This window comes from Amblyomma americanum, chromosome 3 (assembly GCF_052857255.1).
Source record: "Amblyomma americanum isolate KBUSLIRL-KWMA chromosome 3, ASM5285725v1, whole genome shotgun sequence".
Classification (NCBI taxonomy): Eukaryota; Metazoa; Arthropoda; class Arachnida; order Ixodida; family Ixodidae; genus Amblyomma; species Amblyomma americanum.
In genome coordinates this window covers 52,095,095-52,156,788 of record NC_135499.1, presented here as the reverse complement: position 1 = coordinate 52,156,788, position 61,694 = coordinate 52,095,095, and the positions used below count along the sequence as shown (strand labels likewise).

Here is a 61,694-nt window from a genome sequence, read left to right as displayed (position 1 = left end):
CCGACTGTTGGCCTGTCTTTTGCACAGTTGTTGTCATTTTAATATGTAAACAACCCCCCCCCCCCCCCAACTACCTACAGCCAGCTGACTGCTAATGCAAAAGACATGCTTATCTATTCAATATATAAGTTCTGTGTGTGTGTGTGCCTGAATTGTGTATGCATTAAAAATTCACATTTTAGCACACTGCTGTCAAACACAAATGCACATGAGAAATTATGAGTTTTCTAGTTGTTTGGAACAGGTAAAATCAGTTCTAATTAAAGCAGTTCTACATTTTACAGAACAGTGACAATGTAACGATAGAGATTTATTTTTGTTGTTTCTCAGTCCATTCTTATAGCCAAAATAGAAATAGCACTGTGTGGCTGCAAAGGGGCTTAGACATGCATCACTTGGCTGTAGTGCAAGGCTCTTTGTTCTCCACAGAGACAGCGGGCCATCAGGTAGTTCTTTAGCATATCTTCATGAGCTGATATTGCCGTTGCACAAGTCAGACTACAGCATTGAAAACAAGTATGGGAAGTTCTGCTGAAGGCCATGTCATTGTTTCCATGTACAAAATAAGCTGGCATATACTCTGTGCAACTCCAAAGCATTCTCAAACGTCGCTGTGAGTGGAAAACAATGTGGATGCCTTTGTACTGCATAAAAGTCTACACATGTCTTTCTATTACTATAAACATAATGAGATGTGGGAGCCAGTAAAGTGGATTACAGGTAGAGGAAATGCAAGAACCAATTTGGACGGTTTACATTGCAATGGCTCCTTGCTTAGGCTGGGAACGAATACTTGCACAGTCAGGAAAACAGGATATAATGACCCTATAATCTGCTTATCTCGAGCAAACACCAACATCTCAAGCAGAATTTGTAAACTTGGATTTCCAGCACGAGGTCTATGATGTTGCACAGTAAAATTAAATATAAATTGAGCCATTTAAGTATGGGACAGGCATATATGCGTATGTTCTCTGATACTAATTTAAAGCAAAGTTTAAGAGTTATTTTCCCTCATTAGTAAAATGTAGACTGATTGAATGTAAAGGCGACCAGTTCACAATCTAGCTAGCAAAAGTGAGCATTGCTTACTGTTAATTTGTTTATACCACTCAACATGTGTTGAATTTTCGAGTGTGCTATTAGTTGCTGACTATCAACATTTTCAGCAAAATATACCTATTTCACTGCCAGTCTGGTTTTCAAAGAAAGAAATTAATTGAGGCATGGATAGGCATCAGAAACTTGGAAAAGACCAATTTTAAGTTAGGCCAAAGAAAGCCAAAAAAGAACAGAAAAGCAGTGATGACTTTTGTCTTTACTGGTGTCTCTTTGCTGCAAATTGAAGTTGACGGCTTTTGTGTTCAAGATGAACCAACAGCCCTGTTAACACTATCCTGAATATATAAAAGTCACATGCATAAACATGCATTCGTAGCATTCTCACTGAGCCACGTTATGAAGGCGGTGTGTTGCTTAGCTGAAGAGACGATAAGAGAGAGAAACCAAGAAAAATCTGTCACAGATAGGCACAATAATGCATGCTTAGCTTTTGAGTGCACAGGTTCATTTGGCTAGACCTAGCTTGTGCACAGTGTGCAAGCTAGCGTAAATGCAACTGTATTCCGTCCGACAAAACTATTGGGTAAATGTGCCCCAATATTACTTCAAATAGATTGTGAGGAAAGTTCTTACGAGTAAGAGAACATTGCATTGGCTAGCCGAGCTGAGCAAGTGACTAAGCACTTCATTAGAACTATTTTTTTAACATTTACTATACCTAAACAGTACTAAATGACAATACTTGAGTGGTCAGCTTTGTGTAGAAGTAATCAACCATTAGCATCCAAGCACAGCCATACGGCTACAAAAGAAAGCTTTGTAGCTCTTCTTTGTGGCCTTATGGCTGAACTTTGGTGGATGTCAGTGAGTGATTACTTGCTTATTACACGTATTCTCTGCCTTGAGGGAATTACATTAATTAGTGGACGAGCATCATCATTTATTGCGTGCAGTAAGGGAGAAGAGGTTAGTAAGCGTTGTGAGGTGGAAGGCCATTCCAGCCTTTAGTGGCAAAAACAAAAATCAATATTGAAATGCAGTGGCATGAGCTAACTAGGCACAACAGTACTAGTGTGGCTAGTGCAGAAGGAAACATGAGTAAGAACAGATTAGTTGGTTATGTGACGGTTAAGAGTTAAAAAAAAACGGCCGTGGCTTAGCTTGGTTAAGCCTGGTGATTGCGAAGCAATTCTCTTCGAACGCTCTTGTCTCTGCTGGGGTGTTTCTTGTGCACGCTGTTTTTTTTTCGCTTTTCGTTTTCCTTCTCTCGAAACGCACGTTCCTTCTCGAGCCGCTGCTGCCGCTGTTCCGGGGTTTCTTGGACACGCCTCTGCCGTTTAGTCGCGTTCCAGCGTTCTGAACTAGTAGAAGGAGACTCACTGTCGGGCAAACTCATAATTTCTTCCTTTGCTTCTGCTGTTTCCACAGAGGAGGTTGCACGTTGTCGCCGAGCTGCATACTGGGCACGCCGCTTAGAAAGTCGTTCTTCTTCCGTCTCCGTAGCTCGCTGATGCTTTCTCTTTGCATTCTGCCGAGCTGCCTTGTTCGTAGGCACCATCGTAACATCTGGCTGTATGGCTGCCTTGGCGAGAGGAGCGGAGCTGTTTTATAGAGCTGGTGTGACGTCACTCTGACCGTAGCGCCCCTGGTGAGAGGAGCGGGAGTTAGGCCGCCGTTGGTGGCTACCGCCTCTCCTCGCGACGGCGTGAGATGGGGCCCCGTTTTTACACAGCTGGTGTGACGTCACACCGACCATAGCGCCCCTGGTGAGAGGAGCGGGAGTTAGGCCGCCATTGGTGGCTAGCGCCTCGCCTCGCGACGGCGTGAGATGGGGCCCCGTTTTTGCCCAGCTGGTGTGACGTCACTCTAGGTCACATGGTGTGACGTCACGCAGCGAGGTCACGCTAAAAGTCAATGGTGCCTACCACCGCCTCGCCACGGAACGGGCTGAAGTGCGACCTAAAGTAGTATTGCTTCGCAATAAAAAACCCTGCAGTTTCTGCACGACATGAAGAAATTTGAAGATTCACCTTTGCTGCTGTGAAACTGGAGCTTCAACAATAGTCTGAGAAAATAAAACAAGGACTCAGGTCTGAACTCATTCTAGGATTTTAGTTGAATTCGGTTTGTGCCATGCACCATTAGAACGCCCAAGGTGATGCCACACAGAGGATCTGAACGCAAGTAACTTGGAAGACGGCGATGCTAAGTACATGTTATGGTGTAAATATCCTAGGCTGTGGGAGGGCGTACAAGCATTATGAGGTGAGACCATGCGAGCCATGTGAATGGCTGAGTGTTTCAACCAGTATCCAGTGAATATACCTTTCTCGGTAAGGCCTTATAAGTAGGCAAAATGTAGTTTTGCTTACAATAAAAAAATATGAGTGCATTCTTAGTAACGTTAGCAAACAGGCCATTCTAGAGCATGCAAAATGTTGTTTTGGAGAAATAAAAAATGGGTATTGATTGCAAGATGGCAGACCCCTTAATAGAGCCATCAGTGAAGGCATGTAACAAAACACTGAAAGGAAAGCCATAATGTAGGTAGTAAAAAGCTGAGGCTCGAGGGCAATGCCTTGGCGGACATCCAAGACTGCAGGAAATGGCAGGATGTTTAAGAATTGGCAAGGGAAATCTGCCGACGGCTGGCTTGGATCAAGTTTAGAGCTTTTGGATACAAGTTAAAGCACGACAAAAAAAGCCATACATAAATAAGCGAATCACATGCTTTTTCAAAGCCAACAAGAAAAGCATCGAGGGGGATATTGCAGTCAAGGTGCATGTCGTGAAGAACAAGAGCAAGTTGGCTATTGCAGGAATGTTTTCTAAAAGCTTGCCCATTTGTATGAAACAACTTAATGCGCCAAAACAATCTAGCAGGGCAAGAGTACAAAAGGTGTTTGGTGATTTGCAGCACATGGCAATGGCATAAATAGGGCCATAGGTGCTGGGAAATGATGGGTAAGAAACATAGAGGGGCCGAACTATGATGAGGCAGGAAGCTATCTGCACAGTGTGCACTAGATATGCGTACACCGTGCTTCCTGTCCTGTTGATGTTTGCTACAAATTTCACAAAACTTGGTACGAGTGTACTGTCAGTAGAGCCGGCTGTAAGTTTGCATGTTGAAACTGCGTTAAGGGACGAGGACAACAGAGCAAGAATTGCTATGTGCAGTGGTGCTGTTTTACGTCGACTTTGTTCCTAACATACCTTTACCAGCTCTACAGGGCTCATTTTGAGTTTGCTGTTTTAAGTGGTGTCAGGTAAAGCCAATCGCTATTCTTCAACCAACAAACTGCTGTGTCATACAACACATCCTTCTAATCATCTTCATAATTTGCAAGATAAATGTACTTCTTTAGTCTCGTATTCAAAATAACACAGATTAACTGCTTGTGTCATCATCAGAACTAAAAAAATTAACCATATTTTCACATATACAGCCATTCCACATTAGTGCAGTCCTCGTTAATATGGACTCAAACTATTAGCGGTATTTCTGGGGGAAAAACTTTTTTCAATTTACTTACGCTTTGCTAACATAGAAACTTGCTGATCATAGTGGACAGAGTGAAAATGCGTACGGCCTATTGTCGCATGTGTTCTTGTCCCATTAATGTGCAGAGGGGAAAGACATAAAACTTTGGATTTGAGCAGATAAATCGAACGCTGCCTGAATCATATACCTTTCTTGCACACTGGAATTGCCATCACAATGCTTGCCCCACTGTCTGCACAGACTGTTATGCTAATCCGTGGACTGCCAGGCACACTGACTTTTAACCAGCTCATACACTTTTTGGTTGCCAAAGAGCTTCTCTTTCTAGTGTAAAAATCACTGTCAGGGCTCGGCGACTCACATCCTGGCTTGGATTGCTCATTGCACCAAATGAAATAACCTGCATAAAATTAAAAACAACAGAATCGCTTGCTTATATTATAACCTCACATATGCCTCCCCGCAGCCCGCAATGCTAGGTTAGCACCTTTTATACTGAGTACACCGCAGAAGAAAACTGCAACACTCCTGATTCAGGCATGCGCAGCGGGCAAGAACAGAACTAGGCGCCGGTGCAAAGCGGGGAATCTGCTAATGCAAGCAGCAACAGCCATTTCATTCAAGTAAAGGAACGGGTTCAAATTAAATGTGGTCCTTGCCTTGGCAGGTCAACGGTTCCACTGATACTACAGGACTCTCAGAAACAGGGCTACGTCGGTATTGCAGAACGAACCACCATGCAACAATGCTTAGCACATTTCAAAGAACTGAAATAAGCCTTGTTATTGTAGCTCTGAATCTGTGCAGGAATGGTATTGTCGTGACCACACAGATGTGAAAGGATAAGTGGGCCAGGAAACCTAGCCGATCACTGGGGAAAATGCAAATATTCGTCTATATGTCAGCAAATAAATTTTTCTTAGTGTAAAATGCAAGGAGGATTAAGGAAATCTGGGAAGCGTCCTACACTGTCGATACACAGCTGATTTTTCTCGCCATCGCCGTCACTCAGCAGACAAGTAATCATGTCCGTAGCGAGCAGTCACAGGCAAATGAAGGTAGCAGGGTGCATGTGCATTCTGAAATCTCCCCCTCAAGGCTTCGAAATTGTGTTGTTAAACAAACTGGTGCGGCTGTCCCAGGGAGTGCTGCTGAATAACTACTTAACACCAGCAAAGCAGAGTTCACGAGCTGCTCTGCAACCATAGCATTGTGCACACATCCACTTTCGTACCGCTGACCTTCTGATCGAAAGGGACCGGGAGCAAAATCAACAACAAACAGTGTCACGGTTCGTGAGGCGCTTCAAGATCACCGAATTTTTCTGATTACAGTGGAAACCAAGATCCCAATTCAACTTCACATTGCCAAGAATTTGACAAAGCAAAAAGAGAAAAAAGCAATGGGAAAGATTTTATATATATATATATATATATATATATATATATATATATATATATATATATATATATATATATATATATATATATGCGCGCACACACACACACACACACGCACACACACACACACACACACACACATACATATATATATATATATATATATATATATATATATATATATATATTCATCAAGACTAGTTATGGCCAACTTGTTCTGTGGACAGTTTTTACCCCATAAGCTGCTGCCACAGTTATTTTTTTTGCGCAACAGAGTGGAATGCACATTGAAAAGTAGACTCATGACTTAACACATATTAGAGATTCTACACTGTGAACTAGCCGTGATTTAAATGCGGCAATGATTCTTGTTCGTAATCGCGTAATACCATGTTGTCACAACCTAAACCGAAATGGCTCGAGGAAGTGTTCAGTCCCCCATTCATCGCGCAAATATTTATTGCAGACAAATGTCTGCACAGCGGGCAGGAAATAAAAAGAAATGATGCCCCCGAAGATACATCTGCACTGCACACCCATGTTTTCACAAAAGTCACACAGTCGGCCGGCCACACGTAACCCGAGCACCCATAATCACAAAATGTATTGAATGGAGCACCAAGACGCAAAAGGATGGCGGCGTTGCTTTTGTCGCCGCAGAAAACAGTCCGACGGCCGTGCAGCCAAGATCGTGCCACGTCGCACACACGGCAGTACTCGAGCACAGTGCCCGCACGAATCGCGGTCAAAATGGTAATGGATACGTAGCAAAAATAACATCGTGTGGTCGCGATTACTGCAACCATCGCAACGAATGCGACTAGCTGCGTAACGCCACGATCATTTCAGCATTCGGAAAGCACGGCGTCCGTCGTGAGCTTTCGCAGGTACACAATTCGCTGCCTTGACGTAAACGCACTCGCTCCAATCGCAATCACGTTCACTACGCGGAAGCTTGTCACTCTGCTATGCAGCTCATGCACGCTCAAGAAATTGACCGTGAGCAGCTGTTACTCGCCGCTGTCCGTGATGAACCTCGCAGGAATTACAAACGCTTGCAACAACCACAAACAGCTCGAAATAAACACTTCGTGACACCGCCAAGGGGTGCTCTGTCAACTCCGTCAGCGTAGATGATTCTACTAGTGGAACTATCGCTCGCCACTGCTGAACGCGGCGAAGTTTGCAGTCGCTCTGAACACTGGTAATATCAAGATGTGGCCAATATAACACGCTTCGCGACATCGCTGCCACTGCCCAGGCCGCGCTCCCCAGTTCAGTCGACGGATGGCCATCTTGCCCCGGCAGTGCAGGACCGAGGCGGAGGGCGGAGGGGCTCGAGACGTCACTGACGTCACGGGAAAAGCAGCCAATAGCTGCAATCCGGTCCCCGGCCGGATGCGCTCGTCCGCCAGAAAGTTGAAGTTGACCAACTTTCCATCCGTTCGCCGAACGAGGCGGATCCGCCAGGCCCGCTCGCGAAGCGCACCTGGCGGAAGGCGCTCCGAAACGATCGTACAACGGCCCTACTGTGCTTTGCGCGCTAGCCGCGCCATCTGACATGACGTCACACCGCGCCGCTCGCCGCCGCCGCCGTTTGGTAGGAAGTGACACCGCGTTCCTCGTCGTTGCGCTCGCCTCCACTCGCTTCGACAGCTGCGTCGCATGCGTGATGTCACAGGACTGAAAAGGAGAGCTGGCGTGCGCCGCAACCACAGTTGAGGCGACAGTATGGACGGCAACAATTCTGATAAGCTGGAGGAGGCCTGGAATCGACAGCGGAACGAGATGAAGAGAAAACGAATCACCCAGGAAGTAGACGAACAGCGCGCCGAACGACTGGCTAAACGTCGCCGTGAATATGCCGCCGCGAGACAGGCACGTTTATGACGTCCGGTGTCTCGACCGCTAGCAGCAGCGACAGCAGCCGGCGGAGAGACCCGAGTCCTGTTTCACTGAAGACGACCCGTGATGAACGATGGAATGCCACCAAGAGACTTCAGCGGCGGGCTCAAGAAACCGAAGAACAACCTGCCGTTACTCTAGAGAATAGGCGTAAGAGTGACGCGACCCCTTCAATCCTTGGATTGCCTCGGTGCTGAAATCAAACATGGACCTACAGATCATATTGGACGTTTATGAATGTGCTTCATACGTTGTGGAATATGTGAACAAGGCCAACCGGGGAGTTTCACACCTGCTTTCGCTACATATATCCTGGCATAGCCGAGCTAAGCCAGAGCCATTTTTTCATATTTTTCCCGCTGCTGTTGTCCTTGAGATTAGGCACACCGGGCCGTTTGTTTCTAAGAGCACGGAAAGGAAGCGCCAAGGTAGCTCAGTGATTGGGACGTTCTTATTCGAAAGCGATGCCATGAGTCACGTTACCCATCGGGGCACACAACCACTCCACGAGGCGCGAGATCCTAAAATGATCTGGTGCCCACATTTCAGTGCATGTTAAAGAACCCCGGGAGATCCACATTAATCCGAAGCCCTCTATACTGCAAAACTGCTTGCTCATCTTTAGAATGTGAAAATAGACTAGTTATCAGGTAGACGACGTTCGTTGCTGCTACGATTCCAGCGCCAGGAACATGGACAGCTGACGGCCACCTTAAGAGCTCTTGGGAGTTAACCTTATTAGCCACAAAACTGTCGTTTTTCTTTGTGGGAAGCTTTGCTCAAACGGCCGAAGCGACAGTGCCATCGAGCCCCGTATGGGCCATGGCTCCTCTTCGAGACGAGGATGAAGACGAGGTGCGGGGCCCCGGCGCTGGAATGGCCGCGCCTGCGGCAGGCTTGAGGTCCCATTCCAGCGAGCAGTCCAAGCTGAGCGCGGACGCCAGCATGTCCGGTCTGTCGCTGTCGGACCGCTGCCGCCGAAACATTGAGAGCGAGTCCGAGTACGAATCGTCCGAGTCCACTGGTAAGTGTTGGCCCAGGCCGGCTATCTGCCTGCTTTAGTAACACCCCAGCCATTCAAGCAACAACATGTAGTTTCCCGCGAATTGGGCGTGTCATCGATTCTGAACTCCAGGCAGTAAGCTGTCGATTCATGCCGCCCGAAATTCTGAAACGCTTTGCTTGCGGTGGATATGCCAAGCCAGCGGTTTTAGCGTACGCAACGAAGTGACCTGACCTCAGTGACACCGTTTTCCTGCAGTGTAAAAAGTATCGCTGCTCGTTATTCCCAGAAAGGCTTTCGAAGCACTCGCACGCATGGTTCTCTCCTTCGTAGACTAGCGCACGCTTTAGTGGATTTTCTACGTAAAGTACTAGGATTTTTTGTTGATGCCAATGTGGAAGCATCTAGTGCGCTGTCACACCTAGAGTGTACTGCTGTCGCGTGATCTCAACGCCATCTGTTGCTACTGTTAAAACGCGTACATGTGCAGCGCTGCGCGGTATTTTCCATATTCTATCCCTACTTTTGTTTTATCACGATGATGTCTTCAGTTGAGATGCAAACAATAAATGTGCTGCTTTTGATTCACTGCATCGCAAAACAACAGTGCAGAGTATAACTGTCAATGAGAACCGTAGTCCAAAGGAGAGGAAAAAGTGTAGTGGTGCATAACCTGTTGCTAATCATTTGGCAACGTGGTATATCAGTTTAAATCCTATTTAATAATAGTATCTGAGTGATGATTTAACCGTTTTTTTCGCACACACTGCTGACCGCAGTAAGTGGCTCCACTTTTTCAAAAAGTTCGAGCAAGGCGCGCCGCTATGACATTGTGTCTGAAGGCTGTTTGTCCTGCGATATCGTGGAAGGGTAGCCTGGTATTTAGACGCGTTAAGTTTATCATTGGGTAGTTTGCAATTACATTCTGATAGCATCATTAGGCAACTTTGTCGGTCCCGGCAAAGTGGCGGCAGAAAAGCGTGTGGCATTGATGCGCCCTTCTGAGCTAATTTAGGTGCCTTCTGTAACCATTCGTCAAGTGTTACTATAAGTTGTAGCGCTCAAGCGACAACTTGTAACTGAAGGCTCAAGGTGCAGAGAAGCAACAAAAACAAGGCTCACACAGCACCTGTGCAGTGTATACCTACTTTTTCTAGCTTTGCGACGAAAGGTCGCGTCTGTGTTTCGGCTACGGGTAGCGGCAGTATCAAAGGGAAGAAACTATTCCAGCAGTTGATAGTTGTGGATAGTTATAGAATACTGACGGAATCAAAAGCCTGCTCTTATTGACAACATTCCCGCAAGGCCGGTGAAGGGATCTCTCTCAGTGTCAAGAAATCTCTATTGGGTGACATCAGGGTTTCTTAGTGGCCCATCGTTAAATATCTGTATGCATTCGGGTGCGTAAAAATTCTGAATCTTCAGTCGCTCAGGTAGTACCAACGGTCCAACGAGGGCGAATAAGAATTATCGAGAGTAGCGCGGGCTTCTCGATGCCCGCGTGGCCGGGTTTCCGAAAAAGGGTTAAATAAGTATATTCCCCGAAGGACTAGTTGCTTGTGCCCCTCCGTTACAGCAGCTCCAGCGTGCAGTAGGCCAACGCTCTTCTGGCAGTCGTGTTAAACCTGCAGCTGGAAACTACACTGTTCTAATGCAAGCATAACAGTGCTATTTCTAGTGCAAGCACTAGAGAAAGTTTATCCAGGCCAGCTGCTTTTAAGTGCGCACCGTGGAAGGCAGAACCATTCTTCCAGCGCCACTGGGTGCTGTAGAGTACGCGAGGAGCTGAACGTGACTCCGCTTCATTTGGGATACTGCCGCTGTGCTGCAAACTCTGTGAGCGAAGCTTGGACATATTCCATGGATGACAGTCATTCCGTGTAAGAAGCTAACCGGCGCTATATGGTTATCACCAGATTTATTTCGAAAAAAAAAATGTGAGCTCGTCTGCACATGCCACTTTGGGCATCATGGCGGGACTACCACGACACACGCCCATCTCGGCTCAAGAGGAAGCTGCGGCAATTCTTCCTATGCACATCATTGAACAAACCACAACCCGACGCGTAACACGCAGAACTTGCACGAAACTGGAACGAACTTTGTAATGCTGGGCCCGCCAACTCTCCGCACCGATCTATTATGATCACCGGCACCACCCTGGCTTCGTCCGCACCTCGGCCGCGGCAGGAGTACGGCTCCACACAGGGCACGAATGGCGGCACGGCTTCACTTAGATCTGCACACGGCCGCCGATGAGGAATACGATTAGGAAAACAAATATGTAGATGCAACCCCGAAAGACGACGCAATGCCAATGGCATGGTGCAGCCGTGACAATTTCAACTACAACGGTGCGCATAAACGAAGGGGAACTGCTGGTTGTATACGGCGCTTTCCTGCAGGTGACAAACGCTCTGGCCAAAATCGACTACTACAAACTGACACGTCGCGCAAAACTCGAATACTCTCCGATTCACATGAGCTCCACAAACCACTCTCGGCGCACCCAATCGCAGAGCTGATTGCTTCTGTAATCAGAGCGCTCTCCAAATTAAACGTGCTCATCCACCTCGCGTGTGTCACTGGACGCACGGGCTATGACGACGGGAACCAGTCCGCTCAAACCGCGGCTCGGGAGAGTATCGCGTTCTGTCCTCCGCTGGCACGCATGGCCGTTACCGACGCCCCTACTGATATATCCAATAACTTGGCTCTCCTACCGTGCAGACTAGAGCGAGCCAAACAGCGTAGTCGGGCTCGACTCAGCGCCGTTACACCACCGGGTTATCTTGGTACATCAACTGCTCTCACACGGCCTAAGCAGATCTTCATTAATATGGTCAATGCCGATGCCGCCTAGTCGCCAGAAGCCATTCGTGAATGGCTTACCGGCCCTCGCTGGCATGGGGAAATGTAGGTGTCATGAAGTGCCCTTTTATCTTTTTATTTATTTATTTGTTATTTTATGTAATAAAGTAATAAAGAGAGACGGAACCCAACCAGGAACGCTGTGCAAGTCTTAACGCCAATTCAGGATTAATGAAAATGAGCTAAAAGCTCGTAAGAAAATAAAACCAATTTGAAGGGAAACCACAGCGGTAAAACAAAACTAAAAAGTAGACACAACAAAAGGCACACCACAGTCAAAGTCGCACTCACAGGCACACAGACAAAGAGTGCAGACCACGAAGAAAAAACATGAGAGAACGAAAGTCTCAGTTAAGTCACGGTCTCAGAAACAATCACCGACAAAGCACGGAGTGCAGACCACAACGAAAATCAGGGACGTAAAAACATAATCAAAAGAAAGCACGCCAAAAACAAAATCACAACACAGTCCAGGTGACAGTCACAGTCACGCAGTTAAAGAAAAGTGACAGGTCACGATGAAAGGCAGCCATGCCCACTGAAGGAGCACGGAGTCGTTTTCTGTGCCGAGCTTGTGGAAGAGAAATTCAACTTGGATAATTAGAAATTGTGTTCCTTGTGAAGTGAACCATTTTGAAGGCGAAAAGCACAAGCAAAAGTCTCTCAGGAGGGAGGAGAATGTAGATCATGTAAAGTGTACCACTAGTAAGATTATAATAATAATTGGTTTTGGGGGAAAGGAAATGGCGCAGTATCTGTCTCATATATCTTTGGACACCTGAACCACGCCGTAAGAGCAGGAAGGGAAATTCGTTGAAGCGAGAAGATGCGATTTCGTAGTAGGGAAAGGGGACAATTCGGCTACCAAGCTGGAGCGCATAGGTAATTGTGGGACGAAAAACCTGATGATAAATCTGGCTCATATAAGGAGAAAAATGAAACTTGAAAATTGGTTTTTGGGGAAAGTAAATGGCGCAGTATCAGTCTCACATATCTCGGCGGACACCTGAACCACGCCCTAAGGGAAGGGATAAAGGAGAGAGTGAAAGAAGAAACGAAGAAAGATGTGCCGTAGTGGAGGGCTCCGGGGTAATTTCGACCACCTTGGGGTCTTTTAACGTGCACTGACATCGCACAGCACACAGGGCGCCTTAGCGGTGCGCCTCCATCGAAACGCAGCCGCCGCGGTCGGGTTCGAACCCGGGAACTCCGGTTCAATAGCCGAGCGCCGTAACCATGCACTGAGCTACCGTGACGGGTTTAGAAAGAGAAACACGAAAATGGAAATGGACCCAATTAAGGACCTTGCTGGTAAATGAAAGAATTTTGGTTTGCAAATGATTAACATGAGGAACAAAGCTTAGAGTCAAAAACAACTCATGATAATTCATTACCCGGTCGACACTTGACACTGCAAGTGTCTAGTCGAATAGATTGTTTAGATTTGTTTAACGCCGGGGCACCATTAGAAAACAAAACAACACTTTTCTAAGTTTAACTGAACGCGATTCGCGGTACACCAGTTATGGATTAAAGTTAAAACATTTGAACCCCGCGATGACAACTCGCCGCTAGTTCTACCATGGCGAAGTATAATGGTGTCATCTGCATATGCCTTAATGTAGATAGGGGGGGGGGGGGGGTTACAGGACGGTTTAAGAGATCATACAGTAAAATGCTCCAAAGTAATGGTGAAACTGGCGAACCTTGCCGGCTGCCGAGGGGAGAAAGCACAGGAAGAGTACACGGAAGAGGATGGTAGAACAAATGGCGGTTATGCAGGATATTTGTCAACAGGGAATATAGAGTTCGCAAACAGCGATGTTTTCGTAAAAAAATGGAAAACCAGTGAGTATCAATCACTATCAAAGCACCTCAGAAGTCCAGAGAATTTAGAACCACAAGCATTTTTCTTTATGCCTATGTAACAAGTCCCGCAAATGATCGAAAGCCTGAACAGAACGTCGACCGTGCGTGAAACCATTCTTATTTCTGTGAAGCAGGTTATTTTGGAGCAAAAACTAATACAGTCTACCATATAGTAAACGCTCGAGCACTTTACTGAAAAAAGAAATGATACAGATCGGTTGGTAAGAACTCTAGAGGTGCTTTGGTCTATACGGTTTGGAAATAAAAGTAATCCTGCCAATTCCCCATGCCTGAGGAAAATAACCCAAATACAAGGCAGAAATAAAGACACAGACGAAAAACAAGGAATAAGCTTTAAACAAGGAGACAAAAAAACCAGGAGAGTTAGCATCAGGCCAAGAGAAGACTTCAAATCTATGGGATTGATTACAGCTTCGACCTCCACAGCAATAAACGGTAAATTTTGAATTCAATTGTTGTAAGGTATGGAAAGGGAGGTCGTGGGAAGGATCATCTGTAGCGACGTGAGTATGAAGAAGCAGCTTTATAGTGTCATGAAGCGTTTCACTATATGTGTCATCGGAGTATTGCAAAGGAGGGAAAAGGAAGGGCAGTTGAGCTTGCCAAAGCCGTGTTTAAATAGCTTACCATAGTGCAACTTCCTGTAGCTCTGGAGGAGCTCTTCTATAAATAACTGTCATGTGTGTTTGTAATGTTAGATTGATACTTTCCAAGAGTATTATAATAAACTTAAAAGTGGAAAGTTCTCAGCTGAGGGTCTGAAATGTGTTGGAAATGGCAACGCAGAGCGTGAACGTGGGACGGCTCCATATTCAAATCAGCCGTCCACCAAATGGGACCCTCGGGAAACTCTGTTTTTACCAAATACAAGCTTTATTTATATATTTTATTGACGCTTTAGTTAAAATTAACTAGGACATGATCAAGAGCAGACGCTGAATGAAACTGATGAATATAAGACATAAACGAAGGCACCGAAGTTAATTGGGAAATGAAACGACTGGAGCTGGCTCTGGTGAACCGCTTGAACGGCGACTACGGTTGAGAAAGAAAACAGTATGTAATAAATTTGTGCTCCGAAAGTGATGAATAAGCAACGACTTGCCAAGAGTAGCTCTTTGGAAGCAAATTAGGAGAAGCCAAGCTGAGGTAAATCAAACTTGAAGCGTACGCAGGTTCTTGGGTTGGTAAAGAGCCCGGATTATTAAGAACAACCAAGGTATTAGAGGCCACAAAAGCTTCAACATGCGTTCCTCTGGTGTCGTGATATTTGCGCCCCATAAATGTTTTTTGCATTGAAATCAACGCAAATGATGATTTCACGAGTCGGTGAAGTCTGTATGCAAGTGCTAAGCAAAGCCAGAGATGCTTCGATATCCGCACGAGGCGCTATATCTACTGCTATAAAAAGGAATTTACCTGTCAGCGCAGAAAACTTCCGGAGAAATAAAACTAAGAAAGACATCAAAGGTAAAACTATGTAGCTGCAAGACACATCGAGGGTTTTTAGAAGGACAGATATTGTGAAAAGTGCAGGAAATTCCTACAAATTCATTATTGGTAGTAATATAATAATCGCTGACAGTGGTTACTGTGATCTTGTCCTGAATGTATTTAACCTCCCTGTAAGTTGGACAACGCGTGTGATTCAAATTGTCACGGAGAAAGTTAATCTGATAGGGCAGAGTACGCGGGGTTACATGAGCGCTAAGAGCCATCATGAATGCGGGCACGCATCCTATGCGCGCGTTCAAGCAAAAGTGAAAAGACGCATGCCTTGCACGATGATCGGACGTGCGGCCGACGGCAGCGCAAGATCCTTTTGGGATCTTGGATGAATATTGTGCAAGCCACGAAGACATGTGACCCGGCACAGCGGATGCAACAAGCCTTCACAGGATCGTTTTGCATACGCTTACACGCCTTCAAAGCGTGGCCACACTGCGCACAGTAGGTGCATGCCGGTCTTCGCGAACCTCAACGGAAGTTCACCCGAGGGTCAGCCGACGTGCCTCGCATAGACGGGCGAAAACAGGGTGGTACGCCTTGGGGGACGTGGACGAACTGTTGGATCTTTGGGGAAAACAGAGGCTCACCTTGTAGGAAGATGGGTCCGCATGGAGAGTGGGGTTTCGGGGGTTAAGTGCAATGACGAGGCTCTGCGGCCGCATGCCGGGCGAACGTTCTCTCTACCGAGGTACACGGACAGTGATCGAGGTTTTAGTGGCCTCAATCCAGGTTATGGCGGCCTCTATGCGGTCCAGGTCCGCAGCGTCCCTGGAGGCAATCGCGAGGGCATAGACAGCCCGTACTGCGGCTGTATATGCCGTGCTGATCTGTATCACCTGGTTTGACATTCCTAAGACTTACACAAGAGACGCGACAACCTCGTCGCCAAGCATGGTTTTCCCACCGACGGTGAGGAATTCAGTGCATTGACCAGAGCAGTTGCCAACTGCATATGGGAAGATATTGGCCAATATGCTAAGTGATCGCTACAAAGCAGCGTTGATCGAGGCTGGACTACCCAAGACGTCCCCACATACATCAATGGTCCCTACTTTTCCTTTCCTAACTAACCCAATTCTTAACAAAAGGCCTCTGGCCTGCCTTTCTAAATAAACAGTTTCTTCGATCGTTCATTATTTGATTCGTGTCAGAGCAGAAGTGCTTTCACAGCTTGTTTAAAGTGTTACGCAGCAATTAGGACTATTTTCGTTGTTTATGCATGAAATGTAACCCAATTTCGCACCCGTGTGTAATTTCTTATGAGGATTTGAGAACAGCGTTTTATTTTAAGCCGGCTGGCTTAGTCATTGACTAATTAAATCTACACACTCGCACACTTCTTCCGGGAGCATTAAATAAATAAGGAGAACGTGGACGAGTTTTTTGTCAGAATTTTCACCAACCTCCGTTCTGTGCACTAAAGCAATTCATTTTTAGATATCCAGTACCTATGGAAATATTCTCAGGCATCCATGTTTACTTGAAAACGTTTTTCACTAAAAAAATCTTCCTAGCATTTTGGCTTTTGTAAATAAAAAAATTGGGACCTTTACTGCACTCCTAATGTTATCATGACTGATGCAAACGAAACAACTGGTTACGATGTACTGAAGGGATGAGTGATGCCAATCGCGTAAAAAGAAAATCAACTATAATGCTTCGTTTGCCTCGTTTATCACTTTGTATGCTTTTGCTGTTGGGTCGAGAAACGCGACATTGCAACCAACGAAACGTCGGATTTTTTAATCTCTCCTCTGGTGCTTAGTCTGTGGAAACACGCGGAATTTTCGATGCGCGGGGCCATCTGAAATACTCAATTTTCAACGACCGCACACAGAAAAGTCATTTTATCAGTTTTCACTGCATTCTTCTATATTTTTGTTCACGATATAGTCGAGGACTCAACGGTTACGAAAAAGTATGAATTGAAAAGCTGAAAATGTTGACCAAATTGCCATTTATTTCTCACATTCCCCCTCAGGCCGCTTCGGAATATTAGCATGACAATGCTTCTTCGGTGTGTGTAAGTGAACGGGAAGTACCTGAGACATATTATATTCTTCCGAAATGGGCAACAGCGTAAACTGCAATGCAATGCACAGCAATTTGAAATATCCGAAGTTGTGACTAGTGCCTAACACCTCGATGCAATAACTGGTAGTGGTACATCATCACAAATGTACGAAACTGCCTTTCTTGTATGTTGCACATTATTGGACAAATATTTTGAACACTGGAAAATTGTAAAGCACTTAAGGTATTTAAGGTAATCGTGTATTTTTCCGATGTGCAGAAAAACCTTTTAAAGTTTGTCACTGCTCCCATGGAGTCTTTAAGGTGGCGGTCCCACTCTGACGGTGAACGGAAAACATTTTTTGTGATATTTGTACGTCGACTGTACCTCGCTCGTTAGCTTCGTAAATATGGCTCAGATATTTCCCCAACAGCTAATTTTCTCTCCTTTCAAAAGATCATGTGTTTTAGCGATAGCTGCAAATTTCTGTCGACTGTAAAAGAAATCGCAAAGATGAAAAATGGCAATTGGGCTCAACTAGTCTCAAGAAATGCAAAGTAGGGAAAAAAGCATTGTACCTAGAGAAAAATCTCTTGAGATACTTTGAGATCAGATGCTAGTGAGCATGTTTAAGCATTTATAAATATGTGTATACGTTACTTTATTAGCCACGCATGTTTGAAAAACGTACAAAACAGAACAATGTAATCTGCAATAACTTTTGGTATATGCACTGTCCTGCGGCGACTTTTTCCGCAGCTTGAGATAGTGTAATCGTCCTTCCTTTCTGAGAATATCATTCATCTGCTTCATTTAGTTTAAAAGTTATTCCTGGTCAAAGCGTTTTTTCAAAATTGTTGAAAAAAAAATGCTGTACTGTTCAGGTAACCAGCACTTGGCAATTCCAAGGTTTTGCGTGAAGAAACTTGATACCTCCCCCTACATGGCTAAGCACCGCCTTTACTTTACGGCTTTTGGGGATTGTGCACTGTCTAATTGATTTTCGCTACCTTTTTCGTTGCGCTTATGAAGGGCACAAGCTCTTGAAACGTTCCGCGGCTTGTTTATTTCTGGAAAATACACTCTGTAAATATCAGGCTCCCATTCTTTTAAAAAACTTTGTAACAATTACCAACTACTAAGTCCACAAAATACAGACATTAATAACAATAACGCAGCGACATGCGAAAAATTGTAGTATGTAGCGCCATCTACATTAGCACATGAGTACTAAATGGTCACAGTTCACAAAAATGACGAGGGTGGCGCTGCCAAACAGCTAAAATTAGGGAGCCTACATACATGCCGCCTGCCGCCTGGCTTAGGGTGGTGACATCTCTCCCAGTGTTGCCGAAAACGGCCGCTAAACATGACGGGCAGCCATGTTGTTCCCCTTGAAGAGAGCATCCCCGGCTTTCAGTGGCGTGGTCGCTGGGGCGATCTACAACATTAGTTTATATTCTAGTTTATCGGCGTTTCTTTCGAAGTTAGTACCAACAGATGACGCCGTTCCGACGACATAGAGCAGTTCTCAGCGACGGTGCATTACACTCCGAACGGGTCTCTCCTCTGCGCGCGTCATCGCGCCAAAAGGCAGCGCTTATCAATTACGTAAAAAGGGTTCCTCCTCACGATGAGCACTAACCGAGCTTAGGTGTTGGGCGTTCAGAATTTAATGTTATGACGGTAATCAAAAGATTACGCAGGCCCACTTTTTAATGCTTATCAATTACTTGGTTCATGCGCGGCCTGTACAGAATGTGGCCGTAGTGGCTGTGTAGCTTATGTCGGGCATAATCGCCGCAAGTGTTCTATCGTTGGATAGCTTATGTCGAGTATAATTGCACCGGACTAATTGTAGGTCTCAATTAATTACCGGTAATTAGTTAATTGTAATGTAATTGAAATTTACGCTACATCACTAAGTCGCTGGATAGCTTATGTTGAGTACAATTGCACTGAACTAATCTTGTCTTACCGACCATTAATTAGATAACCGTGATTAAAAATCAATCGTTATGCTCCATCATCAAGCTATATATCGTTGGATAGCTTATGTCGAGTATAATTCCACCGGAGTAATCGCAGGTCTTAATTACCATTAATTACTTATTTGATTTAAAATTGAACCTAATGCTATAGCATCGTCATATATCGTTGAAAGGTCTCGATGAGTAGAATCGAAAATGTAACGGTAAACCGAGCTAACGCTGGTCTATGTAGGTTCAAAATAAAACCACGCAACAGAAGCAAAACAGTAGCACCTAATGCTTATGCATTCACAGCACGGGAAGAGACTTAAGTGCCCCAGTAGTTCTATTACCGACATCACAATGGCATTTGCGTGTGCAATGTACCATTAGTTTGTGCATTTTGCTCTTCTGTGAGCAACTACACATGCTCTACGCAATGAGCTATGCAACCCCATACTAGCACACTGTAGCTTCAGCAAAAGATATAAACATACTTAAAAAAATTTAGGGAATCTTGAGGCTGATGTTAACAAATTAAGATCGAGTGTTGTAAGCGTCTTAGTTTTGTACAGATTGCCATTGAGTTAACATTAAAGCAGTGCTTCATTTCACATTGCCTACCATTTTTCCACGTGTGCTGAGAAACTAACTTACACAGGGTGTTCAGTAGGAGGCTCAAATGTTCAGAGTGTAACATGAGACTTGCTGGAATGGAATCAGAGAAAGAGGACCAACACAAACAATGGGACAAGTGAGAAAACCTAAAATCAAGAAACCAAATGACATTTTCAGACGCCTTCGTGTAAACATTCAAGAAGTTTCTTTTATTGCCGACACACTTCTGGCAACTGTCAATTAAAGGGGAGGTGCTCATATTCTTTCTCAAGCAAACTGACAGGATATATAAGCATCCGCAGCCAGCTAAAGTGCATATGAAATTACATTCTTCCATTATCAGCATCTGTGAAACCAGTGAAATTTTTGTACACATATCAGTCACTCCTGTAAAACATATCTGGTGCGCACACTGATGGTGTAATTGCAAACAGGCTTATTATTTTTAAACATTGACCGAAGTAAAGCAGCTTCGTTGCTCAATGAACACTTCTACATAAAACAAAATATACTGATAGCCATGAACAAATTGCATGAGTGCAGTACAGAGGACACAATAAATGGGCTAAATTAGCAGGACTAGTAATGCAAACAACTCAAATGATAATGAGAAACACCACGGCAACTCTGTGGGAGCGTATGTTTTACAGCCCCTAAATAATGCAAGGCATGGTAGTGATGCTCCAGCCACAAATATAAGACTGTTACGCACTTCACAAAAGACTTGAAACAGTGGTTTACACATTTGCATCTAGTTCCAACACTTGCTCCTAAAAACTTCACCTTTGATGAACACACTAGTGGCACGCACTGTAAATCAGTTTGCTATTTCCAAATGCTGACTGAAGCAAAGCAGCTTCATTGGTTAGTGCACACAATCTGCAAGCAACAGCTTGCTACAGAGAGGTGACATAAAAATATGCTGAAAGACGTGAACAATTTACAGGCGAGCAAAGTACACACGACATACACAGTGAAAGTGTCAGAGTGCTATATTCGGGTACAACCCAAGGAAGTAGTGGCAGATGCCCCCCGACCGTTTCCCTCCAGCCAATAGCAGTGACCGATTTTCATGACAACGCGGTCAATCCGATTAAGCCACGGTTAACTGCCGTTCATCTGCCACTCCCAGCGATGCAACTTCCCAGCATTAAACATGGTGTCATGAAAATCGGTTGGCGCCATTGGCTGGATAGAATTCTTTAAGGACATCTCCCCTATTTTCTTGAGTTGTGTCAAACTATAGAAAAACAACGAAAGCAAGGCCAAATCATTAACTAGCTGACTGCAAGCATCTAAGCATATGATGTTACCATCCTTCTCAGAGTTCAGACCAGGTTTGTTGCGGCACATGTTTTGCTAGACATTCCATCCACCCTCTGTGCATGCTGCTGTCGTAGATGGATCCTCAGTCTTGTCCTCACATATTTTGTCAGGAGGACCTTCCCTGCCTGAGCATGATGTGTTTCACAGCAACCTAAGTTCAACTTGACAGCCTTGCACAGGGCATTCAGAATGCTAGCAAATGGGGTTTTGAGCACCATGATTTCCTTCATATCTGCAAAAGTCTTAAACTGCTCCTCACATTCTATAAGGACATTAATCACTGCTTGCGTTGGATAAATGAGGTTCTCAGAATTTTTCACGTACTCTTTAAGCTTAATAAGATTGCTATACTGATTTGTAGCATCTCCAACAAGGGCATTTTTGCAGTCACTACAGTTACCAATGGACTTCATGACAGACTTGACCAGGAATCCTCCTAGATAAGCAAGAATGTCACATTCTGCTTCTGTGAGAGCACACACAAACAGGTTTTCTAGCTCTTCAGGCTCTTGGTTTTGTCCTTCATGTCTCTGGATAGTTGGGTCAAGGAGGTCAGCTAGATGCAAGCTGTCATCAACCTCGTAGCTAGAATTTGTAGGTGTGTGCATGAACTGTCCAACACAAATCAGCTTCAGTGCACACTTAACGTCGTATGCACTAGAGACCGGCTTCTTGAGTCTCAACACAGAGAATATGTTTTCGAGACAATCTTGTACGAGCCGGCCAAGAAGCACATACTTGTAGCTTTGGTTGTCCAAGAGGTCTTGCGACAGGCTGAGAGCAACAGTGGTCGATGCCAGAAGGCCAGCTTGTGAAGGCTTCCAATGTGCCGTTGCTCCCATTTTCATTTGACGGAAAGTGCTGCACGTCAGTTCCAAAAGCGCAGTGGCCTCTTTATGCTTTGAAGGATCTATATCGCTCAGAGCAACAACCGGATGTCTGGCCGACATAAGGGTGTACCACCTGCTCACGAGGTTAAAAAACCACGCTGTAGCCTCTGCTTCGGGGGGCAAAATTTTTTGTTGGATTAAATATCGGATAGCAGCAGGAGCCTCACGGAACAATTGCACAGCAATGTTCACTTTCATGGTAGTGAAATGTCCACTGCTGATGTGGATTTCCGACAGCCTATTTGCAATCTTCAGCTCACTTTGACAGTCGTACTTCAACACTGCTTCAACATGCTCCACCTTGACAGTGCCAGAAGGAAGACTTTGTTCCTTAACAGTTTCTTCACCCAGAGTGAATTCTCCCACTCGGAGTAGTTGGGCACGGATGTTCTTCAAGACGTGGGCGGGGTCAGCCATAAAGAATAGTTGCCTGCCACGGAGGTGCGGGTGCGGAATACAGCAGACAGTCTGTGAGTTTCTGTGGTTGGACAAGCCAAGCAGGCGCCAAACTGCACGGTTGGCAGCTCCCATGTCACTTGTGACAACAAGCACTCTAAGCGAGATTTGAAAACAAAGCTCAATCAAGTGGAACACAATGTCCTTCAAAATAGAGCCATCTATCGACCTTCCAGTGAAGTGATAGGCGATAACCTGTTTCCATCTCGTGTTCACGCCACCAACCATGAACACAAGAGCATGGTTGGCAACATCTGTAGCGGACTCCGGCAATGTAGTGCTCCCAAAAAAGCAATCAAGCGAGCGATCGTGGTCAAATCCTTGGGAGATTTCCATCTCATCCATGAAGAGCACACAGTCTTTTTCTATGTCTTGCATTGTGGCTACTTTGGATTTCAGGACATTAAAAACTTCATGAAGAACTCCAGGCAAAAATTTAATATTTTGAAGCCTTCGTATTAATGTCCTATTGCATGGCAGTGGATATGATAATGATCTTAATAATTCATAGCCTGCTGTTCCACATGCGTGCTTTATTTGAAGGGCCTCTCGAATAGTCTTCTCAGACCACTTAAGGCCCTTCGTAGTTTTCACCGTCAAAGCCCTTCTCTGGTCGTGTTTGAGGAACGGTAATTGTTCCAAGGTTATCATTTTTTGTTGTGGCGACTGTGACTTCTTTACAAGACTGCGCAGTTTTCTCTTTGTTTGCTCGTGAAGCCTCTGTAGGTTTCTGTACTTTTGGGCCAAGTCCTTATTTCTCTTTCTCAGCTCAGCATTCTGTCTTTGAAGAGACAAGTCAGTTGAAGCCGTACTTGAACCAAGTGTGAATGCAGCTTGAGGTATTTCTTTACTTGATCGCTCATTACTATGCTGTGACCTTTCAGCGCTTAAGGATTCGGCCTCCATGGGTGAAGCTGCGGGCAGAGGAAGTCGACTTGCATCAGTGGAATCTTCCCCACTGGCTTTATCTGTTCTCAGAAAGGAATGGGCAACGCTGTCTGCATAGATAACAGTGTCGACAGCTTTGGGCGGCAGCAAGGTGGTTGTTAAAGGTAGATCATACCCTGGTACCTGAGCACATTGTAGTGGACTGACAGTGTCCTGGGAACTCATGCTGTCACTCACAGCCGAGTCTTGTGTTTGTTCGGCTGTTGATGCGAAGACAGGCTCTAGAGCAGCACTACCACATGGTTCATTTCCGGTGGGGTCAAGTACTGGGCTTTGCGTTGGCGTGGCCGGACGAAAGCAAGACCGCTTTTTCGAAGGCTTCCGGTGTTTCGGGATGGCTGAAAAAAAAAATTCAGTCAATAGGGTAGCACTACACTCAAGAACTGCAGAAATTCTGCATTTACAGAAGCGCAACCTAGTACCTGCATAAAACTTCCAAATAAACTTCAGGAGTAGTAATATCAGTTGGGTTTTAAGATCCCAAAGCTGTACTGGGGGGCTTTAGATTTCTTACCGCCAGTGCATATTTAACAGCGTCGGAAAGCATGCTACAACTGGCAATGATTCAGTCGTGCAAAATTGTGCTCAACAGCAGGTTGTGTTAGCAGCTGAGGTACCATTGATGCAACTAGAATTACTAATCGTCCTGAATTTTGCCATTTTAGCTTCTGTGCCAGGTGACATAGAACAAATGAGACAGCACAGTATGCAGTCTGCTTTAGGATATTTGTTTGATTCTAGACGCCCCCTTTCTCGCAGGCGTCGGGTGAATTATAAAGAAAAAACGATGCTATACAAAGTATAAACACACTATAGGTGGCCTTGTGCTCTTTGAATACAAGGCTATATCTGTGTGTTACGTTTTGGATCTTAGTATCATATATATGAGTGCATTCAATGTGTAGAGAAGATAAACAGTAGTCCCTTAGGGAAGCAGTGGGTGTTCAAGAAAAGCAAATATAGTAGGGGTAGGCAGAGAGTTAGGTGGCAAAGTTTTGTTTAGTGCCATACTTTATACCTTTATGGCTTACACGGAAGATTTCAATTGTCATTCATTCATTTTTTTTTTCAATCTACAGTGAAAAATGAGCCAGAGGTAATGCAGAAGCCGTTAAAACACGGCTTAAGGTGATTTTATGTTTGAAGGTGCTGTTCGAATGCATGATCCTACAATAACGTGCAATATACATATTTTTTTATGCCCGCGATTTAGTTTTACAAGAAATGAATTGCATGGATCCCAACAAATTTCTAGCTAGGGATCTAGATGCTGATGCAAACATGCGCTGTAGGAATGCTTGGATATAAAAGCCATATCAATAGACCAAGAAGTTTGTGTGGGTAATGTGGCCACAGATGGCACAGGAACCGGTTAAAGGGAAGTCAGTAGGATAGGCTTCGTCCTGCTATGGACCTTGAAATGCTGATGGTGATGAACCTTTCTTTGCAGCCTTCTAAAAGCAGATGAGCGCACATTTTTGAGCTTGCACAAAGCAACCACAGCACTACCGTATACGTGTAGACAAATTTCTTTGCAAACATTTCATATGAATGAGGCAGAGTTGTATTTAAGAGATGGATCAAAATTAGAAGCTTACCTCGATAAGTAAAAAGTGTGGGAACCGCATCTGGCCTTAGCTTCTTTAAGCCATCCTGTCTGTTTTGCTCGAAACTTGTTTCTTCAAAATGTGCCTGAAATGAATGGCAGCAAGTACTTCATAAGCATCAAGAAGTATATTCATACCGGCACATAACTGTGACAAATGCTGCAAACCGGAACATGACTAGCGTTACAACTACAGAGCTGTTTCTACCTGCTGTAATGTTTTCACATGCTGCCTTTTACCAGGCTATAGTGCCAAGCTAAAAAAACTGGATAAGGGCTTCCTAAAGGCTTCATATGCATGCCAGTAACCGGGCATATACAAAATGTGTTCTTTTAGTCTGATCTTGGGTTTCCAATCTTTTTCTACCGAATAGCGTCGTACAGCAGAACGGTGCCTAGATAACCAGACCTGACTGAAAATAAGTTCCTCCGACCACAGCGCTCACGAAACAGCGAACGCGTACAATGTCAGAGAGATGTAGAAATTTATTTTCACTACCTCAGTCATGTTCTCTGACATGAGTCTTGGCGCATGTATTACAGCGCAAACAAGGAAGCGGGCGCCAATATATCGTGAGTGCACTCGCGTGAGAATTACAGTCAGCGAGGGCGAATGCGAACCGTTGCTTCTCGCCCTTGGTGCTCGAGACACGCCGCCAGCGCATCTAAAAACTAACGAGAAGATTGCACCCACGCCCGCAATGCGTAGCCTGTTATCAAACCCACGCCGCGCACGCCGTTCGAGGCGGCCGTGGTTTAATTATCGTAAACGTGAAGCACAGTACACCCAACATAACAAGCGAGCAGGTAACAAAAGAGAAAAAGGTACGGTACTCACAGAACATATGCGAGAAGCAGCAGTGGGTTCCCAGCAGTCTCGCTTTACTTGTGCCAGCCAACGTTTTCTTCGGTTGGAGTCAGCCGGGAAACGAAACATCCGTGTGCCCTTCCTGCAGTGGTTCGAGCACTGCGGAACGCAACACCCGGGCATTGCTGCTGCGTAAGCTTCCTGGCGCACTTAGTGCAACAACCGACAACATATGACTGTCCCACTCAACGATGAACGGCGATGAAGACGCAACTGCTGCAGCAGCTAATGCGCGCCTATGCACGGCGGGGAACAAGATGGCGCGGCGTCTTCCCGTAACCATGACAACACACGCGCTGGCAACATGGGTCTTAGCGGGAGGCGGCATGTGCTGTGTCAAAGGAAGTCACCACCCTAAGCCGGGAGGGGGCGCGACATGTAGGCTCCCTAGCTAAAATAGCTAAAATTGGGAGGTGTTCACGAGCAGACCGATGACGTACTACCAAAGAAATATACCGGTTTAGCGCACCCCTCTTGCGCATGCGTAGTGGTGGTGTTGGGGTGAGGCGGAGCCAATGCGTGTGCGCAGAAGGCGTCCGGCAACCCGATATACGTCTCCGGTAGTACGTCTCCGGTATGTTAAAAACGTCTGATGTCTCTACGATGTTTGCACGTTGCCCTCCATTTTGCCCTCGGTACTGTGTGTTGAACATGTGTTAAACTTAATAATAATAATAATTGGTTTTGGCGGAAAGGAAACGGCGCAGTATCTGTCTCATATATCGTTGGACACCTGAACCGCGCCGTAAGGGAAGGGATAAAGGGGGGAGTGAAAGAAGAAAGGAAGAAGAGGTGCCGTAGTGGAGTGCTCCGGAATAATTTGGACCACCTGGGGATCTTTAACGTGCACTGACATCGCACAGCAAACGGGCGCCTTAGCGTTTTTTCCTTCATAAAAACGCAGCCGCCGCGGTCGGGTTCGACCCCGACCCGGGTTCGAAACTTCCAAACGAATGCCGTGGTTCAGGGGGCATCATGTTCCACCGCTGAAATGAATCCATGTGAGGTGCAGCGCCGCGAGAACCAGTTCATGTGGTGTAGGTGAATCGAACGGACCTACAGGTCGAGTACAACTCAAGAATAAAGCAGCACATGCACGTCAAAGGAGGCCGCCCAGCCAAGCGCGTCGGCCGAACAGTTTTCTGTTCGGTCTCCTGAAGACCGCCACGACCGATTGAAGCCGCCACGACAGATTGATGCCGAACACGACCCCACCAAGAACATTCAGCGCTTTTGCGCAAAAGACGCTCTCGTGCGGACATGTGCGAAAGGTCAGCGCCCCCACCCCCTTTCCCCCCTGCAGTGGCCAGTGCAGCTGAGACAGTAGACGGGGGCGCCACACCTACTACTACCCTGTCCCTTGTCTTTGTCTTTTTAACATTTTATTTCCCTTCTTCCTGTCAGCTCGCTATTCCTTTCCTTTCTGCTGCCCCAACTTAGGTGCTCCTAGAGACGATGGCAGATGCCGGAGCCGCAAAAATGCTTTGCTTTCTTTTTGTGTTATTACTTTAATAAACTACTATTGGCTATGCAGCTAAGGCTACGCGCAGACTTATCCCGAACAAAGAACATTCCACTCTCGACGACACGGGGACGAAGCGCCGCCTTCCCTCTCTTTCGCTGACTTGGCTGTATGCATAGCCGTAGAAATCGACGTGATTGGCTAGAGGACTCCCTCTGAGTTTCATGTGCCGCTTAGTTGTTTAGTTGTAACCGACTATAGTGCTGAGAAGTCCCCTCCCCCAATACTGGCACAGAAGACCGCCTCCTTCCTTTTCAGCTTAGCCAAGAGCTGCGCGCCCCTCGTGCATGCGGGGTAGACTGGTAGCGCCAGGTACAAAGGGCACAGATTGGAAACTTCTTGCTTCTTGATGCCTGTTTCATCGCTATCGTGTAGCGACCAAAGAGGTCGTTAGGTGGTGCATTTCAAGAATGAATCGGGCCTGTATCTCCATCAAGAACGGTTTCGTGCCATCCGGGTGCCAGACCCATCCGTCGTCTCAGCGCCCATTTTGTTCTGCTTTCATTTGAAGCTTGCCCTAGCGTGCCGCCTTGCTGTGTTCTGAAAGGTGTAGTCTAACCATGCTATAGCAAGGCTTGAAATGCGAGAGCTTAGGCGGATGTTCGTTTGTCTGTTTGTCCACATACGGCATGCATAGGGCCCGCTGTCCCGCACTTGTGTGGACAAATTCATTGAAAAATTGGCACACTCCTGACCCGACAGAATGCAACGTGGTAGATGCGTCTAATCATTTAGAATTGATAGAAAAAATTGCTTCGCAAGCAATGGACGGTGTTTTATAGAATAAAAATTGGAAGCCAATTATTTTTCTGCGAATGTGGGAATGCATGGCAACTGTCCCATCTCAAAATGATTTGCTGCCAACCCATGAAACCAAAGTGCGTGCTCAACTAGAAAGTACACATGTTTCTTGTGTGTTCCCTGTGAAATAAATATAATACACTGTGGTTACATTTAAATATTGAGCAGTAGTCCACCCTATATATTGGTTCGAAAACTGCCAAGGAATGTACTCTGCTTTTAGCGCGTGCATTATCACGGGAAGCTGAAGCAGGAAGCAGAGGCAAGAGCAGCTGTCCACGTTCTTCCATAGCGTGCCACTCTTGACATCGCGTTTCAGTGTCGAATAAAATACCGCGGGGGAAAAAATCTCGGAAAATGATTGCATGCATGTTAAAATTGCCTGGCAACAGACGGTGGGAAAATAACAGCTATTCCTTCAATTTCCTGGTACGCGCGCGCAAACACGCGCATACACACACGCACGCGCGCCCGCTTTTTTCATCTTTGATCCAACCCAAATTGGGGCAAATCGACGCAAGGCGAGTAAGACATACATTTGCGCAGTGATGGAAATTTCTAGAGGCAATAAGCAACCTAATGATGTAAACTGGATGCATGAAAGACGTACGCCTAACATAGATAAGAACACGGAGTTGGGGGTCCAAGCGGGAGAGGGAGGCGGATGCCCTAAATGCCTGCGAAACTATCCCTTTGTGCCGACCCGCTTTTTTTGGCAACGTTCCTGCGCACCGCCACCCCTCGTTCTTTGTACAATGTTTAGTCTGAGTCCGCTTTGTGAATGATATGCATCTATATTGCATTTTTGTGGACCTTGGACAATTCTGTCTAGGATGATCGGAATTGGTTGCAAAATGCCGCCCCATGTACGACGAATATTTTTTTCTGAGGCGAACACATTCCGGCACCCTGCGGTGCTGACCCTCTCGGCAGAATTTCACGTCCGTTGCGCAATGTCCATCCATTTCAAGGGTAAACAGAAAATGACAATTGCCCACTTCTCTATATATACATTCTTCTTTACCAGCCCTAGTTTCTAAGGTTGCACAGGCATCCGTCGAGCGTAGAGTGAATTTGTCAAGTGGTCTTTGTTATAGTTGTATTATCATAGATGTAATATCATTTGATAAAAAAAAATATTTTTTTAGCTTTAGGGTTCGCAGGTTAGGCTCTAGACCGGGAGTGTTCCGAGTATTGCTAATATTACTATGCATCAACAGTGACGAAGTGATTGCACGCGCAAGAGAGAAGGGCAGAAGGAAGGGCGAGGTTAATTGAATAAAAAAAAAACACGCCAGAAATATGTACATGGGACATAAACAAGACAAAAATAATTTGCGTGATATCACACCTTCCCTATGTTTCGCGTCCGCTTTCCCTTTTCGCTTGCTCAGTAATTTGCGCTGCGCAATTATGTCGACAATGTATCAATAACTCTCCCAAGTTTCCACTGTATCGCACAGACTGGGGCTTATTATTTTTCATTCTTTTTATCTTGCCCCAACATATTTTATGTATCGACGTTGTGCCTTAGACGGTGCGGACTCGGCAGCATTATTTCTCTTTCCTTTTCTTTGCCCACACTAATATATGTACAACTCAAGAACAAAGCTGCACATACCCTCAAAGGAGGCCCTCCAGACAGTAACGTCGACCGTACAGCTTTCTGTGGTTATGCAGCAAAGGCTAAACAAGGGAGGGAAGGAAACGGTCCCCGTGCCGCGCATCCTTATCCCGAACAAAGATCACCCCACCTCTGATACCGTTCGGACAAAGATGGTACCCTCTTTGTCCCGGCTCTCTACCTTTTTTTTTCACCCTTCCACATGCATAGCCCGAATAAAGGAAGCCGCACTAGTGACGACAAGGACAAAAGGGTCTTCTTCCCTCTATAGGTTAGCCTTGGCTGCATAGCCGCAGAAAGCTGTTCGGTTGACGCGCTTGGCTGGAGGGCCGTTTTTGAGGGGAATATGCTGCTTCGTTCTTGAGTTTTACGCGACTATACTTGGTGATTCACGTCCTTATTTGTGTCACGCGCATTAGGCAAGCTAGCAAGCCGCACTTCAGCTACCGTGCGTGGTTGTGGAAAATCGAGCAATGGGCAGGCAGAGAAAGAAGCATGCCGAACCACCCCAGCCAACACCTCCCCCCACGCAAGACGGGGACAAGCAGCCGGATTTGCCATGGTTCGTTTGTAATCCTCTGAAGCCAGCCGCAGCAACAAAAAGAAAAGCCTTCACACAGCATGGGTCAAGAAAGGACCGGACACATATCTCAACATCTCAACCAAAACCAGTCTGGGGTCGCTCGGGGGCAAAGCTGGAAGACACTTCTCAGTCATGGATCAGTGTCGTAGCCTCGTGGCAGTATCTGAACCGCTCGCAAGATGGCGGCAGTGGAACCACCACCTTAAGACTGCCATACAAAACCATTGCGAAACACTTTTGACGATCGCAAAAACGTTAATCGCAAAAAATTCACGCCTGTTGACGGAACATCTGCGGATATATTGATTGTTATAGTGAATTCCTAAAATTGTATGAAATTATTGCTTTCATAAACTCTTTCCCGGTAAAAAATGTTTTCGTCCAGAATTGTTGGGTATGTTTAATCAAGAAGGACTACAATGTTAATGGTCACGTACTTTCACTAACGAAATGAATAATGCGAGCGCGATAGCAGCATATCTCAGATAGACCCTAGTTCGGGTGCTTAGAAGTGACGAATCTGTACGGACAGTGATGTTGCTGAAAAATCTGCAATCCCGCTAAGCGTGCGGCGCAAGCATTGGCGCGAAATTCACAGAGAAACGCCATGCGTGCTGGTTGCCTCGTCGTCAATTTGCCCGAATCTCTGTCAGCCATTCATACCGACGCTTGGAGTGCGCGAACGCTTTCTTTTTGCTCGCTTTCCGAGCGGATTAACTGCGTTCGTGTTTACCCAGAGGCTGCAACGCGTGACTGCGTTCATTTGTCACACGAGCGACCTCCGAAATAGGAGGACCCGGCGCAAGTGGCGCTCCTCGCTCGCACAGAACGCGTTACAACAAGCGCGAATGCGAGTGATATTCCCAGTCGGTTATAGCGCCCTCGTCCGTCGCGCCGCGGTAATAGCGCGTAATTGGGCGCGCGATAATCCTATTTCTCCCCGATTAAGCGACTCGTTGCGTGACGGATCGCGACTAAGCTGTCTCTCGGGAGAATAGCTGACTTCGAGTGAGCAAGCGCCATTATTTCGCTTTGCTGAGGGCTGATGCAGCGCGGAGCTCAAAATGAAGGCGCCGTTCGGCACACAGAAGAGATCCACGGAGAGCCTCCTCTATTAGGGTTTCTACGACGCGGGAGGTTTCGCCAACCGAAGCGCGGAGGCAATGCGGGCTTGGCCTGCATGCCTCCGGGCCGCCTGTAGTGAGCTATCAAACGATGTCCTTTACTGTACCAGCGGGAAGGAAACGAATTACACATACGCGACTTTTTCGAGGATGAGCGACCCGTTTCTTTTTTTTAGGGTCGCAAGCCTTACGAAGCGTCCAATTTTTACGGCCCTTAAGAGCACACCGTGTCATTCTTGGTTGTTCTGCGCGCTCCAGAAACTGCATTTGACATGATATACAGCGTGTCACGTAGTTTTCATATCAGAATGTAGTTTTCCGCTGTGTCCCAAGAATTGCCACGTCAGAACCGTCTGACAATCACTCGAGTTGATCGGGGCATTTGCTGAAAGCTCCTACACAGGAGACGGCCGGTCGCTTCAGCGTTAAAATATTTCGGCCTTCTGTACTTCCATACCTGTGTTCAACAGAACAATACTGTACGGTGTCATTTAAAAGGATATATACATTTCGATAAAACTTGCATGTAATGATGCACCCTGTTTTTGCAAGTACGAGAATACGCAGTCCACTACATTGACTATGCCCTACCGTCATGACTCTGTCTTGCGTTGTGGCGGTAGATTTTTGAACGTAATATGGACGGGATTATTTACAGCTAATTTCTATTGTGTCATTCGAGTGACTCCCGGGGAATGCAGAGGTATAATGCACCAGCGTGAACTCTTTTTTTCTGCCCGCAATACGTTCCTCATGGTTCCTCCTGTATGCGTTTCAGAAACGACGATTTTTTAACAGGATTACCTCTATGGTCGGGCTGTTCCCGAATAGTGAATAGGCGAGAGCACCATATAGATAGACGGTACTTTCCAGCCTTCGCAGAGGCAGCGTCTTGCGTGTTTTGTTATCGTCTCTTAGCTGGCAACGCTGTATGAGCGGTACCCACGCTAAATGCAGAAATACGGTAGTCATGCCACCACGCGAACTCGATTTATGATGCCAGCTCCTGATTTCGTGACACCACTTCGAGTTCACGACAGTCGTGTTTGCTTTAATGAGGGAGTACTTGGAGCCACTTGACATCTTTTAAGAATTTGCAGGGGGCGGAGAGCCCACACGCAAAGGTTTCCGCCACACTACGGAGCGATGAGAGCTCATTTTGAGGAGGAAGCCATTTTTTTTTCATATAGACACTAACAACTGGTGCTCAACCGCTCTAACCATTTCCTACTCACCTATGAGTATGGAACATTGAGGCTAACAGACCTTGAAAATAAACTGAATAGACGTAGTGTGCTGTGAAAAGGGTGTAAGTCCATGACTCAAAAGAGCAACGTGCGCTAGAAAACTCTACTTAATGGCGTCTTAGCAGAGGTCACGAGTAAAAAAAAAAATTGCCGAACATTACGCTTCTCGGTAATGCAATGTTTTAGCACAGCTGCTGCGATACTCGAATCGCAGTCGACCGCATACAGAACACGCAGTGCCGGACGGCTCTGGTCTTCCACTTCGGCAGCGCGTACAGCGTTCCGCCCCCGATGAGCCTTAACGCGAGCGAACGGCCAACGCGTTTACAGCGAGCGCGATGTCTGGCGAGCGGGCCATACCTTAGCGATGACGTTATTGGTGAGCTGATGACACGCGCTACTCTGGTGTCGCGAGTTGCCGCCGCGCAGCCAGCATTCACAGTCACTTGGTTTACTGCGCGCTACTACACAACACTACAAACGATGAGAAAAGAACAGACAAGTACATACGAGGCATATTTGTGTGTTCCCTTGCCTCATCATTTGTAGTGTTCAGCAGTAGCGCGCTGTAAACCGAGATGATGAACAAACTGGCCCCTGTTTTATCTTTTTTTCACAGTACCACCGTACCCTCGTCCTCCGCTTTCCTCCACGCAATCTCTTTGCTATTACAGTCTTGCGACGGCGAGGCAGGACGCTAAACCCGGGAACGGCCGCCTAATATTTGCGCTCTAAAAAAAGAGCCTGGGCCTATGGTCTCTAATGCGTATGCTGTCTGATGGTAACTTCAATGGCACTTACCGAAGTACAGCATTTGGAAATAGAGCGAGATTGCTCATTGTACTGCCGAGGGGAATGTAACGACGGGCGGCTGCGCTGACCGGTGCAGCCGACGACTGGTTGCGCGCCAGCGACGGCAATGTTCCGCGCAACGCGCTCGTGGCGGGCCAGAACCTGAACGGCGAGTGCTTCTACGTGGGCCGCGTGATGCTGCGTGGAAACGTGCTGCCGGGCAAGGTGCTGCCCTCGGCAAGGGTGTGCTTCGTCTCGCTGGACCAGATTGAGTTCTCCTCCAACGTGTACGAGGTGCTCGTCAAGGCACCCTCCGTCAACTACCAGTGGGTGAGCGACACCCTTCACATGATTGCTTCGTCTCGCAACCTGCAAGTGGCATTCAAAAATCAAAGGTTGGAAGCTGTTCGCGCAATACCTGTTACTTTAGTGGCTTGGGTATTGTGCAGCGGTCTATGTGGATTACAGAAGACAGGTGCTTGAGCCATATTACTCACCCTCAGTACGTATCAAATAAAGCCTGATCGTAGCTGCAGCTACTGATTCCAGTTAAGTATAAGAAATATTTTGTGAGATTATACGAGTCTGAAGAGTAGCCACCTAGCCTATGTTGGTAATGATTAATGAAGGAGCCAATCAAAAACGTCCAGGGTCTAGAAAGAGGAGGAACTTACGACGAGACTGGTCGTGTATGTCTCCGTTTTTAGTGCTTCCTCTTTTTGGAGTGGTAAACTCGCCAGCAATTCCTCGGCAGTATGCTACCTGTGATCTTACCTTGGCTACTGTTTCCTTTGATGATATCATTGTTAAGGCAGGGTCTTGAAATATCTCGCGTCCACTTCGGCTTCGTGCGCGAGCGCAAATCGGTTTCGAGACTGTCAAAATCGGCCCTTGTGGTTAGAACTGTTGCTACAAAGTGTAGATGCTCGGTGAAGCGCTGTCACAGATGACACTAGATTGCTGCGCACTGAACACTTACTTAAGGCGTCGTCCGCTACGGAGACTACAAAAGGCGTCGACACCATCACACCGGATTGCTGGAGTTGGAACGCAAGTGCCTGTTCTATAGTTGCGGCTGTGGACTCAAATCCATCAACTCTTTCCCGCAGGTGCGCATGGGTGGCTGCGTGATGCCGCGCAATGCCATCCCAGCGGGCCGCAGCGCGACGGGCGAGCTTATTTACATCGGCCGACATGTGCACAAGGGCGAGATGACGCCGGGCAAGGTGATACCATCGCAGCGCTGCATCTACATCCCGTACCTGGGCAAGGAGATTCGCTATCGCGACTTCGAGATCCTCATCCAGGGCGAGTACCCCTACTTCGAGCGCACAAAGGGCAAGAGCAAAGAGAAGGAGCAGCCCGTACTGGACCCAGCCACTGCAAGCGCCAGCAGCAGGGACCTGTCGCTGGCCCCGTCGCCGCCGTCGGCCACGTCGACGTAAGAGATTGCGGGGACGATCTTGCCTGGGCTGGCGCCCGTGCTAGTGCCCTCGACGTTAACTAAGTATTTGCACGGATATAAAGTACGAATGCGGACAAGAGCCCCAGCACAGAGCTGTGGTCATTAAATCGCGCTGCGGTGTGGAAGCGTGTGCCAAGACGGCGCTCAAGATTATTTTTCGTTTCGATTTGTAACGACAGCCGCCTATAATCGAACCATGTATTTGTCTGTTTTGTCACTGCCCTTTCCGCGTACGGCGCTTGGATGGTATCCAAGGCGTAGGCAAAGACTGAGATTCAAAATCTTGCCGTAAAGGCCTTTTTGTTTCCAGCAACGGAACTGACATGGAGCTAGTATTCGCCGTGTGTTTGTTGACGCGAACAGATCGGCGAAGATGTGGCTGCTTGCTGTGTTTGCTTAATTTCGGTGTGCCTGCTTCGATGTGGTGTTATTTGCATTTGGCCGCTATTAAGGGTTCAATAAACGACTACATGACACTGCATCAAACGAATTTTCTTTAGTATCGAACCGCGACTGAACCGTTGTTCAGTGCTGTACACGTGCGCAGTGATGCTGGTGGCTGGACTTGTATCGTATCGGGCTCAAGGCATGTCTTATTGAAAGTTCTTGAGAACAAGTTGAGCCTACTGAATGTCTTCAATGTCATCTAGTAAGCGTAACAACGCATTCGCATTGCGTACCCCCTGCGTAACATTAGGGAACGTGTGTAAAGCGTAGACCGTAATTTGTAAATATTTTCTTGGTCCATTATTCTGTCTTTCTGCGCTGTAGGCCTGGATTACCCTATAAGGGACTAAAAAGGGAGTAAATGATCTCTAGCGCACACATTTATAGTGGTGGTGTATGCTGCCCAAGCCTTGGGATAGATTTCCATCGCCAAAAACATGGAATGCTTGCAGTTGACAACGGCAGCACATTGCCTCTACAAAACATGTGAAGTTCTTGCCGTTTCGAAGATTTTCTAAGCTCAGAACCTCCGTAGCTGGGTTCAGAAAAGTAACCTTTGATTGCTAACTGCATAAATTTATTGCGCTTTGATGTGGGACTGCGCCTCTGTTGCCGACTTTAAGAATTTAATATATTTAGTGATCGAAATCTACCCGGCACATCCCCAGGATTCTGGACCATGCGCCTCGAAAAACCGGTCGCGCTATCTCGCGACAGCCGGCGGCGCGGCGGCGCGTAACTCAATGGTGACGAAAAATAAAAATTGATATTTCGTCGCGCATAAAAGTTAGAAATTAGCTCTCTCGCCTAGATGTTAAATGCATCTTAAAGTTTCATTTCGTCGAGTTTCATCGATGTAGCTTACATATTGCGTTTGCCATGAGCAATGATCTATGACAGCATGGAGCCTATGGCGAGGTCCTGAAAAATACCCCACTTGACTTCAATTTATCGCTCACTACAGCCCTATTTTAAAATATATCGACAAGCTCTAGCAGGTTCACGTAGGGTAATGTCCTACCTTTAAGGAAGTATAAGGTATTTTACATTTCAATGGCGTAAAAGTCTTCCTGCGCTATTTCACTATTGATCATGCATCATCAGCTTTTTCATGAAACGTGTGGCGCCCTCTCTCGGTGCGTTGGAAAGGCACACGTCCCTGCTCGCGGCCGGGCTCGAGTAGCGGAGGCGGCTAGATTCCGGCCGTGCCCTGCTACAGTGTCCCTGCTTTGGTAGGTTGCTTTGGGAGGTTGAGCCTGCCGTACGAATGCGCAGTTTTATCAAAAGTGCCACCATCGGAGGGAGGCTATGGCCATGGGCTGCTACATAAAATGCTACAAGAAAGCGTGTGCCTTCTATGAGGTATATAGAGGAAATTATAAGAAGACTCTTTTGCTTGACAGGTACATTTTTCATTAAGCGCGTACAGTGACCACACCGGCATAGGTGATAGTGGAATTGCGTACGCAATAACAGCGCGAAGCAATGAAGCTTCTAGGTACTTTCGTTCAAGCAGTGAAATTTGTAATTCCCGGACGCTTCTACTTAGAGCTCACTCACCGATACTTGTATATGGTTCTTGCACTGTGCATTCAAAATTGTAAAATCGTGTATTAATGTCTACATTTTAACACTCATGTTATTAGCCTCAGTAGCAGAAAGCTCTTCCAATCTTTTGTCGATGTGGTGCAAGTGCAGCAAGGATGCGTTGAAGTGAATGTTGCATGTGTTGCACATAAGAGGCGGCAAACCTGATGCTGCGTTTTATGCCAGTAGGTTATTTGTCCAATGTAACAATTAGTAGTGTGGTAGTTCACATTTTTGTCTAGGTTGGTAAAGTGCTTCTCACGATTCGATCGTTCGCCGTAGAGAAGGGGTTTACCATTGCTGTAATCGATGCTAGTTTCGGCAATTCTGTTAAAGATGTACGTGAAGGATGAACCGCTAACGAAGACTTTATAGAGTGGCATGCTGGGAACTATTCTGAAGAGTGTGCCATCAGTTCGGCAAGCCAGTAACTACGCCGTTACCCAGAGCAGCAATCAAGAGTCAAACTCTAGTTAAATGTTCTTGATTATAATTTAAATCTGCTAAGAAATGAAGAGAAGTTATTGTCGGATAACACGATGTTTAAAAGATTACTGGTTTTCTCCAGTACGATGACTCGGCGCTCCACCCAACCCGTTTGTGCAACGCGCCGCTAGCGCGATTCATTAGCGACAGGACGCTACATGCTCGCGGCCCTGAATATGCAGTGAATTTACCGTGTTGCGAATATGTGCAACAATACCCATAAGCACTTTCGCACGAGTGGCGCGAACATATTTTTTTTTTTTTGCATAAGTTCCAACCTACCCTCGTTTTTTTTTTTTCTGCCGCTCTCCTATCTACTTTTCGCTAGCCTCTCTCTTTGCTTTTAATTCCACCGGTTGCAGTTCCAGTGCTTGAGGGATTAGATAGCAATCGCTGGGCCGGCAACATTTTTAGCTTCCTTTTTGTATTCTCGTCAGTTGTTGCCTCTGAAGCTGTTGGCAAACCTTGGATGTGTGACTCCCGGGGAGTTAGCGCGGCTTTTTAAGCGCACAAACCGCGGGAGTCAGAAGAGGGAGCCGTTTCCACGGAACGATCCAGCGACTTTTAAATGTGCCATGCGTCTCCATGTTCCTGGTGCTGGCTCCCTTCCCCTGTCGAGCGGACGGAGAGAATTTCAAGCCGTGGAGAGAAGGGGTTGGGGGCGATGAAAGAACAACTTAAACCGCGAAGAAAAGTTCGGGGAACCTGAAATAGCTTCTACACTGTAAAAAATTTCCGTACCTAAAACGTACACTTTGTACGTTTTAGAAACTGAACCATATCTGTTTTGAAAGAAACGTATGGACAGACCGTACTACAGTCAAGTATTGAAGGAAATGCCCGTGTTCCACCGTAGTTGTTGCAGGGGATAAAACTTAAAACATTATATTAGGCAGCAAAACTTGACACAACACGACTGTTGACCCCATCGGCATTTTGTACCACCAAACAAACTAATAACTTGCTTAAAGGCAGCAAAAACAAAACAAAGATGCTCATGATGTGACGCCACTTTTACATGACGCACCATTGGTCCGCGGACTAGGCGTCATAATCAGGTAGCAAAACTTAATACAAAACGGTTGAATCCATTCGCGCTCTGTAGCACCAGACGCACTAATAACTATAGTGGATTGCCAGATATGTCTGGCTGACACTGTATCAATGTGCAGTATAGATTATCAAAAGCTCATCCGGAACTGCAATCTGGCTTGTATACCATGGACTATGTTCGTGAACCTTTATTAGACATCGAGTCTAAGCCAAAAGATGCTCACTGGCTATATATCCTGTAGCTGACTCTAGGCAAGGACCCACATTTTCATTTGACCCTGAAGGCCATAACAATGGCCAGTAGCTGACAACTACCCATATTGGCAACACTCATGGTTTCTGCTGTATGTTTTCAGCTTGGAAGCTCTTTATAAAGCACACAAGTTAGAGCTTGTACAGCAACTTGCATCCCATTTGAAAATGTCCCTTTTGGTTACACCTGATCAGCTGAAAGGATTGTTTTGCAAATGAGTGCAAGTTAAGATAGAGGCCCCGCTGCTTTTAAAATTTTAATCCTAAAATGCCGACTGTAAACAATTTCATGCACAGCATGGCAGCGCTGAAGCATGGCTTAAAATGGTGTCCACCCGCAAAATAATTGAAGTTCATCAGTTTGAGTTGCTATCACAACTTTTTATTGAACCTCATCCAACAAAAGAAGCAAATACTGTAACTAGTAATTGGAAAAATACTTTGACATGAATCGTGTATACTGCTTATAACTTTTATTAAGGTTAGAACTGTAAAAAATGGCTAGAAAAATAACTAGAAGAGTGGCTTGAAAAACTCATCAAGAAAAGGAAATACAGTAAAACCTCCTTGATACGTTTCCAGTTCACATGTTTTCCCGGTTCGCACGCTCAAAATCACAGACCTTTAAAATGTCCCATATAGTGACACTATTTCTCCTGGTTAATACATTCCCGGATAACACAGTTTTCCGGCTACTGCGTTTAAAATTTTGACAAATTGTGGTCGTATAATACGTTTATCGACCAAATGCACATGTTCAAAAGATACAAGTGGGCCGAACATGAGGGCATGCGACATGAAAAGCTGAAATGCAGCGGCAGTCACCCGCAGTGATGGCTTCCCTGCTACCCCTAGATGCAAGGTGGCGAAGCACAACCACCACCACCACTACCACCGCCACCACCAACAAAAATAAAAACGGCGCGCTAGCATTCGAGACAGCCGTTCTTGCGGGGATGTGACATGAAGAGAACGCCGAGGTTTCTTCGCGGCTGCGTAAGGGCAAGGGGACGAAGCATCTACTAACTACAGTGATGCGCTTAGAAACTCTACAACAATCAGCCGCCGCGGTGGCTTCTCCGCAGTATTTATGTGCAAAGAGGCGAAGCATCTAAAAACGACAAGAATATTTTGGTTACTTTCGTCATTGCCGTCGACGGACCAGATGCGTTACGAAGTTACTTCCCCGCTTAATAGAGCACGAGCGTGGGCTGAATTCTGCGAGCACTAGAAATGGATTTGTTCAGATCCTGTGCTATGAATTGATTTTTTATGAAGTGAAATTGTCGATAAATGTCTTTGTACCTCATTCAGCAGTTACATTTCTCAAAGTTTGGTAGTTTGGATCATACCTTTTCCCAGATACATTTTCTTCTCGCAGATTTTTAAAAACATGTCAACGAGGTTTTACTGTACATTACAAAACTCTTGAATGATTAACTCTCTGCACAAAGCGGTTCAAAAACAAAACTGAGACATTAACAACAAAATTTCAGAACATTCTGCAATAAAACCATACAAAATAAAAATATTACACATGACGACACAAAGAGAGAGCTTGCTGTCTTCACAACAGTCCATAATAAATCAGTGACACAGAAAAGCACCACACCCACCATAAAATAATCATTAAATCACCATTTTGGAATTATGTAGCCCTTTTTAAAAACATTTTATACATCAAGCAAGCAAAAAAATTAAGAAACTGATTCATTTAGTATCACTGCATCACTGGTGCGATTTTCAGGCACACACGTAAGGCACAAACAGGCGAAGATATATGGTCTCACACATGGCAAACACATACACGATAAGATGTGGGCTCAAACATGGAGTGCATATACACACTACAAGAGGTGGGCTTCCAGACGGGGCACAGCTGCACACACGATAAGACGTGGCCTGGCCAGGGAAGTCATAGAAAGTCGACTCAGTTGACCTTGGGCTTGTGTAATTGGGTGCTGGCCTGCACAAGCTAAATACAGAAACAGAAAGCAGATTAGGTTTGGTTTATGGGGGTTTAACATCCCAAAGCAACTCAGGCTATGAGGGACGCCGTAGTAAGGCCTCCAAAAATTTCGACCACCTGGGGTTCTTTAACATGCACTGACATCGCACAGTACGCTGGCCTCTAGAATTTCGCCTCCACCGAAATGCATCCGCTGCGGCCGGGATCGAGCCCGTGCCATTTGGGTCAGCAGCTGAGTGTCATAACCACTGAGCCACCACGGCAGTTCAATATGTTTCACAATATACAAGTCTTAAATTATCTTTATTTTCGCCCCTTTTTTTCAGAATGTACAAAAAGATCTAACTAAATAGTTCATTCTTAGCATACATAAGAGGCTGATAACTTGGTGAAGGGCTTGATTTTAATCAGTAGCGACATGTTTTCAGACTTTCCTGCTGACCCTATAAGGCCTGCAAAGACTGCAAAATCAGAGCTTTGGGACAATGAATCAAGAAGAGCAAGGGTATTGTAGTGGTAAGCAAGAAACGTAATTCCCTCTATGCAAATTTAATAAAAATGCTTTCTGCATGACACCAATGACAAATAATGTTAGAATCCATCAAAATACAACAGCACGATTCATTTCACAAAACTATAACTACACCATTCAAGCACCACACAGATTAAAACTGATCTTTCACTGCAATCTTCAAGCACATGCCATGACATCACTCTCCCAACAATATTTCACAAGTATGTACACTTCAATAGACCAAGTTCATTTCACCTCCATGTTCCATCCCACATACCCAAAGACTGCACAATCACCTCAGTTTTACAAGGATATATTGTGAAACATTAGCTTTCAATTCATTAGCACTTTCATGAGCCATCAGATTCTGGAACACCCTGAAAAAAAAACATCGTTTCTCTGTTTAGTCTAGATACGCTCCATCACCTTTCACTGAAGCCGTCATTTAGCACGCCTCTGTACCCATCTCTGTTTTTGTTTGTTTGAATGCGGCTGTTAAGTGCCGTTTTGATTTTTTAACTTCTGTGTACCTATTATGCTTCCAATTTCCCTTTTTTCTCTGATTTGTCTGCCTTAACCGTGCTATATCACGCAATGATAGTACATTCCATGTGCATTCTAGTTTTACCCTGTGTCGCACATTTTATTGCATTATTTCCATGTCGTTTCTTATGCTCTTCTGTACAGTGATCATGTGTTCACATATTATTTACCATGTATTTTTTCCCTTTTTATTGCTTATTTTGGTTACTAATGCACTGTTCAGAATTTTATGCTAACTTAAATAATAGCCAACGGGCCTGTAAAGAAGGGTAAATACACGTTCACAGCGTCATGGATCATCAGTAGGTCACGTGCATTCCCACTGCATGGCACGAATAGAGTGGCGTGATGAAGCTCTGGGACAGCTCACATTTTTCAAAGCGCCTGAGAAAAATCCATATGCCAGGTTTGCGACTTCTGCTGTTGGTTCCAATAAGTCAGCTTTGTCAAAGCCTCACTGGTGGGTCACACCACACCCAAGAAAATTTAAGGGTGGGCCACAGGTGGGCCATGAAGTACACGCATTATGTCTCCAAAAATCATTGCCACAGTGAAAACGTTAATGATTTCATACATGAACATAATGAAGATACTGCTCTGAACTTCAGATGTGTGCCCAGATGAAAATTTCAACTCAGGTAAAGAATCGTTCCATGCGACACCCGCGGTAATACAGGCCGCACTATGTCCGCTGCTATGGACGAGGATGTGCTGGTGATCATTCTCAAAGTTAGATCGCATGCAACATAAATACCCCATTGGAAAGCCGTCACTGTTACCGAGTTGGTACAGCACAGGATGCATAACTTAGAGGTCATGAGTTCATGTTCCCTTGACAGCGTGTGGTTGTTTTTTCTTCTACTTTGTAATGAATGATGTTTAAACCAAATTAATTGCACTATAAATTTCCCACTGATAAAACCCACAAATAATTTTAAAAACGAACAATGGAAAATTCCTTCTTGGTTTCGGTGGTTTTTGCTTTTGGCATTCTTCAGGAAATCAGTCAGTTTTCTGAACAACTGCCACAGTCTCAGAGTGGCAGCGGAATTATATTACAGCACTTCAGCAGGGCATCACTTTTAGATAGACTGGACAAGTACAAAAAAGTGAGAGTCACAGCACTGCATCAAATAATTTCATTACACTGCAGTGTAACATATGGTACGTAACGGGCAAACATTGAAGGGAGAGAAAGGGATGACGTGCTCAATGCCCAGTGTCAGAACACTTCGGTACTTGGTAGCTGGCAGGCTTACTGTGCCAGTAAAGGCAAGGATAGTTCATATACATGCACTAATGTGGTTGGGGCTCTGAACATTCCTATTGAAAATGTGCTGTTGGCTCCTGTTAGACCTAAATTTGGGAGGTCAGGTGTATGCATGCATTATCTAAGGCAAATAGGAAAGTGGCCAGAAATGCAGCATGGAGTGATGTAGCTCATGAATGCCCTGGCCATGAATATTACTTTGTCAGTACCATGTCCACAGCCTTGAAAGACAAAGAAAGTTCCACCTGGCAAATGCTATATGTTAAAGTAAATGACACCAGCCATCGACCACATGAACCATTTCCCACCTACCAACATTGACCTACCATGCATGAACTGTATGTTACAGTGTAATGTAATGATGGCATTGTGCTTCGTGTGTTTTGTTGTGCTTGTTCCATATTCTTCAAGCTGGAGGTAAAAATAAAATCTACCAACTAGCTCTTTTTAAAACAGGGCACAGTTAAATTCAGCCTATTTATGAGCATATAACTACCACTTGCTACTGATAAACACCCAGGAGAGCTTCACTGAACCCACCTTTCCCAAATCCTCTCGCTACCTTGCAGGGGTGTGGCACAGCCATTCTTTGATAGCAATCGCAGCAGCAATGTCACTGCAGTTGTACACCCCTTTGGCAGCATCTGAAAGAGAAAAGAAAATTTGCAGGCAGATTTTGGCTTTTTCATAAGAGTTTTGTTGCTAAAATGATAAAGCAGCTGGTATGGTACTAGCGCCAACAAAGGTTTGTTGTTTAACAACGGTTATAGATATAACAAAACAAATGATTTTCACATGAGTTCACATTTTCTTGCAGATGTAAAGGTTGAGCATCAATGTACACTGCCCATGCTGTGATCTCTGGAAGCAACCCCTGACCTACACCTTTCACTGAACAAAGTTCACACTGGTTGTAGTAAATGTTGAAAATATTGTGCAAATGGCCCATTCCATAGGCTTACTTTAAGGAAGTCAACATTCACGCATTCTCATATCAAGACGCCTGACTTTATGACTTTCATATATACACGCAGAAACTAGGAATGGCGAACATAAGTGACCTCAGCATGCTCCTAGATACTTCAGCAAGATATACTGTTGACCTATTTGGTTCATTACCTGTTTGAAAAATAAAATAAATGCTGATATAACAAATACATGAAAAGGAAAGCACCCATCCTGCTCACTTCCTCTTCATGCCTTTGTCTTATAGCAAACCTGAGCTCAAGTTTGCCAGCACGACAACAGCGCTGCCTCACTATAGGCGAAATTGTATGGAATGCAGAGACGTATTTAGCCGGATTAACGCGCTTTGAATGTAATATTCTTTTTACTTTTGACAATGGCATCGATTTCTTCATTTTCACAGAATTCTGGAAGTCATTACTGTTGTCTTGTGAGGTGCCACAACAGTGCGCAGAATTCATGAAGAGCCAGGAACCACCCATAAAATTTCACTGCTTCCGAGGCAATTCATATGAAAAGCAGAGGCCCAAAACGTGAATCTCGTACATCCACAGAGTATTGTGTTTTTTTTTTTTTGCAGTAGATCACCTTAATGCACATTGTATAAGAATATTAGTAATCACAGGCATACCTCAAGACACCTCTGACCCTTTCAAGGTTAACTATGGAAACATCTTCTCAAATGATACTTCTTTTATCTTTTTTTTGTATCACAGTGTATTTTTGTTTCATTGTTGCTACAGAGCTCTGTTTTGGTTTCTTGTCCGTCTTAGAACTTTTACAATGACTGACGTTTCTAATATGACCACCACATTTTTTGCTTAGATGTGTATTTGCCATATGTCCTGCATTCATACTATTAAATGCCCATCAGGCTATTCTCTATCATTACTTGCACACCAACATGCCTAAGTACTATCACAAAATTCCTTGCAGTGATAGCAGCGGAGCCCATGTGTAACAGAAGGCAATGCTCAAGGTACCCAGCTGTAATACCGATAAAGGTGTGAAGCAGACAGTGGAAATGCACTAAAGCACCCTGCCCTGAATCCCTATAAGAACTGCACACATCAGCCCATAGCAATACTGCACAGCTTCACATAGTATGCCAAATAGAAACAAATATTTTTTTTTTCCCTTGAGGACCACGATGATTTCACAGAACTTACTAACAATGCACTTCAACAGAATGAAGTACCTAAAGGCATGCTTTCCCATCTTCCCATACCAAGAAAATAGTGATGCCAGTTTGTCTGTCATGACGGTACACAGTATCCTCCTTTTGTATGACTCGGCGTTCAAACCTCCACAATACCTGAGAACTGGCAAACCTACACTGTTTGAATGACAAATGTTTAGTAAAAAAATTTTGTGAACGGTAAAAATGCACGCGACATGAGCAAAAGCAAGGACACCTTCCTAGGTAACATATAACCTAGCTATGAGTAGCAAGGAGAATTCTGATGGAGTGAGCCAACATCTAAGGCTGATCTTAGCACAATGACCTGTACTCATACTGTGGTAGGACTAATACAAAAGACTCAAGGATAAAGGCGTTCTGGCCTGTGCCGATAAGTACAGATAGATTGTATGTGACGTCATGGATGCCATCTTTGGGTGTGCAGGCTAGCTCCCATAGTGTATGCAGGAACTGGTTGGCAATATACTGATTAGGGAAACGCCCAGGCTTTCATAGCGCTTTCTGGACCAAAAGATAGCGGTCGCTCTGACGTCAGAGCAAACTATGCATAACAGGTTTAATCCAATTAGAAATGGAAAAAAATTTATCAAGAAAGAATTTTTCACAGCAAAAAACCAAAGGAAATAAAAAAAAGGTATAAAGGAAACAGGAAAAGCCGCAGCCGCAGCCGCAGCCATTCGAAGGGCTGTTAGAAAAATGGGAGTTTAGGGAGACTGAATTCTAGCACACTTGATTTTGGCTTCAGTGATGTGAAGAGGCCTGAGTGAAAACGTTAATAAACACTAGATGTCATCACCAGGAGCTATTATCTGTGCTCTTTTCAAGATCAAGTTAGCCTGTTCACATTTGATGCTGACAGTACCCATGCATACATGGAATTCTGCTGATGTCTTTTCATTCAACAGTCCCAACTCACAGTCAAAAGGATAAACAAATAAGTCAGCATCGCTGGGCGTTGAAGCACTATCATATGCACAAACTACAAATAGCACAAGCATGTGAAAGTTACTGAAATGTACTAAACAGTGGTGGCCACAACTGCTGTCACGAGCTGTTTGACAGGGGCAGCCCATCAACATTAAACGATAGGCTGGCTACATGTGGCAAGTGTGCGGCGCTGAGAAGCAGATCCCAAAATTCCACCTCCAGGCCAAAGTGACAATGATGCCCAGGAAGCACCTCTTTGATATCAGCAACATTCTGAGTCCTTGGTGACTTAAACTGCACGTAAGAATTGGAAAGTTTAAAGAGCAGCTGTGCATTTTTAACAAAGCCAGAAAAGAATTCACAGAGCGATGTGATGTTTTCCTCCACAGCGCAAAATGCTAAATTTTCCAGAAAGGCACTGTCACTGTTGGCATATTTTCACAATGATGATGATGATGATGCTGGCTATCCTTTTGTATCTGGAGATCGACAGCTTTCTATTTATTTATTGATGACCACTTCTGTATTGTTCATTATTTGTTATTTCGTTCTGTCTGCTGCTGCCATGTAATGGTTTCCTGGGCCTTCGTCAAGATGTTCGTATAGCTTTTAGCCCAGGTGACCATCCAGATACTTGCTGGAGAATACAATATGATTTGATCAAGCCAAGAAGGTAACAAAACAAAAAATTAAAGAATAAAAATACCTAATACATGCCCGTGGCACGTTTTGGACTCCCTGAGCCTTCAAGGAGCGTGACCGTGTCGTGTGCGCCACCAATGTTCCAAACGCCGCTTGGTTCGCTCAACCAGCTTCCATTGCGGTGGCTCGCCGGGTTGGCAAAAACCGAGTGCCATCGCTACTGCCCCGAGGCTGTTGGATCCGCTGATCACGTCAGGTTGTATGGGGCCAACTGTGGAATTGTCCTGTGCATCCGAAACCGGCGGGTAAACACTCAATGAAACATGCAAGTGTTTGTGGGCCACTTGGACGCTGACCGCTCTCAAAGAATGCACATTTAGCCAAGGTGCGCACACGAAAGGACACACAACCACTGTCTCATTCAATGAGCACTGATGACACTATTCCTCGGAACAATGAGCAAGTGCGAAGCATTTGGGTAAGGACACTTGTGGTAACCAGAGGTGTTGCCAGTTACAAGCTAACGTAACCAGACCTGCTGCTCAGTGGCACACCTATTCATGTTGTCTGGGAAGTTGCTTGGGACAGCAGTAACCTACACTAGCAGGACCTCCTATAATGGCTGGGCACTGGGAGCCTTAGCCTATACGTGCTCGAGCTTAGGTTGGCAGTAATAAGACCACTGCGGTCAATAGCCTTGAAATAAAGGAGGCAGCTCAAGTGCAATTAGACAAGACCGCAAAGTCACAAGACATCATGACAGGCTTTGAGCAACACATCAGAAAACATTGAAGTGTGCACAAATGAGCAGCCAAACACGGCTGCCACACAATGCATGTTGTCAGACATATGGTACAGAAGCACCTGAAGACTGCCACACAAGCATATGGTCTCCACTAGACCCAGTAGTTGTTTTTTTTTTAAGCGTACTAAAAATGGTGCGTTTATACAGAAATATTCGCAAAATTTCTTTTATCGTTCCCCGCCAGATCACTCCTGCGGTTGCCACACTGCTCATTCATGATGCAAAGACAGCATTGTAATCAGCATCAATATAACACCTGTAGCATTTGCTGTACGAGATCAGAAACGCGCACTCTACCTCACAGTATCTCACAGGAAGAAAATTTACTTTGCACGCACGCAAGCAGCTGTCCTTGCCATGGAAGAACCGAGCAATGGGAGCTGTAGCTCAATTTCTTCCTCCCAGCGTGCGATGACAATTATGAGGCACAACAACGAAGCACCAAGAACTGGCAAGACAATAAAGCCTATTTCAAACGCCGATGTAAAGGTGAGCCAAAATTCTGACCGAGGTGGGGAGTAGCTGGATTTTGAGTTGCGGCGGTCGTCACGGCCAGACTACACAGCCAGCATCGGTGCCCACTTGCTGCGCCGTTCGGCTGCCCTAGCGTTAGCTCAAAATCAGCTGTCATGATTCCATTGAACTTCAGCATATTAGAAAAATGCGCGTAATACAGTACATTGTTCTTGGGCATTTTCCTCGTTAGCGTTCCATAACCCCTCTCGCAACGGCGCCTCTCCTCCTCCTGTACCCTCCTCGTCTTCTTTTTCTCCCTTTCCTTCTATTTTCTCTCCTCCTCCTGTACCCTCCTCGCCTTTTTTTTTCTCTTTCCTTCTATCTCTCTTTTTCCTCCGCCTCCTCGCTTAGTTCTCCTCTTTCACAGCCGTTCCGCTCTTCGCTCCGTTCCTTTCTTTCTATAACCTCCCGCCTCGCCAGCCATTGAGCATACAGCGGTATCTGGGCATCCATTATTGTGTGCAGCGGCAGGGGCATAGAAAGCGTGGTGCAGCGTCTTGTGCGCGCTTATTTTGGAGCATTTCTGCAGCCGCCGCAGAGAAAGCGATTCGGGGACGTATTTTCGCCTTCGGAACGCGTTCGAATCGTTGTGCAGCGCTCTGCGCCCATTTATGCAGCCACAGAGCCCTGTTCATTAACCGCCGCAGAGAAAACGATTCGGGGACGTATTTTCGCCTTCGGAAAGCGATTCGGGGACGTATTTTCGCCTTCGGAACGCGTTCGAATAGTGGTGCAGCGCTCTGCGCCCATTTATGCAGCCACAGAGCCCTGTTCATTAACCGCCGCAGTGAAAGCGATTCGGGGACGTATTTTCGCCTTCGGAACGCGTTCGAATCGTGGTCCAACGCGCAAAAACGCGAGACAAACTACCCGTAGTCAAGTATTAGGGCCAAGCATACACCACGCAAGAGTGGCAGATCGGGCTAGTTGGTATTTTTCCATAATGCGGTACAGCGCGAATAAAGACGGGGACGAAGCGAGACAAGACACCACAGCGACAGAAAAAAACATAGTTCGCGTAGAGAAAGCTATTGCGGACGTACTTACGCCCGCGCAACAGGTACGAACCGTGGTCCCTCGTGCTCTGTGGTGTATCCAGCACGCGAATTACGCTCCTTTCGAGCAAAAAGCGCGATTCTGCTTGCATTTCTACAGCCGAAGATGCATACAAAGGAATACCGAGTTTTGGCGGGAAATGCGTCGCGAGCCTCCGCGAACTCCCGGCGTAAAAAAAAAAGAAAAAAAAACAAACCCCGCCCTCCGAGACTGACCACTCAGGCCTGCGCATACCGAGTTTTGGCGGGAAATGCGTCGCGACCCTCCTCGCCTTTTTTTTCTCTTTCCTTCTATCTCTTTTTTTCCTCCGCCTCCTCGCTTAGTTCTCCTCTTTCACAGCCGTTCCGCTCTTCGCTCCGTTCCTTTCTTTTCTATAACCTCCCGCCTCGCCAGCCATTGAGCATACAGCGGTATCTGGGCATCCATTATTGTGCCGTGCAGCGGCAGGGGCATACAAAGCGTGGTGCAGCGTCTTGTGCGCGCTTATTTTGGAGCATTTCTGCAGCCGCCGCAGAGAAAGCGATTCGGGGACGTATTTTCGCCTTCGGAACGCGTTCGAATCGTTGTGCAGCGCTCTGCGCCCATTTATGCAGCCACAGAGCCCTGTTCATTAACCGCCGCAGAGAAAGCGATTCGGGGACGTATTTTCGCCTTCGGAACGCGTTCGAATCGTGGTGCAGCGTCTTGTGCGCGCTTGTTTTGGAGCGAAAACGCGGCTCTGCGCCCATTTATGCAGCCACAGAGCCCTGTTCATTAACCGCCGCAGAGAAAACGATTCGGGGACGTATTTTCGCCTTCGGAACGCGTTCGAATAGTGGTGCAGCGCTCTGCGCCCATTTATGCAGCCACAGAGCCCTGTTCATTAACCGCCGCAGAGAAAGCGATTCGGGGACGTATTTTCGCCTTCGGAACGCGTTCGAATAGTGGTGCAGCGCTCTGCGCCCATTTATGCAGCCACAGAGCCCTGTTCATTAACGCCGCAGAGAAAACGATTCGGGGACGTATTTTCGCCTTCGGAACGCGTTCGAATAGTGGTGCAGCGCTCTGCGCCCATTTATGCAGCCACAGAGCCCTGTTCATTAACCGCCGCAGAGAAAACGATTCGGGGACGTATTTTCGCCTTCGGAACGCGTTCGAATAGTGGTGCAGCGCTCTGCGCCCATTTATGCAGCCACAGAGCCCTGTTCATTAACCGCCGCAGAGAAAGCGATTCGGGGACGTATTTTCGCCTTCGGAACGCGTTCGAATCGTGGTCCAACGCGCAATAACGCGGGACAAACTACCCGTAGTCAAGTATTAGGGCCAAGCATACACCACGCAAGAGTGGCAGATCGGGCTAGTTGGTATTTTTCCATAATGCGGTACAGCGCGAATAAAGACGGGGACGAAGCGAGACAAGACACCACAGCGACAGAAAAAAACATAGTTCGCGTAGAGAAAGCTATTGCGGACGTACTTACGCCCGCGCAACAGGTACGAACCGTGGTCCCTCGTGCTCTGTGGTGTATCCAGCACGCGAATTACGCTCCTTTCGAGCAAAAAGCGCGATTCTGCTTGCATTTCTACAGCCGAAGATGCATACAAAGGAATACCGAGTTTTGGCGGGAAATGCGTCGCGAGCCTCCGCGAACTCCCGGCGTAAAAAAAAAGAAAAAAAAAAAACAAACCCCGCCCTCCGAGACTGACCACTCAGGCCTGCGCATACCGAGTTTTGGCGGGAAATGCGTCGCGACCCTCCGCGAACTCCCGGCGTTAAAAAAAATAAGAACAAAAAACACAAACCCCGCCCTCCGAGACGGACCACTCAGGCCTGCGCATGCCGAGTTTTGGCGGGAAATGCGTCGCGACCCTCCGCGAACTCCCGGCGTTAAAAAAAAATAAAAACAAAAAACTCAAACCCCGCCCTCCGAGACGGAGCACTAAGGCCTGCGCGCAAAAAAGTCACGTGGTTTTGCGAGGGCTCCTCTTCATATCTCTCTCCCTCTTCTAGGCCTCAACCCTATATAAGCGCTGCATTTTGCGAACTGCATTGTCTCCAGACTCTTTGGAAGTGGTTTCGGAGATTCACCCGTCACTGTTGCCATTTCCGTCTCTTTTTGTACATTTTCCTCAATGGCTTCTTCGGTCCGCTGGGATCCCAAATTCAGCGAAATGGGCCGCATCGTGGCCGATGAAGCGGTCCAGGAAGAATTCGTCAAGTCGCTTCGTCTCGCACCGCGGTCATCTGCAGTGCGACCCCCCCAGCCGTCCACCAGCTCCGGAGGCCGCCCGGCGAAATCCGAGTACTGGGGCATTTGTGGACAACTGGGGTTCAATGACGACAAGCCGGACTGCGTGGGGGAAGTTGTCACCTTCTACCGCGTCTCATCCAAGGGGAAGCGGGCGCAGTTCCGGTGCAACAGATGCCGCAAACAACTGTCGCAACTGCACGGCACCACTGCGTTACGAGGAGGTGCTGCTCTGCGAGCAAGTGGAGGCGCTTCAGCGAGCTTTTTTGCCCGCAAGGACTCCCTAGGCCGCCCAAACGTGAAGCTGCCGAGGTCAGCTGTGCTGTACCTCACCTTCTGCATGTCGAAGGAAATATCGATGACGGTCGCCAGAGAAATGCAGAACGGGGAGGTATCGAAGCAGGCCTGCACCGACTGGACGAACTACGTCCGCGAGGTCTGCTGTGCTGAGCTATCGCAGCAGCCCCCCATGGGTGGACCTGGAGAAGTGGTGCAGGTGGACGAGTGCCTTATGAGGGGCAAGCTCAAAGCCAACCGCGGCCGACTTTTGGCAGGCGACAACGTGCCAGCGCACCGCCAGAATAACTACGGCGGCGTGGTGGACCGTGGGTGTTTGGAATGATCTGGGAGGCGACCAAGAAGTTGCGCCTCTTCAAGGTCGACCGGCGCGAAGCGGCGACTCAGGGAGCCATCATCGCCGCCAACGTTAAGCCGGGGACCACCATTGTCAGCGACGAGTGGGCGGCGTACCAATGTGTGCCGGGGTTGCTCGACGGCAACGGGGTCAACATGAACTTGACTCACCAGACATTCAACCATTCGCAGTTTTTCGTTGACCCCGTTACCGGCGCACAGAGCATCGAGAGCTCATGGCAGAAGGCCAAGGCCCGGCTCATAAGAAGCGGTCGGAAACTTACGCCGCAGCTCACGGAGACGTACCTGGGCTGGCTTTGGTGGCAGTCAATCAACGGGAGGAAGCGCTGCCATGACCCGTTCCTTCGGCTGATGGAGGCCATCGCCAGGCACTACCCTATGTGAAGAGGACCTCTGTCATCTCTATCTGCACTGCACGAGGCCCTCCGGGTCTCAAAGCTGCTTTGCCAGCTTTTTTTTCTTTTCACGGTCCCTCTGGGGGCCACCAAACGAGCCTTGGCAGAGCTCGCACGGTGCGTGCCACTGTCTCTCTCCCGAGTAACCCTCTCTCTAAACCGAGTCTGTTATCTGCAGGAACCGGTGCTTGAACTGCTCTTGTTTTTTAATAAAGAGTTCACCATCGCCACTGTGCACTCGGGTAATTTCTTTTGCATTGCCACACGCAAGTACCCGTGCATAATGCTGAAGGAAACTTGTAGGGCCAGGAAACGCGCCCGATTAAGACTGTTACGCGTTATTGCGCGACAGAAAGCAGCGAAAGCGCGCCGTGGTAGAAACACGTGGACTAGATGCCCTCAAATCGGACTTATCGTCCGACGGAGGACGTTTATGTGTTTCTTTGACGGCTGAACGTGGTCATTTCACGAAGGAAATGTTTTCAGTCAAAAATTGGGAACCAGGAAGACGTCGTTACTGTATATACACGTTAACAATCGCTTTGTTTGCACGAAACAACCGCAAGGCCGCGTGGAAGGCACGCGCGTGATTAAAACTTTTACTCATGTTATTACGCGATAAATCCGCCCAAAGAGGAAAAAGGCGCGGGAAGTGACCCGTGTCCCTGCCGCGGAAAGCGAGAGGAGTGGGTGAAACGAATTTGGCTTTGGTTTGTTTAGCTTTGATTAAACCTGGGGTGACGCGATAGTCAGATCTGGCCGAGTGGGACTCGCTCTGTCGAATTGCAAAGTTAGTCTTTAGCTGCTGCTTTTCGCAGGGCGTGCCTTCATCTTCGTTCCTGGATGTGGATTCACTCTCTCCGCCCCCCCCCCCCCCCCCCTTCGCTTGGCACGGCGCATGCGGACAGCTGTTGCAGCTCGGTTTCGCTGGCGCGCCAACGGCACCAGCAGCGGAGCTCAAGGGGTGCCACGCTGAAGCAGTGCTGCCAACCTCGAAAGCCACTTCTCCCGCAATTTTTCACTCAAAATTCCCTAGATTTCCCTAGATGCGAAAAGTAATATTCAGGCATAGAAAAAATGCGCGTAGTTGAATTGCAAAGTCTTTTATTTCGCAGAGACCCCTTTAGCACACTTTCAATACAATAACACATTTATGAGAACTCGCGTATCACGAGTAAGAAAAACATTCGAGTTATCGAAACCTAACGAATCCTGGACTAAGCCCTGAAAGGAATGAAACTGTCGCCGTGATTACAACAATAATATATTTTTCCCCTAAACGTTTAAATTCTCTAGATATAGGAGAAAATCCCTAGGGTTCGCAGGCCTGCGCCGAAGGCTCGGAAGAGCTGGCGCAGTGCAAACAGAAAGAGGAGTGGGTGGGGGAAGAGGAGGAGAGGCCGGAGCAGCGAGGAGGGTTATGGAACGCCAACGAGGACTCGCGTGCCGTCGGCTCGCGCGCGCCTCGGTACTGCAGTAAACAAGGCAGCTGAGGCGTGCTTTTTGAGAGCTGTAGAGAAGTTCACTGAGAGTGAACAAAATTGAAAATGAACTTGGAGAGGTTTTTTACAGCACCACGGGTGTTCTTGTCCAACAAAAATCCGTCCGTCGCCGTCCTGTTTTAAGCGATGCAAAATCTTAAATGGGAGCACAGTTGCACGACTGTGTTCGAAAAGTGTGAAAATGACGGGGCGCTTACATCGCACCACAGTGCAAGTTTATCGCCAAACAGAGCGGCTGCCAGTGATTAGTTGACCACAGCAGCGCGTTTTCCGGAAAGGCGATGCTGCAGTGATCTCCCTTGAGATTACTCAGACGCGAACGTCACATGATTCATTTCACTTCTTTTTTTTTAATCGAAAAACACCATTATGCTAAGTGAAGCAGTTTTCGGATAGGCAGCACAACGGCCTTCACCTCAACCAACGACAGCAGTGGGTGACGTATGCGGCACAGTTATGGCGTCGAACCTTTAGCCATGACCTTCAGTTGACCTTTGACATTGGGGTGCCCTTTGGGTTGACCTTAAGAGCACCCGATGGGGTGATGTGAAGACACGTGATGGGTAACCATGCGCGCAGAAGCTTCCCGCTGAATTCCAGGGTTATTCAAGTTAAGGCACTGCCAACTTTCCCCCTGAAAACTGCTGCTTGTGGTTTGGTTATTTTCGCGTGGAGGGCGCAATTCCGTCATTTAAGTGCGACGCAGCACTGAAAAAAAAAATCACACTTTCCAATAAATGCACGCCATAAAGAGAACTTGCGAAGAAGCCGCCTTGTGTCCACGATCAAAGGGACGGAGAGCAAACACCTCAAGTGAATAGCAGGGCCGACTAGCAGTAGCCAAAAACGATGTAAATGCGTGGGAAGGCTTTCTTAGCACCAGTACGTCGGTGAGTACTTTATATGTGTCAGTATTTGGCAACCTGCTTCGTGTATACTTGTTCGTATTGGAAGCTTCTCACTCATTCACGCACGAACCGGCAATTGACGAACACAGCCCTTCTACACCATCTACCAGAAATTGAGAGGAGGGGGGAGGTATTCACTATACTCTTTTTAGGCTTGAGAATAGTTACCGAATGTAAACAAACTGGTCGCCGATGTACTTTCCAATGCGACGGTTATGCAGACGCATATCAGTATATTTCGATTTTCTAGCTCTCTCCGGCATAGCGAGAATGCTCTTTTCAATCCTCTGTACGTTGCCTTCGAAAACACTTGACAAGCTGCGACTGCAGTACACGAACAGAGGCACGCAAAAAACGGCACCATGTGACCTAACGAACCGACGAGTCAAGCGACTAAGATCATGACGTCGCTTAATTAATGGTAATGAATATAATTAGGCAAAACTAAGATTAATTACTAAACTTTGTGATGACATCATATGAGTGTGACGTCATACCAGGTCAAGTGACAGCGATGTAATGTGCCATCAGACCCAGTCACGTGACGACGCTGTAATATGACATCACACCTACTCACGTGACAACGATGCAATTTCTCGTCGTACCAGGCCCCCATCTACCCCCTTCCACCCCCATTTCAAGATCCACATGGATCCCACATTACTACACATGCGCGCATGACGCATTGCAAAGAGTGCCCACAACCCGGTCCGCATTAATGACATTAGGATTGTCCAGCAGGTAAACGCGCCAGTTCTCATGTATGACTTACTGCAAAGATCATGCAACGACACACGCCTTTGACTCTCGAGATGATGGCGATGATGATGATGCTAACAGTGTATCCTTATGAGCGCGGGGAAGTGTGATATACCGCTACCAAATTAAAAGTTGCCAGATAATTGATTAAATATTGTACATTACCCAGCAACCGAAGACAATTATTGTGCGGGAAAATAGGAATACCTGCAGCTAATAGTTAGGGATGATGATGTCGATGTTCCTGGGAGGTCAAGACCCTCCCTCGTTTCAGCTACTTCCCTCCAGGTTTGGAAATCCTAGGAATTCTCCGATTACTCGGTGATCCCGCGGCATTTTGAAAGAAAGGGCTAGATCACGTCTTCGAACACTGTGTCAACTATTGGTCAAAACAACTGGCCTAGAGGGGACAGCGTGAACCGCTCTCTCTGTCAAGAGCACCATGGCTCAAATTTCCCCGCAGCAGAATATCTTTTCCCGAGCACCTCACCCCCCCCCCCCCCCCCCCAAACGCCTGAACAGAATTTTGTGTACCATTTCGTCAACCAGTCTGAGAAAATTGCTTTAAGTCAATCACTTGTCTTCCTTCAAGACTGAACTAATCAATGGTACGCCAGCATCCTGGACGTTTTTTACCTGCGAGCACCGCCCGTGCATTCTGCTAAGCCGTTTATATTCAACGATGGGTCTCTGCAAAATAGTTGCACGAAAGATAACGCGTAGTGCCTGGTCATCTGCAAGGCAGGCTGCCAACTTAACCGATCCCATACGAGAAAAGAAAAAAAAAGAGGATGATTAGAAACATGCAAACAAAAATCGCACACTAAAAACAGAAGCGAACAACAGTGTGCCCCATTAAACGTCATATTAGAGGGTTTGAAACAGCGACTCAGCAGCACGGCGCGAGCATATAATCAGTTCTATTATAAATCTTCATTAAAAAAAAGGAAAACGAATCGGCTACCACATCTCTATACGTTCATTATAGTCGCATTTTTTCGCCGCTAAAACACCGCTATGCAGGCGCGTTCGCCTCGTGTTGCGGTGTTTCGGCATAATAAGCGCATTTCCGTGAAGGAGCAAGGAACCGGAGACCAAAAGGGAGGTTATTCGGAAGGATAAAAAAGTGGATAAAAAAAATGGAGCGAACAGCGGAACAGCTGTGAGAGAAAATTACAATTATTACAAAATTCTTTTTTTCCCTCGGTGGCTTGATTTTCCCACGAAATGGAGAATTTGTTCGCGGCACCAAACAAAGCTACCGCGGGTCAACGTGAGTCACGTGCTTTGCGCGCTCCCGTGAGTTTGAGTCGACCGGCAGGCAGCTACGGGTGCTACGCCATCGGGGCAAGGGGGAGGGAGAGTGGTGTGCTGTGACGCAGCAGTGTTGCCGAATCGTGGGAAATTCTCCATTTCGTGGGAAAATCAAGCCACCGAGGGAAAAGAGGAATTTTGTTTAATTACCCATTGAAAACGCGGAATCTTGGTGGCGCTAAGCGCCGGTGTCCTAATTGTGCTTTCTCGGGAAAATGTGCAGAGATGAAGGGAAAATGCTGCTATCATGGCGGCCTGACTAGTGTCGCGAGAAGAAATTTGGCTTGATGTTTCCCTTTAATTTGTTGCCTAGCATTGGATACAGAGCCCTGGCCCATTCAGGTTCATTCAGGCTTCGAGTGCTGCGTCCTTGCATTTCTCCCAGCTATAGTGACAGTGGCCCTTCTATTAATTGCTTCCAACCACTCCCAGCTATTTAGTCACGCAATCATGTTGTTGTAAAGGAATTCGCGAAAATTTCTACGGTCTATACAGGAGAAGCTAGAAAGCAAATGGAAGCCTCAACGCAAAAACTAATAAAAACGAATTGGTGATTGACGGTGATGTGATCAAGAACAATCCAGCCCTGATGTTCATTATTAACAGGCTTTGTATTTATTTTATTTCTCTGATTCTAATATATTTATTACCTTGGTTAGTCTAAAATTGCTATATATTAGAAATATATATTTGTGGGGAAAAACGGGAAATTTTTAGCCGACAACTGGGAAAAACCAACTGGCCAGTGGAGCAACACTGGTATCTGGCATGTTGTAGTATGGGGTATGGAGCAGTCCGAGTTTCCGAGCGCAATTTCGAGTTTTCCGCGAGTTTCCGAGCTCGGGCGCAATTTGATACAGAGATGGGCGCGAGGGAGCACTGGTAGTTTGCAGTGTCTCGCATTATGGCGCGCAGAATCGCGTTTTTGCTCGAATTGCGCGCAATGCGCGAGTTTCGTACAGCGCTGCACACGAGGGAGCACAAATAGTTTGCAGTTTCTTGCGCTATGGCGCGCAGAATCGCTTTTTTGCTCGAAATAACCGCATAGACTACGATTCGACCTTGTTGGCCGCGCGCAGATACGTCCCCAGTCGCTGTCTGTGCAGCGGCGCCGCTTTCTCGGGCCAGGTCAGCAATATGGCGGCCCCGCGCACGCGAGCGAACTCGGCTGACACCTAATGGCGAGGCGGCCGGTCGCGCGGAAGGTCTTCCCTGCGCTTTTTTCCCCCTCAGCACCCCCGCGCACCCGAGTCCCTCCTGTTTGGCGCCGCTGCTGGTGCGCGAATGAAGAGGGGGAGCGCGGCCGGTGGGGCGAGGAGGGTTACGCAACGCCTACTAGGCAGCGTGCATCTCACCGCTGCTGTAGACGCGTGCGGACGATATCGGGACGGAATGAAACGGGGGCGCGTGGCGTGCGGTTAATTTTGGTAAAGCGCACGCCGTCTAGAAGTGTCCGCGATAAGGTGCTGTACTTGTGGATACGATGATAAAGCTTACATAGTCCAAGGTTCGACGGAACACCGTGTGGTCAGGGCGAAGCATGATTTATTCACAAATGAAAATTGGGTCACTGACCAAGTCGAAAGATGAAAAATGACGTTTCGGGTCCCATACGGGGCCCTTGTTCACAATGAGGCTGTCACAGAAGAAGGAATGGTTATATACGCTTCAGAATCTTCTGCAATCTTTTCACGTAGATAGGATGTAGCGTGCCCTGATTCTTGTTTAGCGTGTTGGCCGTTGTCTGGATGATTAGGGATTCTAGATGAAGTCTTGCAGATAGGTTTCTTTCCGTCGCCAAGATTTCCACCTCATCCCAGCCAATCTCGTGGCCAGTGGACAGCACGTGCTCTGCAACTGCATTTTTGCTGCGCGCTTGTTTCTGACGTCGCCCTGGTGCTCCTTCATGCGCCGCTGGAAGTTCCCGGTTTCCCCAATGTAGACGGAGGGGCAGTCGCTGCAAGGGATCCTATAAACAACGCCAGGGAACTTGGCACGTGGTAGCGGGTCCTTCACGTTGACCACATCGGCTCGCAGTTTGCTAGTTGGCCCGTGTGCAATGTGCAGTTCGTGTTTACGGAAAATCCTAGAAAGGGCCTCGCTGATCTGACGCACGTAGGGAATCGCAGCACGTTTTATCTTTTTTGTCAGCTGTTGTGCTCCTCGTGTGTAGGTGGCTTTCTTGGTGACTTTGCTGGTAAAATTTCTAGGGTAGCCGTTTCGCTCAAGATCGTGCTGTATAAGCTTCATCTCGTTGCCAAGGCTGACCGGGTCGGAACAGATGCTTTTAGCACGGTGGACAAGTGACGCAACCACTGAACGCTTGTGAGCCGTAGGATGAGCGGAATCAAAATCCAGGTATCTCCCCGTGTGCGTTGCTTTTCGGAAGACGCTGAAGGCTAACCGATGCGCATCACGTTTGACGAGCACATCCAAGAACGGGATCATGCCGTTCGCTTCCTCTTCCAAAGTGAAATTTATGGATGGCTCTACGGCATTCAGGTGTTCAAGGAAGCTGTGAATATGCTGCTTGTTTAAAATGCAAAAGCAGTCATCAACATACCTCAGAAACACCTTTGGACGATGTGTGAACGAGTTCAGGGCTTTCTGTTCAATAGACTCCATTGTCAGGTTGGCAGCCGTGACTGAAATGGACGCTCCCATTGCGGTTCCGAAGATCTGCTTGTACACTGTGCCGTTGTAAGAAAAATACGTATTGGCTAAGCAGAAATGAAGCAATTCGCTGATCTCGCTGACGTTCAACGGCGCGCGATCGGGAAATGAGGGGTCGCTTTTTATGAGCTCCTTGCAGGTTTCCACAGCAAGATCGACCGGGACACTTGTGAACAGGGAACATACATCAGAGGACACGAGCACATCGTCCTTCGAGGACGATGTGCTCGTGTCCTTTGATCAGCGAATTGCTTCATTTCTGCTTAGCCAATACGTATTTTTCTTACAACGGCACAGTGTACAAGCAGATCTTCGGAACCGCAATGGGAGCGTCCATTTCAGTCACGGCTGCCAACCTGACAATGGAGTCTATTGAACAGAAAGCCCTGAACTCGTTCACACATCGTCCAAAGGTGTTTCTGAGGTATGTTGATGACTGCTTTTGCATTTTAAACAAGCAGCATATTCACAGCTTCCTTGAACACCTTGAACACCTGGGTGCTGAGGGGGAAAAAAGCGCAGGGAAGACCTTCCGCGCGACCGGCCGCCTCGCCATTAGGTGTCAGCCGAGTTCGCTCGCGTGCGCGGGGCCGCCATATTGCTGACCTGGCCCGAGAAAGCGGCGCCGCTGCACAGACAGCGACTGGGGACGTATCTGCGCGCGGCCAACAAGGTCGAATCGTAGTCTATGCGGTTATTTCGAGCAAAAAAGCGATTCTGCGCGCCATAGCGCAAGAAACTGCAAACTATTTGTGCTCCCTCGTGTGCAGCGCTGTACGAAACTCGCGCATTGCGCGCAATTCGAGCAAAAAACGCGATTCTGCGCGCCATAATGCGAGACACTGCAAACTACCAGTGCTCCCTCGCGCCCATCTCTGTATCAAATTGCGCCCGAGCTCGGAAACTCGCGGAAAACTCGAAATTGCGCTCGGAAACTCGGACTGCTCCATACCCCATACTACAACATGCCAGATACCAGTGTTGCTCCACTGGCCAGTTGGTTTTTCCCAGTTGTCGGCTAAAAATTTCCCGTTTTTCCCCACAAATATATATTTCTAATATATAGCAATTTTAGACTAACCAAGGTAATAAATATATTAGAATCAGAGAAATAAAATAAATACAAAGCCTGTTAATAATGAACATCAGGGCTGGATTGTTCTTGATCACATCACCGTCAATCACCAATTCGTTTTTATTAGTTTTTGCGTTGAGGCTTCCATTTGCTTTCTAGCTTCTCCTGTATAGACCGTAGAAATTTTCGCGAATTCCTTTACAACAACATGATTGCGTGACTAAATAGCTGGGATGGTTGGAAGCAATTAATAGAAGGGCCACTGTCACTATAGCTGGGAGAAATGCAAGGACGCAGCACTCGAAGCCTGAATGAACCTGAATGGGCCAGGGCTCTGTATCCAATGCTAGGCAACAAATTAAAGGGAAACATCAAGCCAAATTTCTTCTCGCGACACTAGTCAGGCCGCCATGATAGCAGCATTTTCCCTTCATCTCTGCACATTTTCCCGAGAAAGCACAATTAGGACACCGGCGCTTAGCGCCACCAAGATTCCGCGTTTTCAATGGGTAATTAAACAAAATTCCTCTTTTCCCTCGGTGGCTTGATTTTCCCACGAAATGGAGAATTTCCCACGATTCGGCAACACTGCTGCGTCACAGCACACCACTCTCCCTCCCCCTTGCCCCGATGGCGTAGCACCCGTAGCTGCCTGCCGGTCGACTCAAACTCACGGGAGCGCGCAAAGCACGTGACTCACGTTGACCCGCGGTAGCTTTGTTTGGTGCCGCGAACAAATTCTCCATTTCGTGGGAAAATCAAGCCACCGAGGGAAAAAAAGAATTTTGTAATAATTGTAATTTTCTCTCACAGCTGTTCCGCTGTTCGCTCCATTTTTTTTATCCACTTTTTTATCCTTCCGAATAACCTCCCTTTTGGTCTCCGGTTCCTTGCTCCTTCACGGAAATGCGCTTATTATGCCGAAACACCGCAACACGAGGCGAACGCGCCAG

The 61,694-nt window shown here is 46.7% G+C and overlaps 1 protein-coding gene, 1 long non-coding RNA gene and 1 pseudogene across 2 annotated transcripts; 2 read left to right on the top strand and 1 right to left on the bottom strand.

Annotated features, from left to right (window-relative positions):
* The first annotated feature begins 8,668 nt into the window (after window positions 1-8,668).
* On the top strand, window positions 8,669-35,474 carry LOC144122954 (natterin-4-like). Its single transcript, XM_077655900.1, has 3 exons — window positions 8,669-8,896; window positions 33,632-33,864; window positions 34,644-35,474. The coding sequence occupies exons 1-3, from the start codon at window positions 8,695-8,697 to the stop codon at window positions 34,977-34,979; spliced, it is 771 nt and encodes a 256-aa protein (XP_077512026.1). The 5' UTR covers window positions 8,669-8,694; the 3' UTR covers window positions 34,980-35,474.
* Window positions 35,475-39,098: 3,624 nt separating this feature from the next.
* LOC144122953 (uncharacterized) lies at window positions 39,099-47,440 on the bottom strand. The gene is made up of 3 exons (XR_013312955.1): window positions 46,921-47,440; window positions 43,661-43,764; window positions 39,099-40,799 (listed from the first exon to the last, which is right to left on the bottom strand). It is a non-coding gene; the product is annotated as an uncharacterized LOC144122953 (long non-coding RNA).
* Window positions 47,441-51,909: 4,469 nt separating this feature from the next.
* LOC144122952 (uncharacterized) lies at window positions 51,910-52,499 on the top strand (annotated as a pseudogene).
* Window positions 52,500-61,694: the final 9,195 nt, after the last annotated feature.

Coding starts and splice junctions, on each gene's coding strand:
- LOC144122954 (XM_077655900.1), top strand. CDS start 8,695: ATGGCTCCTCTTCGAGACGAGGATGAAGACGAGGTGCGGGGCCCCGGC. Junction 8,897..33,631: donor CGAATCGTCCGAGTCCACTG/GTAAGTGTTGGC, acceptor TGACCGGTGCAG/CCGACGACTGGTTGCGCGCC. Junction 33,865..34,643: donor CCTCCGTCAACTACCAGTGG/GTGAGCGACACC, acceptor TCTTTCCCGCAG/GTGCGCATGGGTGGCTGCGT.